Below are 68,699 nucleotides of genomic sequence, written 5' to 3' on the forward strand. Positions count from 1 at the left end.
CCTCCTCAGATCCTCTAGCTTTAAGGTCTAAAAATCCCTTTCAGGGGGGAATGCAAAAATCATAGGCACACCCCCACAATTTACAGTACAAGGAAAAAACAGAAGCATCAATCCATGGAAGAAAGTAGGTGTACAACTGACACAAGAGCCCAGAAAAGCACAGTCAGCTCACTGCTGGGAGCCTGGAAAGGGGTCTGGCAGACATTGAGACCAAAGCATGCTGTCAGACTAGACCTAGAGAAGATCCTCAAAAGTGACGATGGCTCGGATTCTTCCAGCCAGGAAGAAATTACCTTCCAGATCCATGGATGGGAGTAGAGTTCCTGACCAAACAAGGGATCCAGAGACGATAGGAGAGAGACAGTTGTAATCATTCTGGAAAACTAAGATCCTGCACACAGACAAAACAAATAGTTAAAACTAGAAGGGAAGCAGGCCACTGGGGAAGGAAAAATCTTTTCAGCAAGTTCCTCTCAAAAATGTCATCTAAGATATAGAAGAAACCGATTCAAATGTATAGATCTAAGGGAGTTCATCACATACCTTATTTCGTATAGCATAGTAATCACGGTTACATTATGTACCACCATTTGTTTAGTCATTCCCCAATAAATGGGCACCTGCTTTGTTTCCAATTCTTAGCTATCCCAAAAAAAGCATTGCTATAAATATTTTGTAGTATATGGGGACTTTTTCCTTATGATGGCTTCCTTGGAGTATTCACCCAGTAACAGCATCTCTGGGTCAAAGTATATGGATATTTTAGTCACTTTATTCACTGATTTAGTTGAAATTTAGTAAATTTACTTATTTAGTCATTTTAATTCCAAATTGCTATCCAAAATGGTCATGCCAGTTTACAGCTCCACCAATAATGCATTAGTGTGCGTAACTTCCCACAATCCCTCCGACATAGACTGTTGACATTTTTTGTCATTTTTGTCAACTTGTAGGGTATGAAGTAATGCCACAGGGTTACTTTGATTTGCATTTTTCTTATTAATGATTTGGAGCATTTTTCATGTGGTTGTGAATATTTGGCCTTTCTTTTGAGAACTATTTGTAAGTATCCTTTTATGATTTATTTATTATAGAATAGTTAATAGTCATGACAATGCTTGGAATAGAATGATAATAATTATTATAATATGAAAGTCACTATTACATTTATTAATTATTTATATTGTAAGAAAATACTCTTCTTACAGATATTATACCAGTGGTGCAAGGGGAGAGAGGCACAGAGTATTTTCTTACAATATATCTCAGATATCAAGCCTATATCAGAGAAATTTGATACAAAGATTTTCCCCCCATTTGACCACTACCTCTCTTATCCTAAATGCATTAATGTTGTCTGTTCAGAAGCTTTTCAATTTTAAGTAAACCAAGTTATCTAGTTTATCTTTTAGAATTGCCTCTGTCTCTTATTTAGTTAAGAATACATCTCCTACCCATGACTGTGGCAAGTATATAATCAGTTTCTCTTCTAGTTTTTTAATAGTATGATCTTTAATATTAAGGTCACATCCCCATTTAGAATGGTATTATGGAATGTGGTGTAAGATGCTGGTCTAAACTTAATTTCTGCCAGACTATTTGCGGGTTTTCCCAGCAGTTTTTATCAGAGAGAATTTTCCCCTAGGTAACATATGTATTCTAGTTGATCAAACACTGGGTTATTGAGGACTGTTCTTTCTGAATCCCCCTTGTTTGGGCTGTTCCATTGATCTATTGATTTTAACCAATACAGGATGGCTTTGAGAACTGCCACTTTAGTTTGAAGTCTAAGGTGCTATTTATTCCCCCAAGGTCCTCCCTGGTTAGGTGTTTTTCTAATGTTATCAGCCCTGGCTAATATCAGTCCCTAGTGGTCAATGCTCCTTGATCTTCCAACTAATTAACATCAATTAGCTTTTACATGGGAAAGCAGATTGAGAAGCAGCAGCAAAAATAGTAGTTAGAAGGTATTCTGCTTCCCATTTCCCCAACACCCTGGGGCATGCTCTTCCCTCCACCATCTTTCTCCCCAGAGGTTTTGACCTCAAACAGAAAGCTGTTTCTTTGTCAACTTCTTAAGCTTTATGTTTAATTAACAAGCATCTATTCTCTCTAGCTCCCACTTCCCAAAGCCTCCTGAGCCCCAATTAAACAAATAAACAAAAGAAATCACCTAATTAATATAATTAAGAAAAACAGATTTCCTCATTGGCCCCATCCAAAAACAGGTGGGCCTCTCCAGACCATTGCCTCTCTTTCAGGAAGGGGAAGGCATGCTTCCTCTTTATCCCTTGGTCAGTGCATTGATCCAGCCTAGAAAGGCTCTCAAAGTGGGCTTTCATCATGAGGTCTGCACACTCTGTAAATTTCCTCCACATCTTCCCAGCTTTCAATGGAACCATCCATTTCATTCCTTCTTACGGCCCAAGAACATTCACTATAATTCGTTTAGTGGCACTCCCTCCCTTTCTCAGCTCTTTGTCTTTCCCAAAGGAGCTGCCATAATGTTTCTCTCTCCTCCTTCTTTGATATCTTTGCAATATAGACCTAGTAACCAGTTTAGTTAAGAGGAAGACCTAGGGCAGCTGGGTGGCCCAGTGGAGAGAATACACACTCCTAGCTGTGTGACCTTGGACAAGTCACTTAGCCCTCATTGGCAAAATGAGCAGAAGAAAATGACAAAGAGCTCACGTATCTCTTCCAAGAAACCCCCAAATGGGGTTGTGAGGGGTTAGACAGGACCAGACAACAATGTGCAAATGTGCAAGAAAGAAGGAACCCTTGATTGTTCCATCAGCAGCACTGTCTCTGGCCAGTTTTTCCCAGGCCCTCCAACATTTGTCATTTTACTCCTTTGCCCTCTTTGGCTGACAGGGAACTGCCAAAATTTCTCTCAGTTTTATGGTTTGCATCATGTTTTCATGTTGTTCATATATTGTTTATATATGACTATAACATTCACAGATTAGATTTCTTTCTTTTGAAAACAAGTTCTTCCAATCCTTTGATCATTTATTTATTGGGGAATAATGCCAGTTCTTACACATCTGACCCATTTCCTTATTTTTATATTTAAAATTTCCTTCATTTCCTTGAGGCATTTACGTGAGAAATGTGCTGCAAAGATTTTTTCTCCAAGTTACCAATTTCATTCATTTTTTGCTGCATTCATTTTGTTTGTGCAGAAACTTTTTTTTTAATATTATATATATATATATATTTTTTTTTTAAACCCTTACATTCCATCTTGGAGTCAATACTATGTATTGGCTCCAAGGCAGAAGAGTGGTAAGGGCTAGGCAATGGGGGTCAAGTGACTTGCCCAGGGTCACACAGCTGGGAAGTGTCTGAGGCCAGATTTGAACCTAGGACCTCCCGTTTCTAGGCCTGGCTCTCAATCCACTGAGCTACCCAGCTGCCCCCTTAATGTTATATTAATGGGGTAGCTAGGTAGTCTGGAGGACTTGGTTCAAATCTGGCCTTCTGTACTTCCTAGCAGTGTAACCCTGGGCAAGTCACTTGACTTCTTCATTGTGTAGCCCTTGCTGCTCTTCAGTCTTGGAATTGATACTAAGCCTGAAGATACGGTTATTTTTTTTTCTGCTTTATTGGTCACAACCCTCTCTGTCTCTTGTTTGGTCATTTTAAAGCCTTCTCTCCAGCCTTGGGAAAGGCCATTTCTTTTTTATTTCTCTGATCTGCTTATGACACGAACTAAACGTCTTAATCCGGTATTTATTTGGAGTTTATGTTGGGCTAAGAGGGGTTGATCCAAACCTCATTGCTGCCAGACGACGGTCCAGTTTTCCCAATATTTTTGTCCAATCTTGGATCCCTTTCCCTGTGGTTTAGCAAACACTCCATTGCCATCTTCATTCCCTTCCCCATTCCACAGCTCGGCCTCTGTTTGCCAGGAACAAATCACTTGGAGGATGGCTGGAGAGCTGCTACGGCTAGGACCCCATCGTTCGCCATTCCATTCGTGATTTTCCTGGAGATGCTCAGCCTTTCATGGGCCCTCATGATCTCCTGATTATTTGGGGGGTTCTAAAATGATCTGTTGTGAGTTTGAGGGGTTTGGCCCAAAGGAGGAAATGAATGTCAGTGGTGTTGTCATGTGGATTGGGTTGACCCAATTTAGTGATGAGCACTTCTAGGTCCCTATCAAGAGAGAGCCTGGTGTCGTCGGACACCCTTCCTTCTGGGGTGCATCCTGCTGGAGAGATTTCCATTATCTGCTTCTGTCCATCAAAAGCACTTATTAAGAAGCACCCAAGTGCCTGGCACCGTGCTGGAAAACGGAGCTAAGAGAAAGGCAACAACTGGGCCGTCCCTCCCAGGGGAGAAGAAACTTGCAACTAGCCCTGCCCAGCTGAGATGTGGTCCAGGTTCACAGGAAGTAATCCCAGAGGGAAGAGACGAGCATCACACGCAGGGGACTGGAAAGGCTTCTTCTAGAAGGTGGGGATGTCCCGTGTCTGGAAACAGTGGGTCCTGTTGGAGGCGATGCCACGCAGCCGGGGTCTCCAGACTGTGCCGATTATGTAGTTACTTTGAGTGACATTTCCCACTCGCTCTCTTCCTTCTGAGTTTTGTGGGAAATATATAGGAATATTGGTGATTTATAGGCATTCCTTTTGTGTCCTGTAGCACTGCTGACTTATTGTTTCTTTTACTTTTGGTCAGTCTTTTGGGTCTCTAGTCGGACCGTTAGATCTTCTGCAAAAAGCAGTCGATTTGTTTCCTCTTTGCCTGTATTTATTCTCTCACTTTTTTCTCATTTCATTTCTATACTTAGTATTTCTGGGACTTCGTTAAACAGGAGTGGTGGAAATAGTCACCCTTGCTTGTAAAGATGCAAATTTAGGGGATAGTGATAGAGGTAGAAATTAGTTTCTCTCTGCAAGTTTTATATTTTTAGAGGTTTATTAAAGGTTGAGGATTAAAGAAAATACAGAATAAGAAAGCACGTGTCTAGGCCTCTGGCCTAGACAACCTCACCTACATTATTTATTTATTTATTTTTTAACCCTTACCTTCTGTCTTGGAGTCAATACTGTGCATTGGCTCCAAGGCAGAAGAGTGGTAAGGGCTAGGCAATGGGGGTCAAGTGACTTGCCCAGGATCACACAGCTAGGAAGTGGCTGAGGCCAGATTTGAACCTAGGACCTCCGGTCTCTAGGCCTGGTTCTCAATCCACTGAGCTACCCCGCTGCCCCCTCTCACCTACATTATGAAAAAGAGCCAAGTCTCCTTGCAAGAAGAAACAGGAAAGAGAAAAAGAGACGCTGCCGAGGTCAGCGACCCTTTAAATAATGATTTTGCTCTTGGCCCAGGTGAGAATTCAGTAAGATTACAAAGCATTCTGGGGAAGTGGAGCAAAGGATTCTGGGGATTGGAGTCCTGAATTCGTCTATTTTTACACACTTTACCTTTGATCTTACCGGAAAGGCCTCTAGCTTTTCTCGATCATGTACAAGGCTCACTCCTAATTTATTTTTGATAATCTTTTTTCAGTTTATTGATTGAATTTTACTGATTTGTTAAGGGAAAACCTTATTACCTTGCTCTGTAGTGTTTTTTAAAACAGAAATGAAGAATGGATTGTCTTCAAAAGCCTTTCAATGTCTATCGATATATAATGATGTGTTTTTTGTCTTTGTTGTTAATCTGGGTTATTATATTTAATAGTCCCCCTTCTATTGTGCCAACCCTGCATTTCTTATGTAATTCCAATGTGGTCATAGTATATGATTTTGAAAATTATGTCATGGTAGTCTAACTTGCTTATATTTTATTGAAATTGTTTCATCAACAGGTAGCAGAGGTACTGATCTCTGCTTTGACTCTCCCTTGGGTAGAGAGCAGGGCCTGTTGGTTTTATTGAAAGAGACTAAAAGGGTCTGTTCTTTCCCTATTTTTGCAAGTAGTTTGGCAATAGTGAAATTAATTCTTTCAGTGTTAGAACTCACTTGTAAACTCATCTGCTCCTGTGGCGTTTTCCCCTTCTTCTGGAGTTCGTTTATGATTATTTCCATTTATTTTCCTGCTTTGAGCTATTTAAATCATCTTTTTCTTATTTTGTGAACTTGGGCATTTTATCATTCTGTAAGCCTCCATTTCCTTAAGCTGTTAACTGGGAGATACAGTCCTGTATTTCATCTTCATTTGTTGGGAATTCTTTTTTTCATGTTTGATACAAAGTTTGGTTTTCCATTAAATTGGTTAACTATTTTGTTAGTCTTTTTCTTAAATAAAAGCTCTCATTTTAATTCTAAAGTCTTTTCTTTTGATTTTGTTCATTTCTTTATATTTTTCAGAATTTTGGTTTGATATTAAATGTAGTATTTTGACTTCTTGTTGTATGAGATTTTTAGCTGTGCAACCAGTTCATTGATTTGATCTTTCTTTTGTTGATGAAAGCATTTAGAGAGATAAATTTGCCCCAAGGGCTGATTTAATTGCATCCCATAAGCTTTAGTATATTGTTTCATTATTACCATTTTCTTTGATGAAATTACCTTGTTTTTAAATTTTCTTCTTTAGGATTGAGTTATTCTAATCTCTGTAGCAGGCATGTTAGCATCTGGAAAGTATGATCGATGTATTGATATTATATCCTGTATATTCATTTACCAAGCGCATGGTCAGATCACTTGATGTTCATGGCATGGAAAGGGACAGTCCAAAGGACTAGCAAAGGATGGGCAAATTCCTGGGCTGGGCCTTGACAGCCATGCCTTGGCTGGAAGTACATTCATTTGCAAAGCTCAGGTTGGATTAATCTCCACCTCTTTGATTCAGTCATTGTCAATTCAACCAATGTTAAGACCTATTTCATGGTACCTATTGTGGATCATCTCCCAATACACATTCCTAAAACCTCCAATAAATACTGGGGAACTAGTGCGAATCTCTCTCTTACTCTCCCTCTCTTCCCTCCTCCTCTCTTACTCCTCTTCTCTTACAGCTCTTATTTCCTGTATCTTCAAAGTGCTTCCTACAAATGCTCAGACTCTCTTGTCTATAGGACTATCAAAGGGTTGGTACTTCCCACCTATTCTCTTATTCCTCATATTTCCTTGGAGTTCCCGTTTCTCCCCACGTGTTTCAACTTTTGCCTTTGAGTCTTTATTATTCTCCCATTTCCTTAGTCTCCTCTCTCCACCTCAGGTTATTCCCACAGATAAATAATATAGGACTCCCGTGAGGGGTCGCCATAACTCTACCCTTCTCTTTATAAATAGGAAGGTAGTACAGGAGAAGAAGTTTGCCTAATATTTTTGATCTATAAATAAACTGACCTCTACTTTTCCCTTGGTCCTCCTCCCAGGACCCATATATTTGCTGTTTATTCTTTTCCTTTAATCCCTGCTTCATGCTCTCCCCCTCTGAGGCTGGAGTTCATTTTGATTACAACCATCTTCTGACCTCCCTTTTATAACCTTACCTCTCCCTCTCTTCTCCCCAACATCTCCCATTTCCCCGTTGAGTTTAATATAGCTCTCTCTGACTATCTTTGTATGTGGAGTGTACTGAGGGGTTATGTGCATGGTGAGTGGAGGGTGATTATGTTCAGCCTGTCTTTGGTTCAGATAAAAGTGTGGTTCCCCCACCCTTTCCTCCATGTTTGAATGCCCTTTGCCTCTAATGCAAGGTCATGATTTCCCTCCTCTTCCTCTAGTTTTCCTCCATGATATTTCCCTCCCACTCCTCCTAAGACCATCAAAAGAGGGAAAACCCAGTCCAGTCCCCGGGCCTTTCTTGTTTGCTGACTCTGTGGATCTCTCAGTCATGAACGTTCTAAGAAGACATTTGTTTCCTGGCCTCTTCGGAGCACTCAAACACTTCTGTCCAGAGTGAGTGAATCCATGTACCTTTTCTCTGGATTCTCTAGATTTTAGTTTTGATTTTTCCGCTTGGTTCAGGCCTTCCCTTTCCGTTAAGAACCCTGTTTCACAAAAGGCTCGTTCTCTTCCATAGAGAATTAGAATCGTTTTTGCTCCATAGATTCTCTTGGGCCTTAGAGCCATTTTCACAGAGTGTCCCCACCAAATTCGCTTCCAAATGTGGCATAACCAATGGAGGAGTCTCTACAATCTCTTCTGGCCTTTTCTGTGAGAGCTCAGGCAGGTCTTGGGGGCTTCACTCCTCCTGGGCTGGCCTCGCTTTCTTGACCTTTTGAAGCTCACCAGTCTGGTCTAATACTCCTTTGCCAAAGATCTGAGACAATAGAGACAGAAAAAAATAACCCAACAGCCCTACTGTGCGCACAGGGGCCTGCAGAGAAAGGTCTGGTGCTTCTCCACCCACCTGGAGGTGTGAGAGTTAAAATAGTGGAAGATATAAATTGTTGTAGATAAAAGAGTGGATGAGTAAATTGTGACCGCAGAAAATATGGTTTCAAGACAGTGTCTTGTTTTAAATCAAATAAAAGGTGGTCGCCAGGGAAAAATTCCCAATTATTAAAATATACCCAAGTTAGCTGGGATTTATAGAGATTTTAATTAATACAAATGAGGAATTAAGAAAGAGAGAGAGAGAGAAAAAGGAAATAATGAGAAAAGGATAGGCCAGCCCAGGGCAGCCCTGGCCAACCCAGGCCTAAGCCCTAAGAGAAAGATCAGTCAGTCCTTAATCACTCACCACAAGATTTGTCCCAAGCAAGGATGCAGAGGGACAGAGTCTCCTCAGAGGGAGTTCCAGCCAGAGTCAGCCTCCCTCAGACTGTCTTCAACAGACTGTCCTCAAGCAACTGTCTTTCAACAGACTGTGACTGAGCCTGGTACTTAGCACCCTTTTGTATTAGATCCAAAAATAGGCAAAGCTTAAGAACTTTTTGTCTTACGCTAAGTATGGGTTTAAGTGCTTTTCATTGTTCAGCAAAGAGTTTACACCTTTATCTCCCCCTAAGGCCTGCTTAAGGATGGTGAAGTAGAGTTCTCACATTCCTGATCAAGTACCTTCCCTGCCCAAATGGGGAATGGTCTTAACCCAGCCTTATGAAGTAGGGTCTGGGAATGTTTAAGGTGCACAGAGGCTTACCTCACTCCTCTGCCAAACGTAGCCTGGAAGGGCAGACCTGACCGGGGTCAGTTACTGCTTTTTGTAAGCATCCTCCCTTCCGGCTTGGCGGAAGACAGTCTTCACAGTCAGCAGACAGGAAGCAATTCCCAGCAGGCTCTGGGGCCCATGTGAGGATTGAGCCTGGACGAGGCTGCTTGTCTGTTACTTAAGCAAAAGGAAAATCAAGCTCTATATAACGGTCCATGGTGTGCCACGTATATAGAAATGCTTGTTTTATGGGGCATTTCACGTGAGAATCAAAGAAAAAAAGGAAAAACCCTACAAAACATCCGGATGGGACGGGAAAGGAAAAAAAAGGGCTTGGACCCCAGCATGGCCATTTCTTGCCCAAGTGACCCCAAATCTGTCACCTGTCCTTGGCTTCGCCTTCCTCCTGTATCCAATGAGGGATTTGGACAAAATGGCCTCAGAGCTGCTTTGATGGCCCAGGGACGTGCCTGGGAAAAGACTGGCTCCGGAGTCAGGGGCGAGTTCGAATCCACCTTGAGTCCCTTTGGCTCACTCAAGTCACTCAGCCTGTACAGGCAGGTCTTCCTCTTTACAAGTGCAGGGTTTGGATTGCACTCTCAGATTTCTCTGTGGAGGAATAAATGGGGCTGCGGGAGTAAGCTGAGGACCAGATGACTCGGGATTTGGCCTGTTCCAGCCAAAAAGGAAGCCACGATAGCCTCCTCGTGTCTGTGCTGGACATTGGCCATTAGAAGTGATTCCTACACTGTGAGAACTCGGAGGAAGCCTCCTGCTGGACACAATCCCTCCCAGAATGCCGTGGGGCGGAGAGGGATGAGCAAGGACACATTTTTCCCATAGCATGGAACAGTGGCTCATTCCGAGGGAGAAAGCCAAGAGGTTGGGAGTTCATTGGGTCGAGAGAGTTTGATGCACCGGTGAGAGAGGACACACCCGCGCACCCGCACACACACACACACACACACACAAAGTGGGAGCTGCAGAGGGAGGGAGGCATTTCAGGGAGGTGATGCCTGGCGGCACAGGAGAGAATCTGGCTCTCACTGCATGAGGAAACCAAGGAGCTCCAGTGCTGGATCTGTGTGCTTCCTTGGAACGTGTTTCTTCCATATGTGTGTCGCCATCTTGGTATCTGACGTGGATGCCCGTCTCCCCCAGACACTACGTCTTTTCAGGAGCGCGTGCCCCACTTTTGGAGGGTGAAAGGGAGGGATGTTCATTGGCTTTGGAGCGGGGGCTCGTGGGCTCTCCTGGTCGGAGTGCCATCCCACATGGTTAGCCTCAGAACTCCTCCGAGGACTCGGCCCACGAGGGTGGGATGCCAGGAGGGCATGCGGGGTAGGAATGGGACACCAGTGTGCTCTGGGCTCCCTCCCTCCTTAAACTAGCCATCCCAGGCCTCTAAGTACACAAAGAAGGTGAAGGGCTCCCTGCAAAGCATTTCCCTTTTCTATCAGGTGCCTCTCCCATTGTAACATGTGGGGGGCATTCTCTAGCCAGGGTTCTAAGGCCTCCTCCCCATCTAAGTAGTCAGTCCCCAGAAAAACCATCCCTGTTGTTCAATTCCATGCCCCGGGCCCATCTTCCTGCCTGAGATTAGGCTCCTGGGTCTGGCTAGAATGATCATGGTAATAATTAATAATAACTGCTAGTATTTAGACAGAATTTTTAAGGTTTACGAAGCACTTTATAAATACGATCTCATTTGATCTTGGAGCAACCCATGGAGGTAGGTGCTATTATTAACCCACTTTATAGATTAGCAAACTGAGGCTGAGTGACTTGCACACAACTAGTCAGTGTCAGAGGCAATATTTGAACCCAAACCTTCTATATTCAGGGGTTTATCTACCAAGCCATCTGGCTGCCTCTAGGCAATATGAGTTACAGTCTGGTAGTAGGTAGTTCAATTTGGGGCATTCTTAGATAACTACAAATGGTTCCAGTATTAGCTCAAGGTAGAATAATCTTATTAGAATTCTATGTGTCCTCCCTCCTGGAGGCCTCCATGCAAAGGCTTGGTGGCTACTTGCCAAAGACAGTAGAGACGACTGTGGATCAGGTGGTCAGTCCCAGCTCCTAATTTCTGTAATGTCGTGACTTAAGGAAGCACAGAACTACAATATGTAGTCTTTAGATATAGTTTATAATCTAAGAGACTAAATTAGTAGAATTTTTATTGACTCAAAAGCAAGCAGTTCTTTTCTAGGGTAAACATTGACCTATTATTTACTCACATATTTTAGAATAATTCCCATAATTTCCCTATTTTCCAATATTTTTCCATATTCTATAATTTGGTGGTACCGAATTGAGCTCAGAATTGGGAATACCTGGGTAGAAATCCCCTCAAAAACAAGTGATGTAAATCTGGGAAAGTCATACCTTCTGCCCCAGAGAATTCCTCAAGATTTATCTACTAAATTACAGGTATCCTAGGAATAGGAATAGGAAAGAAGCTTCACATTAGGAGTTCTGTCAGAACTGATATAGAAATACATACATACGTATGTGTCTATATATATCTCCTAGGATTCTGACTTGTAAAATTCAACTAGTGAGAATCAGCTTCAGTTTTACCTTGTTAGCAGTTACTAAAATATACAGAAAGATTCAAACTGAAAACATTTTAGAAATGTCAGGGGCAGGTGGGTGGCTCAGTGGATTGAGAGTCAGGCCTGGAGACGGAGGACCTGAGTTCAAATCTGGCCTCAGACACTTCATAGCTGTGTGACCCTGGGCAAATCACTTGACCCCCATTGCCTAGCCCTTACCACTCTTCTGCCTTGAAGCCAGTACACAGTATTGACTCCAAGATGGAATGTAAGGGTTTAAAAAAAGAAATGTTTCCTATTTTTAAGATCCTTATGAAACCAACCTATTAAAATTTTGAGTACCTGAGTACTTTTTTTTAAAGACCATCATACTTTACATATATATGTATCTGATTTCACAATTGTTTAGTAAACTTCAAGAACTTAGGTCAAAAGAATCAGAGAGATCTCAGTATCTTTGAATTGGTGAGATTTCATTTTACTTCTTGTCTGGCCACAGTTTTGATGCCTATTGATGCCTAAGACTTTTTGCGCTTCCAATATTTGATCAGCATTCCATGGCGAGAGCACTGATCCGGGGTAAGTTCAAATCCATCCTTAGGAACTTACTAAGCAATATGTCCTTAAACAAGTTACTTCACCTCTCAGTTGCCTCCTCTATAAATGGAGATAACAGAATAACAGCACCTACTTCCCTGAGTTGGTCTGAGGATCAAATGAGATAATATTTGTAAAGAAAGCAAAGCCTGGCACATATAAATGCTAGCTCTATATTATAGTTATTGTTTTCTAGGCTTTGCTAAAGCTTACGGATAGTACTAGTCAGTTTATCAATAAACACTAATTAAGGGTAAACTATGTGTCAGACACTGTGCTAAGCCCTGGGTACACAAAAAGAGGGAAAAGATAGGTCCTGTCCTCAAGGAGCTCTCAGTGTAATGGAGAAGACAGCAAGCAAGCACATATGTGCAAGCCACAGACAAGACAAATAGGAAATAATGAACAGAGGGAGACACTAGAATTAACAGGAATTGGGAAAAGCTTCTTATAAAAGATGGGAGTTTAGCTGAGCCAGATAACCCAGTAAGCAGGGATAAGGAGGTAGAGCATTCTAAGCAAGAGGGGTGGCCAGGGGAAATGCCTAGAACTGAGAATAAGTGTCTTATTTGTGGAATAGTGAGAAAGGCATTGTCATTGGATGGAATGAGTCATGTAAGAAGGCTAGAAAGACTGGTAGGGGCCTGGGAATGAAGGGCTTAAAACACTAAACAAAGGGTTTTGTAGCTGATTCTCTGGAGATGATGGGGAGCCATTGAAGTTTATTGAGTGGAGGAATGACAAGATCAGATCTGCACTTCAGATAATCATTTCAGTGGCTGAATGGAGGATGGACTGGAGTGAGGAGAGACTTGGGGAAGATAGGCCCAATAGCTATTGGTATGTCCAGGTGTGAGGTGATGACACTGCACCAGATGGGACAATGTCAGAGGAGAGAAGGATGCAAAGTTGGGAGATAGTCCAGAGATGAAATGGGCAAGAGATGGTGGAGAGATGAAATGAGCAAGAGATATTGAGAGGTGAAATGGGCAAGTGATATTGAGAGGTGAAATGGGCAAGGGGTGGTTGAGAGGTGAAATGGACAAGAGATATTGAGAGGTGAAATGGGCAAGGGGTGGTTGAGAGGTGAAATGGATGAGTATGATGAAAGGGGAAACCAGACCCTATTGCAGAGGTGAGATATACAGGCCTTGGCCATGGCTTGGACATGGGGGATAAAAGGCAGTGAGGAGTTCAGATGACTCTAGGTTATGAAAGTGGAGGACTGAGAGGAGGGTGGTGCCCTCAACAGTAACAGGAAGAATGGGGCTGTTTTTGTCTACATTCCGGTATTCTCTTCCAGGTAGTCTTTTCTGTAAGAAAGATATTCAAATCCTGTCCCCAAAGCACCTTTTGTCTCTCAAGATGGGCTGGATCCACTTTGGCCAAAATAACATAATCCTAGAGATTTCTTCAGATTCATTGTCTTTTAGTTCTTGATGATTTTTCCTGTACTCCAGCTCTGCTCTTCTCTCTCCCCCTAATCTCTTAGAAAGGTAATCTGAGTGGCACGTGACAGAAAAGGCTGTTGGAGCTGGCATTTGGAAATTGGATGAAAAATATCTTGCTGGAAAGTGCTTTGTTCCTAGGAGTCAGTCAGAGAGGAGAGTCATAGCTTTGATCTGAGCAGTGTGGGCAGTTACCATGGTAACTGGCACTAGCTACCTTACTACATTAGGGGCCACAGCCACAGCACTGCCAGCACCCTGAGTGAGGGAGTGCCATGGTGCTACCTGTTCTTAGGAAGGTTCCTTGGCAGCTAGACAGATGATGGGCTGGAGAGAGGGGAGACTTGAAGCAGGGAGTCCACTGCAAGGTGAGGTGATGAGGACCTGCACCACTACTACTAATAGCTAAAAATGAGGGTGCCAGCTACGTGAGGAGACAGAAGGGCAGAAGAGCCAAGTCCTCAAGATTGAGCGGTTAGTTTAACACGGACATGAGGATGAGGGAAGGAAAATTTGAGGATGACCCTGAGATTTTCTATGGACTTCTCACAAAGGATTGTCGACTGGGGATAGGGGGGTGCCAGAGGATTGTGACAAGGATTCTATATAATGGGGACCCCTTGGATTCTGCCTTGTGGTCCATGGGGATGCTCAGCCTTGGACAGAGCATTCCGGAGGGAGGAGAAGGTGGTTGTTGCCCAGTGTGAGTGGAGTAAAGCCACGGAGCCTTCCCAATCCCCAGAGAAATCCTGAGAGATGGGTTATTTAGTCTGCTACCCCTTTAAGGAATGCCTTCAAAAAATGAGAGAAGTAGGGAAGATGGTGCCTGAGAATGCTGAGACATGAGACATCGTCCCCTTTCTTTGTCATGGACTGGACAAAAGATGCTGACTCTATTGCTGCTTACTTGGGGTTTTCCCTTCTCATTTAGATGCTGTTGGCCCTTGTCCTCATTTCTCATCTCACCAAATATCCATTCTTTTGTTTTTAAACCCTCACCTTCCATCTTGGAATCAATATTATGTATTGGCTCCAAGGCAGAAGAGCAGTCAGGGCTAGGCAATGGGGGTGAAGTGACTTGTCCAGGGTCACCCAGCTGGGAAGTGTCTGAGGCCAGATTTGAACCCAGGACCTCCCGTCTCTGGGCCTGGCTCTCAATCTGCTGAGCTATCCAGCTGCCCCCCAAATATCCATTCATAATCACTCGGTATTCTGGACTCTGAGGCCACAAACACTAAATAAAGGCAGCTGATGCCTGCCTTTAAGAAGCTCCCACTCTAGTGGAGGTTGGGGGCTGGTGGAAAAGAGGCTCATCTCCTTCCCCTGCCTGAATTGCCACCCCCAGTCTCTAGTAATGACAGCGGCAGCCCTACCCTCTCCCAGGGCCCTTGATCCCAGTTTCCTTTGCAGAAAACAACTTGAACTTGGTTTTCTTCTGGAATGTGAATCTGAACTCAGGCCCCAAGCCATTGGTTCTAGAGGCTCACTCCCTCTGTGACCTGGGGCAAGTCCATCAGCTTCCCTGGGGCTCAGCTACCTCTTGTGTCCAATGAAGGGCCTGGACTGCAGGGCTTCTCCGGGACCTGTGACCCACCCTCTGACCTGGGTGGGCCTCTGCTTTCTTGGCTTCCCAAGAGCATCAGGGAGAGAAGACCAGGCTTGGGAAGGAAGTTCTCGGAGTGATCTGTAGCAGTAGCAGCTCTCCAGGAAAGAGTGAGGAATGGTGTGGCCCAGTGGAGAGGGAATGGGAAGAAGCATTTATAGAGCACTGACTGTGAGCCAAGGACCACGCTGAGTGCTTTTTATGAAGACGATCTCAACAACGCTGCTGATACTCTCTCCATTTTATATTTGAGGAAACTGAGGCAAACAGAGGTGGGTCACACAGGTAGTCAGTGTTCAAGGCTGGATTTGAACGCAGGAAGAGGAGTCTTCCTGACTCCCAGCCCATGGGGAGCATCCTTGATTAGTGTCAAAGAGAAACTAGGTTTGAATCTGGAATCTGACACTTGTATTACCTTGGGTCAGTCACCTCCCCAGTCCTCTAAGCCTCTGTTCCTTCCTGCCCAAGGAGGGAGCTAGATAGCCTCAGGTCCTTTCCAGCACTTCCTGGTTGTTCAGTTCTCATCTGGCCAAGATTCTAGAGTGCTTTGCCATTTCCTTCTAAGCTGGGTTTCTCAGTGGGTAGAGCACTAGGCTTGGGATCCTGAAGACTCATCTTCAGGGATTCAAATGTGGCCTCAGACACTTCCCAGCTGGGTGACCCTGGGCAAGTCACTTGACCCCCATGGCCTAGCCCTGACCACTCTTGTGCCTTGGAGCCAATACACAGTATGGATTCCAAGATGGAAGGTAAAGGGTTAAAAAACAACAACTTTATATATGTCATTTTATCTTTGATCCTGAACCTACCAGACACCAAGTGGGAAGGGCGTTTCCATGAACAAATGTAGCATAGGGTGAAGACTGCACATGAAACCACAAATCTCCCTCATGTTGTGCTGCGCTATACTGTCTTATGTCATATTACACTACACTAGACTATATTAGAACAGATTCTAGTTCTATTGGGCTATGCTATATTATGCTCTACTACACCATGCATGCGCTACAGCTTGCTTGCCCTTTTAGTATGATAAATTCCCTATGTAACTTTTGAAGCCCTGACCTTCTGTCTTGGGGTCAATACTAGGCATTAGTTCCAAGGCCCTGGGGGTGAAGTGACTTGGCCAGGGCCACTCAGCTGGGACGTGTTGGAGGCCACACTGGAACCCAGGACCTCCGTCTGGGCTCTCGCTCCTCTTCCAGGGATGAGCCTTAAACAAGAAAGCCGCCAATCATTCAGGAAAGGGATGTGGATGTCTTTAAAGCAGCCAGAGGCCAGGCATCAGGCGCCTGGTGGGGAAACACAGTAATAAAGCCGAAGGCCTCCTATGCCAGGAAAGCGTCAGGCCATTCCACCCGCACCCAAAGGGAGCCCAGTGGTTTCCCCAGACCAGTGGCCTCCGGTGACCACCAGGTGGCGCTGAGGACTAAGGCCAGGCCTGGCGGGAGTTCAGGTGACCCCAGGCACTCACTGGCTGTTTGCCTCAGTTTGCTAAAATGAACCCACCAAAGGGGCGACCCGGATGACGGCCAAAAGCGTGTGGATCGTTTTCTGTGGGTGTTAATTGGTTTTGTTGGCCAATAAGTTAGGTTTGGGGGACAGCTGGGGGCTCAGTGGAGTGAGAGCCAGGCCCAGAGAGGGGAGGTCCTGGGTTCCAATCTGGCCTCAGACACTTCCCAGCTGGGTGGCCCTGGGCCAGTCCCTTGACCCCCTGTGGAAGAGAAGGTCTAATAAAAATCATTTCCCTGCAGGGGGGGGCCGGGTCACCTCCAGGGGAAGGGGGGGGGGCAGGTAGTTCAAATCTAAGCTCACTTATTGGCTGCCTGGTTCAGTTTGCTCATCTGTAAAATGGGAACCATAACAGCATCGGCCTCCCGGGCTTGGGGGCGAATCCGCGGAGATCTCGCAGGGGCTGGGAAGCTCTGGGAGAGGCTCTTGGGGCGCCTCCTCCAGGGAGGCTTCCTGCCTTCCCCTCTCAAGGCTCAGGGAGGAGCTCGGGGCAGCGACTCGGGGCGGGACATCCGAGGCCGGGAGGAGGAAGAATGGAAGAGGGGCGCGTGAGCGAGTGGCTGGGGAGCCCCAGAGACGGCTCCCCCCAGGGAGAGCCGCTGCCGCCGCCATGTCACTGAGCCCGGCGGGGAGGGGATCCGGGCGCCGCGTCCGCGTTCGTGTCGTTCTGGACAGGCCCAGCAGGTGGCGCCAGACACCCGGGAGAAAGGCTGCCCGAGAGCCTGGGGCCGCCGCCGCCGCCGCCGCCGCCATGTGGGAGCCCTAGCCCGTGCGGGAGGAGGGCTGGGGGAGGGGGGACCCGAAGGCCCAGGAGATCGGTCAGGCCTCCCGCCGGCCGGAATGTGGGCCTCCATCCCGAGAAGCTGTGCGGCCCGTCGGGGCGGCCTCCCCACGACACCTGGCTGCTGCCCCCAGCCCCGCTCACCCCCTCCAATGGGGAGAAATAAAGACCCTTGCACGGAAGCCCTGGGTTCAAATCCCGCCAGAAGCATAGGGTCCGGACCACGTGGGTCAGGCCATTCGGAGCCCGGGGGACCGGCCCAGAGGCCTTGGGCCTCGCCGCGCCGGGGCTCGCCTTTCGGCCTTCTCTCATCTTCACGCGCCCATTTTCTCGGCAAAGATCCTGCGGCCGCCGGCCCGGCCCTCCCCAGGCCGATTTACGGAGGAGGAAACTGAGGCCCGGCGCCGGCGGCCCTCGGTGACCTCCATCCCGGGGAGGGGGAGGGGAGGCAGCCGGGCTGCCGGAATCGGTGGCCTCGGGCCATTCCACTGTGCAGACGCCATTGTGCTCGGTGGCCTGGGGCTGGGCCATCCATTACAAAGCATTTCCTGCTCATTCTCCCCTTTAATCCTGGCTTCTCCTCCCAATCTGGGGGCGGGGGCGGGGTGCGGTGGGGGTGGGGAGGCTTTTCTCCCCTGAAGATTTCAAAGTCTACCCCAACCTCAGTTTTACAGATGAGGAAACTGAGGCAGGGGGCTGGGCCCAGATCTTGGGAGGCCATCTAGTCACTCTGCCCCTTTACAAATGAGGAAACTGAGGCAGGAGGTGACTCTCAGGGAACTCAAAAAGGCCTCAGAGCCATTGAAGCAACCCCACTTAACAGATGAAGAAACTGAGCCTCTGGTGAGCCTGAGGCAGGCCTGGTGCACATACACTGAGGGGGAGAGAAGTCACAGCCTGAGCTTGGGAGGACCCCCGGCCGCATTCTGGGCAACTCCTGGGGCTTGGAGGCCATCCCCATCCCCTGCTCTGCCCCTGCCTGATTGGGGGAAGGCAGTACAGGGTGCCCACCGGGGCCTGGCACTGCCCCTCGCCCCAGCTGATTCCTGGGCTGCCCTAGGGAAGGTGCCCACGGGCCGGGGCAGCCTAGAAAAGCCCCTCCAGCACCCTAGCCAGCTGCCGTTGTGACACCCACTCTCCCGGCTGGCAGGAAGTGCTGCCACAGCTGGCTGGTGCCAAGCCTCCCAGCCCTATTTCTAGCTCCTCTTGGGAGGCCAAGCACAGCTCCCAGCTCCCTGGGGAGGCTTCCCTGGGAGTCCCCATGTGCTGGTCTCTTGGCTCTCAAACAATTGGCGTCACTTCCTCAGCCACCAGTGGTCCTACTGTGCGCCAGGCACTGCAGCAGAGCCATAAAGTAGCAGTCCTCTGCGCTCCCTGGAGTCCTTCCTGGGGAGGAGGCACCCCCCCCCCCCAGCTGTGTACATCATACAGATGTTTTGTGTACACGCATCCTGGAACCGCATGATCTGGGGGAGCAGCATCTGAGCCATCCTCCCATAACCGGGCATTGAGCTCTAAGCAGGTGAGAAGGAAAGGCAGCCAAGGCCAAGGAATGGGGGTCCCAGAGTCAAGAGAAACAAACTCTTGCTACTTCTTCCCTTTGCCCAAAGGCCTCTCTGGCAGGCACCTGCCTGTTCCTGGATCAGCAGTTCAGGCCTTTCTGGACTCTGACCCGGTTCTCCTCTCTGCCTCCCACGATACCCATCATCCCCAGCTCCTCTGGAAGGGCCCCTTTCATCATTTCTTCCTGCCCATTAGCACCCATTTTCAGGCTCGGCTCCATGGGTGCCCACCCTCTGAAAACAGAGCTGCGCCAAATATCCTAGTGCCCAGAGGGCCTCTTTTGGCATAAATTGAGTAGGTCAATCGACTCAGCAAAGGGTTAGTGACTGTGGGGTCCCCAACTGCTTTCCAGAACCAGGAGACCAACTGAGAGCTCTGCAGATAGTATATCTAAAGCACCTGTTGGGGAGAATCGACTTTAAAAATGAATTTTAGAACACCAGGCCTGGAGTTGGGAGGATCTGGGTTCCAGCAACCTAGCTGTGTGACCCTGGACAAGTCATTAACCCTGTTTGCCCAGCCTTTATCAGTCTCCTGCCATGGTGAGATAGAGTTCCAAGACAGATGATAAGGACTAGGACAAATGTTTTCCACTAAGGGTCCTTTCGTTCTTTGTACTTGGGTCTCCATTGCTGACCAGCCCAGTGCCATGGTGCACACGGTAGGCACTTCATTCAGGTGGCTTATGTCTGACTCTCCATTTACGACAAAGAAAAACATGGAACAAAGGGGACGATTCGGGCCCAGCTGGCGCTTTGCCGAGGTTCTCCCATTGGACCATGGGACGCTGTATCAGTCCCCGGACAGGTCTGCTCCTTTGTGTTTTGCTGGCCTGGAAATCCACGGCTGGCCCAGTCCCAAAAGGTCCCCAGAAGCCCCCAAACTTGAGGAACTCCAAGTTTGTGTTTAGCGTGGGGAATGGCCCAGGCGGCTGCCGGGGAAGGAGGGACCAGTAAGTGGCAGATCCCTGGGGAAATGTGAAAAAGGAGTGTAAAGCCAGAGGGGCCTTTAGGGTGGGGTCCACATCCCATTTTACAGAAGAAGAAACCGAGCTGCCAGTGGAACCCGGGACTTGGGGAAATTACATTCAGGGCCTTCCTCCACGACCAGTCAATGGAATGGAACTTTGTGTGAATGAATGAATGAATGAATGAATGAATGCCCGGAGAGGCAGCTCTACAGGACGGTAAATTGAGGAAGACCTCAATTAACCCCCCCTTCAACCCTAAGGTACTGGGGGGGGGGGGGCTGGCTCCTCTAGTCGGAATCCCAAAAGAATGGCCTCTCGGAACTGCTCTGGGCATCAGCCCTGGGGCCTGGGGCAGCCCCCATTGTTTCTTCTTAATCCTTCCTTTGTGTTTAGATTCTTGGAATGCAAATGGCCCTCCCGGCCCTTCCCCCATTCCAGTCTCTAGGTCTGCCCTTGCCAACTAGCTGTGACCTTGGCCTTCTCTTGGCTTCTGTGGCAGTTTCTTCATCTGTGAAATGGGATGTTTGGGCAGCTCTCGCTAGTTCTAGACATGCTAGCTGTGAGTAATACGGGCACATGGATTGGTCAGTGGCCAAAGAGGAGAAAACCTCTGAGAGGAGTCGAAGGGGCCCCTCATGGGGAGGCCCCCCAACCGGACATTCCCAAAGGGGGCACTTATTGCTCAGTCCTTCCATTCAACTCTGCCACCCCACGTGGGCTTTTCTTGGCAGATGTCAGTGATTCACCATTTCCTTTTCCAGCTCATTTTACACACTGGGGGAAATGGAGGCAAACAGGAGTAAGTGACTTGTCCAGGGTCACACCATTCCTGAATGTGGCTGAAGTTGGATTTGAACTCCTGGCTTCCTGACTCCAGGGCCCAGGGCTCTGCTCACTGCAAGGCCTAGATCTTGGGCTGGAAATGCTGGGAGGGAGGGAGGGAGGGAGGCAGGTGGGGTGGTCTTGGGTGATAAGGAAGGCACAATACAATCTCATCTGATCTTCACAACCATCCTTTGAGGTGGAGCAGTTATTATACCCATTTTACAGTAGAGGAAACTGAGGCTAAGTGGTGTGCCCAGAGTCACCCTGCAGGGGCCCCATAGCTGCTGGAGGGCCCACCCCTTCCCTCCAGGCATCCAGCAGAGCTTCCCTGGGGGCTGCGGAGCTGCCTCTGCCAGGCTGAATCTGAAGCAGCAGCATCTGCTGGCAGGATTGCCCAGTGTCTGTCTGGGTGCTTGGGGGGTCCTTAGGGGGCTCACAAGCTTCTGTTCAGGTCACAAGACCATGGGCACATTGGGAAAGGGCACACCCTAGTCCCTGCTTGGAGGGTCCCCGGGTCAGCCTCAGTTTCCCAGTCTGTGTAATGGGGTTTAAGGAGAATCACCAGGGGAGAAATGCAAGCTCCTAACAGTGTTAGCTGAGGGGCAGGCAGTGGTGGGGGAAGGGCACTTGAGCCAGCCAGAATGGGGTGGGGGCGTGGGCGTGGGCATGGCCTAGCCCCCCACCGATGAGGCCCTTCTCTGCACCACCCCTAATCCGATGGGGGTGCTAGTGCATGGACTTAGGAGCTAAGGGGGGCTATTGGGAGAAATGTCGCTAGTTGGGGGACTCTATAGGGCTCAGTCATTTCCTCCTGGAGACTCAGTTTCCCCTCTAGAAAAAGCAAAGGGCGGTAAAGAGGCAAGGAGTGCTATAGTCTAGGATGGGCGGGAGCCTGAGGTCATTAGGAGGTGGGACTTCCTAGGAAAGGAGGGAGGGGGCTAGATGGCCAGTGGGATTATATAAAGGAGATTGCAGGGTGCCGCCCCGAGCCTTTGCAGATGTCCTGGGTCCCACTGGAGTGTTGTAAGTTCTCCTTGTCTCCCACTGCCTCCCTGCCCCACTTCCCCCTGGAATAGCGTCCCTGACCCTAAATTCCTACCTTGACCTACCTGTCCTTGACAATGGGCACTAGAGGGATGGAACCAGGGAAAGCTGTTTGTCCCGAGGGTGCTGCTTTTCTCCTGGCCGTCCCAGCAACCCCAAGGCCGGAGCTCCCTTGGGAAGAACTGGGGGGGGGGGGTGGAAGAGGACACATGGAGAGCTTGGGCTCCCTCAATGATCCCCAGGTTTGCCTCCATTCTCACCATTTTTGCCTTGTTCTCTTCCAAATCTAGTTAGGATTTGCCCTGGATGCCTCCGCCTTCCTTGCACTGGCCTTTTCCCAAACTCCTCCAGCTCCCGTGGTGAGTGACTGCTGCTCCTACTGCTTCCTCCCCTCTACTTGGTTTCTTCACTGACTTTCCCATTCCTCTTCCCCCCTTTCAAACGGGTCCTTGTGGCATCTGAGCTCCACTGGCTTCCCTACTGGCCAGGTGCCTCAGTTTCCCCTACACTGTTCCCTTTCCGTTTGGGTTAGGTCCCCTCCAGAGAATGGGCTAGGGAGGGTGGGTGACTGCTAAATCAGATCTCTGGCCTCCACCAAAAGTGGGTTTTCCTTGTTGCCGACACACACCTATCTGAATTCTCTACTAAACGTCCAGGCCATCTTGGACCAGTCAGTGCAACCCCCACTTGCATCCTGGTTTGGGGGCCCGACCAGTGCCAACGCTACTGGAAAGCCAGTGGAGCCCAGGTGTGCCCTTTTTCTTTGGCTCAGGTTCTAGGAGAGAAGTCGCCTATCCGGACGAGCAGATGGGGTCCAACCCAACCTCATCCAAACTGGGCACACTGTCCCATATAGCCAGGATATGCGTCCTCTTTGGATATTGTTGGGTGAGACGGGAATCATGGCACAACTGGATCAGCTACGCCAAGTGTGGCACAACTGGATCACCTACGCCAAGTGTGGATGGCCAGAGGAGCAGGACCTGCTGGGTCATGCTGAGAGAGAAGGAAGAGCAGCATGTTGTGGCCTGGGTGTAGTAGTATCTCCCCAGGGATAGGCGCCCTGGCCTTGGCAACATCTGGGACAGCTTCCCTGTCCACCCTGGCAGAGCTCGAAGCCGAGTCCTAATCCACAAGCACCCTTTAATGGATCTTTTGAACCCTACTTAGCTCTAAAAGCTCCTTTGAGTTGAGCCAGCAGTTGTTGCCATGGTAATAATTGGAGGTGCCAACCTGTGCCCTTCCACTCAACTGCCTTATTCATACCACACTCTCATTCTTATCTGTGTCTAGAATGGGGTGTCCTGGTGTGAATGATTCTGTTGAGAATTCCTCGGCCAACCCACAAGGGGAAGGATGGCTTCCAGGTCCAGGACTTCACCGCTGACCTTCAGCCTGTGACATCCCAACTGGGCACACTGTTGTGATCATGGAGCAGATGGTGTGCTCGTTTGGATGTGGCAGTTTGCGAGGGATGGGCATCCCATGATCCTCCAGTCCTGAGATGGTAAAAGGGAGAGTGCTGGGTTGTGGTAGGGGGTCATTGGGAGATGCGATGGTTGGTGCTAGGGCTCCAACCCACTGCTGGAAGCCTGGATTTCATCCTGCGTGCCAAGTAAGTCCCATTTCCTTGCCTATGATGGAAAGGTCTTCAGGGTGGGGGTGGGTGGAGGTACGAAGGAAAAGCAGAGTTTGGGGAGCAGTCTCGAGCCCTGCTATTTATGTCAGGGATGCTCGGATTCCTCAAGGCCTGGCCAGCCCATTCCTGAACAGTGGGGGGGGGGGGACCCTGAGGGAGAGGCTCAGCCTTTCCCTGGTCACTGCCTGGAAAGCCATCTCGTCCTTCGAGGCCTTGGGAACCTGGTCCAACCCAATCACATCCAAACTGGACGCACTCTCTGGTACAAAGCACGAAGGCAGGCGTCTTGTTTGGGTGTGATTGTGTGGGACACCTGGCGTCCGTCCTTGCTTGGGCACCTGGCTGGGCCCCCCTCCAAGTAGAAGGGAGAGGGGGCTTCGCATCTGCCCAAGCTAAGCAAACTTGGTGGCCTGGCAGGCAGTGCACTGGAAATTGTCCTGAATATTCTCTTGTCCCTCAGCAGGGGGCATCAATGAGCTGCGCCCGGCCGGCCAAGAAGTCAAATTTGTTCCATCCTTACTAAGGGCACTTTTTCTGCCAACTGAGGAAAAAGTGCTGCTAGTGGGGAAGTAACAGTTTGAGCTCCTCTTCTGCCTGGTGGGGGAGGGGTGAGGTTAGCTGGGCACCTGCCACATGCATCCCTTCTCTTGCCCAGGGAAGCTTCCCCTTAGCTTCTGGAAGATAAATTTTGCCTGTGGATATCTTTATCTTTCAGAAGGTTTGGGAAGCTCCTCTGGCCCCTGCTGCCAGACAGGACAGCTTTAGCTCCACCACAGGGGACTTCTGCCAGGCCCTGGGCCATCCTCACTGAGGGCACTTTTTGGATGTTGGCACAAAAAAGGGCTTCTGGTGAGGGTGGCCCAGACGGCGACAGCTCTGCACCCTGCCCTCCCGCTCCAGTTAGGCTGGATGGAGAAACCCACTTAAGGACTTAAAAGCATCTGACAGACCTTCCCATTTCTATTCAATAAAAAATGTTCACTGCGCTTGTGCTTGTCAGTAGCCTTTCCTTACGGCCTGTGGGTGCCCCCCCTTCCCATCTCCCCCAGCTCCATCTTGGATTAGCCTTTACTGAGGGGGACGGTCTGGCAGTCCATCTCTAAAAGCCCCCTCTAAGCTTTCCTCCACCACCGAAAAGGGGCGGAGGCTTTGCGGCAGCCCTGGTTCCGGGATGGGGGTGGGGTGGGGCTTTGATCCAATGGGCATGCGCGCGCCCCGCCGCACTACATTTCCCAAAAACCTTGCGTGCATCGCCATTTTCCTGTCTACAACCTGGTACGTTGTGCCGAGGTTGGAAGCTGCTGGCTGTCCTGGTAGGATACCAGCAACTTCCTTCCCCCGCCGCCCTCGTTTGTGCTGTCCTATGCCTTCTGGTGGCGCTATTGCGCTTGTAGAGGCCTGGGGGGTGGGAAGTGGGTAAGCGGCTCCGCCCCGGTTCCCGCCCAATTTGCCCAAGTAATGGATCATCCACTCCTGCATCTCTTGGGGACCTTTGGCCCATGGGGAGGGGGCGGAGCCTGAGACCGGAGAAAGGCAAATGCGCGCCCTTGGTTAGACCGGGAGTGTGGCGGAACCACGGCGCGCTGCACCGGAAGAGGCGGGGCTGCCTTTTCCCGTAGTCCCGATCCAGTCTGCGACTTCCGCTCGGCCCCCTCCCTACTTAGTGGGGCCCAGACTGGCGTTCCCTGCCCTTTTCTAGGGTCTAACTAGGTTTCCGGCTTGGGGGGGAGGGGAGGGGAGGCCCCTTCTGCCTCCCCCCCTAAAAAGCCCGAAGGGCTTCCTAACTTTTCCATGGCCGGTTTTCCCTGCGTCTTTCTGGGGAGTCCAGAGCAGCCCAGGCCGAGGAAAGTGACTTGGCCAGGGTCACCCAGCTAGGAAGCCTGGACCCAGGACCTGAGCCACCAGCGGCTCTGCTTTTCAGTCTAAAGCCCAGATGAAGTTGGCCAATGCCGGTGTGGGTGCTGCACCCCTGGGAAGATGGTAGCCCTCAGGGGTGCACGAGGGAGACACCCCTCAAGAACAGCTCCTCGGCCTGTGTTGGGGTCCAGGCTTGGCCTTACTGTCTCCTGGAAGGGCCCGGGCTCCACCCGCCTACCTGTGGTGCTTGGGCAAGCCCTTCCGGGCCCTGGCACAGTGCTGGGCACCCACGCCGGGCTCTGCCCCTCCCTGGCCTCCCGCTGCCTGCCAGGGTCGGCCGGCATGGGAAGACAGCCAGAATTCCCAGCGACCTTTGGAGAGGGCAGGGAGGACTTGAACCAAGGAGGAGCTGGAGCTCCCCCCGGAGCCCAGGAAAGGATGCTCTGAGGGCCCAGGGGCTCCCTGGCCCTCTCCTCTGGGCCTGGCTGGGACGTGGGAGGGAGGGAAGGAAGCTCCAGGGCCCTCTGGGTGGCTCAGTGGATGGAGAGCCAGGCCTAGAGGCGGGAAGTCCTGGGTTCGAGTTTCCCTTCCCACTCTTCTGCCTGGGAACCAGGACACAGTATTGATTCTAGGACAGAAGCTTCCAGGCAGGGCCAGAGTTGCCTTTTCCTGGGCCTTTTTAACCCTTTATGTTTGCTCTCGCCATTGATTCTAAGAGGAGCCACTTGGGGTCAGGTGACTTGCTCAGGGTCACAGAGCTAGGAAGTATGTTGAGGTGAGATTTGAACCCAGGCCCTTGTGACTGTGCCCTGTACCACCTCCCTGCCCCCACCAAGTAGGACCTCTATCTGCTCCGTCTGGCATGATCGTTGGTCCCAGCTTCCTGCAGGTCCCCCAGATACCAGTGTCCACTCCAAACTTGAGCCCGTCCATCAGCCCTTCTTGAGTCCTTGGGGTGGGCCCGGCCCCGCCTGCTCCGGAGACCCGAAGCGCCTTCCTCACCGCCTCTCCCCACTTTCCAGGAAGATCAGATGGGAACCCGTCACACAGCGGGCAAAGCGACGGAGGTGGGAAACCTGCTTCTGCTCTAGCTCTGACGTCCGCAGGCCCAGAGCGTCCGGGAAAGCCCGGCAGGACCCATTTCTGAAGACTAAAGCCAGGCGCCGCCCGAAATTGGCTGAGGCCCCGAGGACGGTCTGGGGAGGGCGAGGGCAGGTGCTGGGCACTCTGGGCCGAGGCTGGAGGCGTCCCTCCATCCTTCTGTCCCTCCCTCCTCTCTTCAGGGCAGGGCAGGCAGGACCAGCTCCAGGGCCAGTTCTTTCCCCAGACGGCACTCTGGGCATGACTGCGGCTGAGGCCACGCTGGAACCCAGGACCGACGTCCCCAGGCCGGGCTGCCCCCTCCATGGTGCTTTTAAGACCTGCAAAACACTCCCTGCATAGCATCTCGCAGCCACCCCGTTTTATGGATGAAGATGCCCAGTCTGAGCCTGGTCCTGGGCCCGGCTAGCAGAGGTGCCGGGCAGGATTGGAATCCGGCTCCTGGCCACCCACAGGTTCAGGGAAGAGATCTGCCCGGCCGGCCCAGCCTGGCACAGTTTCCCCTTCTACCCCTCCTGGGCCATCAGCGGCAGGAAGCATCTGGCGGGTCCTTCTGTCCCCCTCCCGGCCGGGACAGAGAGCCCAATGCTAGATGTGGCTGGGAATGGGGTTAGGACCTGTGGGAGATCCATTGAACCCAAGGCCTCAATCTCTGAGCCGTCGCTGCCACCTCCTCCAGGAAGCCTTCCCCGAGCTTCCACCCTCCAGCTTCAAGTTCTCCAGCATCTCCTGGGGCACCCAGGAGAGCAGCAGAGCAGCTCCTCGTCCTCCAGCGCCCTGCAGGGCACCTGAGGCTGCAAGCAGGTTTCTTCCTCCCTCCCTTCAAGGAGGGCAGCTTCCAGTTTTCTGGTTTCGTGGAGGGCAGCCCTGCCCTTCCGGGACCCTCAGTGGCTCCTTCCGGCCCAGCTTCATCTGGGCTAGGGCAGCGGAGGCTGGGGCCAGGGAAGGGCCTGGAGCCAGGCTGGGGCCAGAGACGGGCCTGGAGCCAGGCTGGGGCCAGAGACGGGCCTGGAGCCAGGCTGGGGCCAGGGACGGGGCTGGGGCCAAGGGCAGCCTGGCCTTTGGCAGCATCCCGGGATCCCCTGTGGCCAAAGGAGGTGCCACCCTCTGCACTGGCTCCTGGCTGGCCGAGCCACAAAGACATGGTGGCTGCTTCTTTGTGTCAAGCGTCCTCACTGCCACCCTCCCTGCATTCAACAGAGCCTAACATTCCCACTGAAAGGCAGCCCTGCATAAGGGTCGGAGGCAGAAGAGTGGCCAGTGAGGCAGCGTTTGAGGCTGGACTTGAACCCAGGACCTCCCAGCTCTGGGCCTGCTCTCCATCTTCTCCCTACAGTTTGTTATAGGAACGAGCCTGTTGACGACTTCCTCTTGTGACCACCGGGTGTTGGTGTGGGCAGAGCGTGGCACTGGGAGTCCGGAAGCTACCATGCAAATCCTGCCGTGTCGCCCTGAACGAGTCACTTCACCTCTCTGTCCCAGTTTCCTCATCTGTAAAATGGGGACGGTTGGGCTTGATGGGCTCCAAAGACCCTTCCAACCCCTAATCCGTCATCCAATTAGCCTGGCTTTGCCGGTGGGGGACCAAACAGGACGGACCCTCCTAACAATCGCCTCCAATACTCCGAGACAGCTGTGAATCTTAAAACTACTCAGACTGTACTTTAGAAGATATGGCCTAGCTATTTCCTTATTGTAACAATGAAGATACTTGATCTAACAAGAATCAGGAGTGTTTGGGGAACTTTTAAAATTACTCCACCCTAATTAGACATATTTTAGGGGAAGATAAAGTTGTAAACTCCTGATTGAACAATGAAGGTACTTAACTCATACCTTATAGTGAAGCTGTTAAGCTAAGTCTGTTTTTAGATCTAATACAAAAGGATGCTAAGTACCTGTAAAGGTTAAATTAATCACAAAAGGTCAAGCAATTTACAAAAGGCAGGCTTAACAAAGAGGTGTGAAGTACTCGGAAGATATAATCTAACCAGAGAAGGTGAGAACCACAGAAGATGAGAACTAAGAATGGGAAGATCTGGGGAAAAGCGTCTCCTGTGATTGATAGGTGTGAAAATTTAGGGGAGGTGACATGAGAGAAAATTCTCTTTAAAAGAAGGCTAAAAGTCAGTTCAAGAGATTATTCTGAACTCAGTTCAGGAGATTGAGGTTAGTGGAGGACTGGAACCCAGCTTGGAGATGGTCTCCTGGTGAGTGATAAGACTGACTCCCTTTCCCTTAGGCTCAGGGAGGCCACTTTGGCCAAGGCCTTTAACTACTTCCTGGCTTAGCCTGAGCCAGAGCAGTTTAAATTAATTCTCTCTCTCTCTCTCTCTCTCTCTCTCTCTCTCTCTCTCTCTCTCTCTCTCTCTCTCTCTCTCTCTCTCTCTCTCTCTCTCTCTCTCCTTAATTCCTTCTCTCTATATTAATTAAAATCTCCATAATTCCCAGCTGACTTGGGCATTTTATTATTTGGGAATTTTTCTTGGCAACCAATCATTTAGATTTAAGTCAAAACACTAAAATTATCCTTACACAGCTCTGGGGTTCCCTCTGCTCCTGAGGCTTCTCTCCTCCAGGCCCTTTGCCGGATGGACCTCAGACTGCGGCAGGTGCGGCATGATCACCTCCTTGTTCCTGGGGGGACCTCACAGTGTGGCTGATGGGGGCAACACGTGGTTCATGCATCTCAAACTTGTGGTCCACTAGAACCCCCAGATCTCCTTCTGACCTGAAGTTCTGTGATCTCCCAGCTCTGAAGTGCCTCCCCTCATCATTGGTGACCCAAACCCAAGAACTGGCCTCCAGACTCATTAAGTGGCTGCTTATTGTTTGGTCCAGTGTTCGAGGCCATTAATATCCGCTCAGATTAGAGGCTACTGGGGACACCACAGAGCACAGAGCACTGCCTCTGGAGTGGGGAAGTGAAGTCTGAAGTCCGGCGCTGTAAAGGGGCTTCCCAGATGGGCCCATGAGGCTGAGAGGGGCCACCACATGACCGACAGCTCTGGACCAGCTCTCAGAAAGACTGGAGTGTGTGACCCTGGGCCAGTCATTTACCTGCTGCCGGCCTCAGTTTCCCCAACTGTCATATGAGAGTAATAAGAGCTGGTCCCTCCTCGGGACGGAACGGGGCATACAGCCGAGGCTCATTCCCCAGGTCGGTGTCATCTGCGAATCCGTGCCAAGTAGCTTTGATTATAATGCCGGGCAGTCCCCAAGGCACTCCCCTGGCCCAAGCTCATCTGACCATCCTCCAACCTGGCCCACATCTCTCCAGGCCGTCCCATTGTCAGATGGTCTCTTCTCACCTTCTGTCCTAGAGTCAGCCCCGAGACCGAAGAGCAGCCAGGAAGGACCCAGCTCTGGGCCTGAGCTGTACCTGGATGTTCTCTTCTCTGGCAGCCGTCCCCGTGCCACATCCCAGGCCCTCGGTGGGCGGCAGGGGCAGGAAGGCCTCTGTGGTGGGCGCCCCTCGTCATCTCCAGCTCCTGGCCAGGCTCCTTCCTGCTCGAGCATCGGGGCTAGTGGCAGGCAGCAGAGATCATCGTTGTGCCACCCTTCCGGCCCCAGGCTTTGGGTCGGAGAAGAATTGCCTCTGGAGCTCGTCTGTGGGTGGCGGCGGCTCTGAGGGTCCTGGAGCAGCCCCTGCGGGCGCTTCCTCTGCAGAGGCTCCTCCTTCCCGTTCTCTCTCTTCCATGTTCCTTGGACAGCTGCAGATTCTTCTAATTCTTCATTTCCCACTCAAGGCTTCTTTCCTTTTTTAAAGGAGGGCTTCCCCTCCCAAGGACCCAGGGTGTCCCCCAATTCTCTTCTCCAGGAGGGAGGCCGGGAGGCTCTGAGACCACCGATGGCTCGTCCTTGTTCTCCACTGGCCTGAGAATGGAAATCCTCAGCCGTGGCCTTTGGAGAGTGGGTAGGGCCGTGGGGGGCTTCTGGGAGGCCCTGTGGGAGAGGCTGAGGCCAGGCCCGTCCCAAAGGGGCGTGCGCAGCCTCAGGAACAGCCCTTAAGAAGTATTCATTCGGCCTCAGACGCTTCCCCCACTTTGCCTTGGAACCAACACACAGTTCCGATGCCCAGATGGAGGGCAAGCATGGAAGAAGGAATATTCAATAAGCCCCACTGGGGCCCAAGAAGGCCACAGCCCCTGCCCTGGAGCAGCTGGCGGGGAGTTTGGCAGGAAGGGAAGGAGGGAAGGTGGCACCCAAAGGCATAATGAGAGCCACAGGGAGGAAGCCGGCTTGGCCAGATCAATCGTAAAGGTAATGGGCGGCTTGGTGGTGCCAGGTCTGGATTCCTGAAGACCTGAGTTCAAACCCAGCTCAGACGCTTGGCTGTGCCTTACCCCCTTTGCCTCAGTTACTCATCTGTCAAACGACCTGGAGAAGCAATGACAAACCTCTCATGAAGAGTTGGACACCACCGAAGCACCTGAAGGGAAAGGCCGGACAAGGGCCAGAGTCCTGGGGAGGGAGGGTGAGGGTGGCCACACCAGGCCTCCTGACACAAACAGCTCCCTAACTTCCTCTTTTTCTGAGGAGCGGGTCACTCAGTTGTCAATAGGGCAGAGCCTGGGCACTGTGGGAGGAGCCACTGGCGGGGAATCAGGGTAGCACCTTGGAGGCTCCTCTTATTTCATCTCCAGACTCCTGGCCTCTGGGCTCCATCCCTGTCCTCTCCCAGCCTGGCCTCCTCTCTGAGCTCGGCTCTCCTTGTCCCTCTTCTCTCCCTCCGGCTCTCTGTCTGTCCCTCTTCTCTCCCTCCAGCTCCCTGTCTGTCCCTCTTCTCTCCCTCCAGCTCCCTGTCTGTCCCTCTTCTCTCCCTCCAGCTCCCTGTCTGTCCCTCTTCTCTCCCTCCAGCTCCCTGTCTGTCCCTCTTCTCTCCCTCTGGCTCTCCTTGTCCCTCTTCTCTCCCTCCAGCTCCCTGTCTGTCCCTCTTCTCTCCCTCTGGCTCTCCTTGTCCCTCTTCTCTCCCTCCAGCTCCCTGTCTGTCCCTCTTCTCTCCTTCCGGCTCTCCTTGTCCCTCTTCTCTCCCTCCAGCTCCCTGTCTGTCCCTCTTCTCTCCCTCTGGCTCTCCTTGTCCCTCTTCTCTCCCTCCAGCTCCCTGTCTGTCCCTCTTCTCTCCCTCTGGCTCTCCTTGTCCCTCTTCTCTCCCTCCAGCTCCCTGTCTGTCCCTCTTCTCTCCTTCCGGCTCTCCTTGTCCCTCTTCTCTCCCTCCAGCTCCCTGTCTGTCCCTCTTCTCTCCCTCTGGCTCTCCTTGTCCCTCTTCTCTCCCTCCAGCTCCCTGTCTGTCCCTCTTCTCTCCCTCCAGCTCCCTGTCTGTCCCTCTTCTCTCCCTCCAGCTCCCTGTCTGTCCCTCTTCTCTCCCTCTGGCTCTCCTTGTCCCTCTTCTCTCCCTCCAGCTCCCTGTCTGTCCCTCTTCTCTCCCTCCAGCTCCCTGTCTGTCCCTCTTCTCTCCCTCCAGCTCCCTGTCTGTCCCTCTTCTCTCCCTCCAGCTCTCTGTCTGTCCCTCTTCTTCTCTCCCTCCGGCTCTCCGTCTGTCTCTCGGTTCCCTTCTGTCCTCCCTCTGTGTCCCCCTTTATTTTGCTTTCTGTCCCTCAGTTTGCTTCCAGCCTTCTTTTTTCTCCTTCTGTCGCTCTGTTTCCCCCAGCTGGCTGCCCGCTTCCTCTTTCTCTCTCTGGCTGTCCCCATCTCTGTCTCTGGGCTGCTTCCTCTCCCTCCCCGTCCCTCTGTGTGTTGCAGCTCCCTATGTCCGAGCAGTGCCCCCTCCGGCACCTTCTAGGGCCAGGCCAGGCAGCGGGTGACCCTGGACACACTGCTGGCCCCTGAGCTCTGGAGCCTTCCTCAGGCCAGGCCCAGGGGCTTCTCCCCAGACTCAGCCCAGCCCCTGCCAATGGACATGGCGGATACCATTCTCTGTTGCCTGGTGACCTACCTGGAAGAGTTGGAGTGTGGGGAGCTGAGCAAGTTCAAGATGTACCTGGGCCTGGAGGCTGAGAGGGAGGGTGAGGAGAGGGTGCCCCGGGGCCGAATGGAGAAGGCAGGACCCCTGGACCTGGCCAAGATCCTGGTGGCCCAATGGGGCCCTGCCGAGGCCTGGGAACTGGCCCTTCGCGTCTTCAACCGCATCAACAGGAAGGACCTGTGGGAGCGAGGATGCCAAGAGCCTCTGGTGAGGGGTAAGGATGGAGAAGGAAGGCCTGGCCTGGGACCCGGGAGGCACTGCTCTGCCCAGGGCTCACCATGCCTTCTCTGGACCTGCCTCAGTTTCCCCCTCTGAAATTCTAAGGGATCGGACTCAGCAATGCTGGGGTTCCTGCCAAGGTCGGCTCTATGGAAACAGGCTTAGACGCATCCAGCCACGGGTGGGAGAGGCATAGAGATGGCTCAGCAGCAGCAATGGGCTTCCAGCCCCTGGAGCTCTCTAAGAGGAGAATGGGCCACCTCTGGAGGGAGTGGGGAGCCTTAGCGGAGGCTGGGGGGCCCAGGAGGGGGTGACCCTGACCAGCGAGCACGCTCAGTCTCCACACAGACCCGCGTCTCTTCCCGTTCCAGATGCCCCACGCTCCTTGGAGCTCATTGCCTTGGACTCCTGCAGGCGAGTGTCTGGAAGCTTGGCCGGGGCCTGTCCGGGAGCCCCAAGCAAAGGTGAGCCGTCGGGAGCCGCAGACCCTGGTCCCCCCTCCAGCCAGCCAGTCAGGTCCTGCCCGTCTCCTCCCCTCCCTCTCTCTGGCTGGCGAACCTCCATCGGTGTGTTCCTGGGCGCCGTGTGGAGACTGGCTTGGGCAGGGGCTGCACCTCAGGCGTGAGGGCGCAGAGGAGAGGCCCTCTTGTCCAGTTTCTCCATTTTGCCAGAGAATCCGAGGCCCAGGGCCTCACCCCACATTCCGCCCAGGAGCAGAGATGTCTGATGGGGCGCAATGTTGGAAATGGGGCCAGGAAGCCCTGGGTTCAGATGGCATCTGCAGGGCAGGGCCAGCTGCATGTGGGGGATCCCAGGGGTACAGTAGGACACAGGCCCCATGCCTGGGGAAGGGGGGACCCCAGCTCTGGGTGAGTAGGACAAGATACCCTCGGTGTAGACTCCAGCAGGGAAGGTGGGAGAGATGGCCACCCACCTCCAGGCCTCCGCCAGCCTGATGATTTGTGAGAAGTTCCCTTTTCTAAAACTGAACAAAAGCCAGAAGGGATTTTGTGGCTTCCTCGGCCCTGAGCTGCAGGGGTGACGGCATTGGAGCAGATCTCCCAGAGATTTGCAGGACTTCCTTTTTCTGATTCAGAGGCAGCTTCTTTCTGCACCCCCCAGCCTCAGTTTACTCCCTTGTCAAAGGATGTGGTTAGAGCCGAGGGGACGCTTCTGTGCTGCACCCTCTTGGGCAAGTCCTTTCCCCCAGTTTCCTCTTCTGTCAAATGTCAAAGGAGAGCGTTGGATGGACGACAAAGCCCTTCAGGCCCCTTTGGGCTGATCCTGAAAAGACCCCGTCCCTTCCCCCTCTGGTCCCTTCAGAGGGGGCCTCCGGGCCGGTATTGAAACATCTGGCGGTAACATCTGTTGAAATGGAGAAGGGGATGTTGCAATGTTCAGCCAATAGCGTCAGGGCCTACAGGCCCCAGTGGGAATGGGAAAAGGAGGAAGATGATGATGATGGAGGAACCCAGGAAAAGGAGGCTGGTGGGGGAGGCTGGGCCGCTGTCCTCCCCAGTCATGGGTGGATCTTGGCCAGGGTAGAAGGAAGAGTTTTCTCAATCGGAGCTGTCCCGGGGTGGAGCAGTGGTGGGGAGCTTCCCATCACTGGAAGGTTTCCAGTAGGTTGCTTGGCAGAGATGTCAAAGGGGACTCTTGTTCAGAGACAGGCGGGCTTCAAAACCTTTGAGGACCCTCCCAGCCCTGGGAAATTTGGGGATAGAAGAGAATTCAAATATCACCAGAGTATGCCGCCAAATGCCTCAAGGGCTTTGAAAATGGTAGTCCTGGGCAGGGAGAGGCTGAAGGGATCAGCTGCCCTCCGAGGCCCTTCTGATTCCTGGAACCTTCTTGTCGGGTTCCAAAGCTGGAAGAGAGCCGAGGGGACAGGAGATCAGAGATCCTGGAGGTTGTGGGTTCTAGATTTAGAACAGGAAGGAATCTCAGAAGGAGTTGGGTCTTCCCTTTACACACAGGAATCCTAACCCTTATACGTCCTTGTGGCAGGGTCTTCGTGAGTTGTTTTGGCCCTGAACATCTACCCTTGGTGGCTGTCCCATTGGGGACAAGCATGTCTAGTTGTTGGGTAATGGCTGCAGAAAGAGGAGGGAAGAAAGCCCAGGACAGTCCCTTGGGAGACACTTACAGTTTGGGTGGAACTTGGAGAAGGCGCCAAACTGGCGGGAGGACCAGAAGCGCTGAACAACATAAAAACCAGTGGAGATGGGTTGGGGAGACACAGTAGGTCTGTGGGGTTGGCTATGTGGAATGAGCAAGTTATTAGGGACCATCAACAAGAAAGCTGGGTGGTGCAGTGGCTAGAGTGCCGGGGCCTAGGGTCAGGGAGACTCATCTTTTTGAGTTCAAATCTAGCCTCGGAGCCTCACTTGCCATGTGACCCTGGGTAATTCATTTCACCCTGTTTGGCCAGCCCTTACTGGCCTTCTGCCTTGGAACAGACACTTAGCACATACATATATACTTAGTTTCCTCATCTGTAGAATGAACTGGGAAAGGGAATGGCAAACCATGGCCAAGAAACCCCCAAATAGGGTCATGAAGAGTCAGACACAAGTGAAGAACAACAGGAAAAAAGGGGAGCAAAAGGCAGCCCCTGCCCTAGAGGAGCTCATGGCCTGATGGGAAAACAAAACAGAAATAACTATGGAGAAACCAGACAGAGTCAAGAGAAATAGGATAAATAACCAATGGAAAGAAGGAAGGCAACAGAACTGAGAGCAATTGGGACTGGCCAGGAAAAAGCCTCTTGGGAAAGGAAGAGCAAGGAGGCCAGCGCCACTGGGGTCTCATGAAAGGTAACAAAAAGGTAAGTCACGGCAATGCTCTGCTCAAGATAACAGTGCTTCAAAGCAGAGCAGCCAGGCTCACAGATTCCTGGGGGATGAGATAAGACCACTTTGTTCATTGCGAAGATGGGCCAAGGTCAGATGGTCCAAAACACATCTATGGCCAATCAGACTGATCCAAGCCCCGAAGGCTTTACCACAGTTGGGTGCCAATTGCCCCCAAGAGCACTGGGATGGAGATGGCTCTAAATGTGGGTAACCACTTGCTTCTTCTGAGGACAAATCAACTCCACAAAGATAAGATGTAGAGCAGAGATTTGTCTAAAGCAACAGTGAATTGGGAATGGAAGACACTGGGGGTGTTTCCCTTGGAGAAGAGAAGATCCGGGAAGAACAATATAGCTGGCTTTGAGTATTTTGAGGGCTCCCCTATGGAGGATGGGTCTAACTCATTCTGTTTGGCCTCAGAGGATGGCATGGAAAACAAAGGGAAGAAGTAGAAGACACCCATTTAGGCTGGATCACAGGAAGAACTTTCTTGCCGGAGGCCATCATACCTTGACTGATCAACCAGGTCACAGTCCAAGGAAGGAAGGTCAACAAAGCAGACCCCAGAATGATGGCCCCCTGCTGATCCCCCTGTGTGATTTCTTTCCCCAAATTTTCCCAATTAGTGGACTTGTTATGATTATTATTCTCTCCCCAATACAGGAGAAATGACATGAGAGCAAATACTTATAGGATCAATAACTATATACCCTACTTTAAGGTTATTACCCCAAAAAGATTGCAGTTACAGAATAAAAGCCCAAAGATTATTGTCCATGACCCCTCCTTTCTCAAGTAGGAGATATGCTCCAAGCCCCTACAATAAACACCAACTGAAAGGTTGAGTACTATAATGAATCTTGTCCTACAGTTACCACACTCAAATGAATTTGTTGTTGCTAGGCACTTCAAAGTAACAGAAGAAAAACAGAACTTGTAAATTGAGGAAAACCCCAAAATTGGTCTACCTAAAGTCCTCACACTTAGAAGATGTATTGTTGTTCATCTCCCAAGCAATTATGATGGATAGTGAAAGCTGGCCAAGAGCACAATGATCCTCTCAGCAGGTCAAGGGCTACTAACCTACGCATGGCTTTATTCACATTAATCATACCTAGTAAATGATCACAGAATTCTTAGTAGTAGTAGTAACATCACAAGAGTGTTGTTTAGATGATTTGATAATATCCAATCAGAATGTAGAATGTCATACACGTAGAGAGTTGATTATGTGTGTGTACCAAAAACCTATATAATAAACGTACCACAGTACTATGGCAGAGCACTGTGTGCGGTGCCTGCATATGTGGGCTGAATGCACGGTGTGTCTCATCTCATTTAACCTACCTTGAGCAGAGAGCATTTAACCTCACTTGGGTAGAGAGACCCTGGGTCCTGAGAGAGGCCACTGGATGGACCTCTGTACTTTCCCACAGTCACAACTCCCCGGGAGGGGACAGGCTGCTTCTAGAGGTGGTGAGTGCCTTATTATTGGGATTCTTCAAGTAAAATCTGGGGGACCATTTCTCAGGTCCAATATTCTTGTTCTGGTTCAGATTAGAAAAGATGGTTACAGAAGTTTGGCAGCTAGGTGGCACAGTAGATAGAGCACTGGGCCTGGAGTCCTGAGTTCAAATCCTGCTTGAGACCTTTTCTAAAATGGGAATAATTACAGTATCCAGGCGTTGCTGTGAAGATCAAAGGAGATAATGGTAGCAGTAAAGTTCTTAGCACTGTGCTTGGCACATAGTAAGCTCTAAAGAAATACTTCATCTCCTTCCCTCCCTGGGTCCCACCTTCCTTCCTGCCCTGAGATTCTATTCTGTGTCATTCAGAATAAACAAGGAGAGGTTGTAGTCGGCCTTGGGGTCAGGGATGCTTGGTTCGAGTCCCGCCTTGGACAGTCTGTCTGTGTGATTGGGAACACTTGGTGGCTCCCTAAAACGGTCAGGTGGGGCCCTGCACCCGTAGCTTTCCGACTCGGGGCTGTTCCCTCTCGGGGTGATCCCGGGCCTTCTAATCAGCAAGGACTGGCTGCTGAATAAACGTCCAATGATCCCTTTGTCCCTTTTGCCAGATCCCCAGGAAACATACCGCGAACACGTCCGGCGCAAATACCGCTTCATCGAGGACAGGAACGCCCGCCTGGGAGAGCTTGTGAACCTCAGCCAGAGATACACGCGGCTGCTCCTGGTGAAGGAACACGCCACCCTGATCAGAGCCCAGCGCGAGCTCCTGGCCTTGGGGCGGCAGCATGCTCTGTGCCTGGACCAGCGGGCCAGCCCCATCCACATAGAGACCTTATTCGAGCCCGATGAGGAGAGGCCGGAGGCGCCCCACTCCGTGGTCCTGCAGGGGGCCGCCGGGATCGGGAAGTCCATCCTGGCCCAGAAGGTCATGCTGGACTGGGCCGAGGGGCACCTGTACTCGGACCGCTTCGACTACCTCTTCTACGTGAACTGCCGCGAGATGAACCAGGTGCGGGAGAGGAGCCTGGAAGACCTGATTTCCTTGTGCTGGCCGGAGAGGAACGTGCCCATTTCTGAGATCGTCCGAGTCCCGGAAAGGCTCCTCTTCATCATCGACGGCTTCGACGAGCTGCAGCCTTTCTTTCACGAGCCCACGGACTGCTGCTGCCTGCGGCAGGGCGAGAGGAGGCCGGTGGAGGCCCTCCTGAGCTGTCTGCTCACCAGGAAGCTGCTTCCCGAGCGGTCGGTGCTGATCACCACGAGGCCCACCACGCTGGAGACCCTGCGCCACCTGCTGGAGCACCCCCGGCACGTGGAGATCCTGGGCTTCTCCGAGGCTCAGCGCCAGGAGTACTTCTACAAGTTCTTCGGGAACGAGGAGCAGGCGCGGCAGGGCTTGGCTGTGGTGCGCGACAACGAGCCTCTCTTCACCCTGTGCTTCGTGCCGATGATGTGCTGGATCGTGTGCACCTGCCTCAAGCAGCAGCTGGACGTGGGCCGGCCCTTCCCGCACACCTCCAAGACCACCACGGCCGTCTACATGTTCTATCTGCTGAGCCTGCTGCAGCCCAAGGCGGGGGGCTCCCGGGCCCAGCCGCCCCCCAGCCTCAGGGGCCTCTGTTCCCTGGCGGCCGCCGGCCTCTGGCGCCAGCGGATCCTCTTCGACGAAGACGAGCTGCGCAGGCACGGCCTGGAGGCGGCCCACGTGTCGGCCTTCCTCAACATGAACGTCTTCCACAAAGACATCCAGCGCGAGAGATACTACAGCTTCATCCACCTGAGCTTCCAGGAGTTCTTCGCCGCCATGTTCTACGCCCTGGAGGGGGAGCTCGGGGCCTCTCCGGCCGGCCTCACCGGGCTCCTGGACCACTACGCCAAGTGTGAGAGGAGCTCCCTGGCGCTCGCCGTGCGCTTCCTCTTCGGGCTCCTCAACGAGGAGACGCGCGGCTACCTGGACCGGCGGCTCGGGTGGAGGATCTCTCCGAGGACCAAGAGGGACCTGCTGCGATGGATCCGGGCCAAGGCCAGGAGCGAAGGCTCCACCCTGCAGCGGGGCGCCCTGGAGCTCTTCACGTGCCTCTACGAGATTCAGGAGGAGGACTTCATCCAGAGGGCGCTGGACTACTTCCAGGTGGTCGTGGTCAGCGAGATGGCCACCAAGATGGAGCACGTGGCCTCCTCTTTCTGCGTGAGGAACTGCTGGAGCGCCCTCGTGGTGCACCTGTGCAGCGCCCCGTTCAGTGCCGACGGGGAGCAAGAGCCAGAGGGAGCGGAGGGACCCCAGAACCAGCCTCTGAAGCCGTGAGTGCTAACCGGGGGCGCCTGCAGACCCAGAGGGCGAGGGGGCACGTCTGTCCTCACTGTGCCGGGACAGGGTGGCATCCCCTCTCGGGCCAGCCTGGCGAGCCCTCGCTTTTAGGGGGGTCCATTAGGTTACGAGGTTGTCCCCGAGAGGCCGGGCACCCTGGGTGGTAGCAGGAGGACGTCACACGGCGGATCCTGCCCCAACTCCGGCCGGGGCAGCTCTTCTATGGAAACAGAAGAAGCGGGCCGGGTGCCAGGGACGGCTGGTCCTGGCGCTGTGCCTCCAGGGGGACCCTTTGGGTTCGATCCTCATGGAAAAGAATGTAGGGGGCAGCCAGGTGTCCCAGAGGACGGAGCACCAGGCCCGGAAGGCCGGGCTCAGGTGCGAGTTCAGACGCTTCTCGGCTGTTTAACAAGTGCTAGCGGCCTGGCTGGAAGAAGGCCGGATCTGGCGATCTGTAAGGGCCCTCCCAGCTCCACGACGTGGCGCGGGTCCTCTTGGGTTCTCCCTGGGAGCTTGGGCCCAGGGCTGTCACCCCGTCGTCCCTGGGATGAGCTGTCCTTTTGAGGGACCCCACGTCAGGCTCACCCCATCCAGCCCCTCCCCGGGGCAACTAGGGAAAAAGAGCCGGTCGATACGGCCGGGTTCCACCATCGCATCCACCGAGGGCAGAGACGGTTGGACGGGCTCCAGTGTGTGAATGAGCATTTCCTACGTGCAGGGCATCCTGCTGAGCCCACGCCTGAGCCTCTTCCTGGGCAGGGATGTCCCCTGAGCCCACACCCTGGCGACAGCATCGCCACCCCAAACGAGTCCTCCGGGTTGCCTCCGATGACTTCCCACCTCCCAAGCCTCAGCCTGTGCCTCCTCGTTCCCTCCTAGGTCGGAGAAGAACATCCTGCCGGAGACCTACTGTGAGCATCTCGCTGCTGCCCTCAGCACCAACCGCAACCTCGTAGAGCTGGTCCTGTACCGCAATGCCCTGGGCGACCGCGGAGTGAGGCTGCTGTGCCAGGGGCTCCGACATCCCAACTGCCAGCTCCAGAACCTGCGGTGAGGACACCGAGGTCCCCCAGCTTAGAACCGCCGCCCGAGCAGCTCCAGAAAGGAGGGGGGAGGCCTGGCAAACGGGGTGTCCTCTGTCAGCCAGGATCCGTGGGGGACGGGACGGGCTTCCACTCCACGCACGCACGCACGCACGCAAGCCCCAGGTTCTAGTCTGTTCCGAATCACTTCCCCTCTCTGACCTCAGCTTCCTCCATGGTGAACGAGGGCATGAAGCGGGATGACCCCTGAGGTCCCTTCCGTCTCTGAAAGTCGGGGATCCCAGATCCCTGGGGGGTTTGGGGCGCTGCCTCACGCTCCTCTATAAGAGGAGGGGAGAACCGGGCGACACCGGAGGCCCCTTCCAGCCCCCATCATCCTCCATTAACCAAGCAGTGATCCAGGGCTTACCTGACCAAGGAAGTCAGTCCATAGACACTGCCGAGGTGCCTACTCGGCGTCAGGCACTGCGCTAAGTGCTGGGGATACCAAGAGGGCCCCAGGGAGCTCCCCACCCAACGGGGGAGACAAAAGGCTGACCAATTCCATGCACCAGGATGGAAGGGAGAGGAAGAGACCCGGGATGAGCAAGGGTTGGTTGGGAAGGGCTCCAGGGGGAAGGGAAGAGATGATGGATTGGGCTTCCTAGGAGAGTTCTTGGACTGCGGGAGCTGTCCAGCAGCAGAGTGGGCAGGATGTGCCCTTTGGGGGCCATGCAGATCCCCCCTGCAGGCCCTTGGGGCGCTCCAGAAAGCTGCTTCAGCATGGGTGGAGGAGGCGCCCAGGGGCAGAAGCAGGCTGGGAACGTCTGCTCCCTGCCCTCCCCAGAGTAGCCCCTCAGAGAAGAGAAGACCCTGGAGGAGGACTGAGCGGGGAAAGCCGGGGCCTGAGAGCATCCAGAGGAGGGTTTGAGGGAAGGGAGGCCCCTCTGGGCCGGAGACGCAGGAGCGGGTCTGGGGATTACACAGCAAGTTAGGTGGTCTGGCTGGAGTCTGAGGAGCACACGGGACCAGGCCGAGACGGGACCGGGCCGAGATGGGATAGGACCGGGGAGGGACGGGACGGGACCGGACCGGACCAGGGTGAGACGGGATGGGGCGGGACAGGGCGAGACGGGACGGGACGGGACGGGGGCGAGATGGGACGGGACCGGGGCGAGACGGGACAGGACGGGACCGGGGCGAGATGGGACAGGACCGGGGAGGGACGGGACAGGACGGGACCGGGGAGGGACGGGATGGAGGGGTGAAACGGAATACTCAGGGCAGAGGGAGGAGATGGCTGAACTTGGGTCAGGAGACAATTAGGAGCCACGGAAGGGCTTCGAGACCTGTGCAAAAACACCAGCTTCTCTTGCTTTGGATGAAAAATGGACTGGAGGGAGAGTGTGCACGTGTTGGGAAGGTCGAGGCAGGCCCAAGCCTTCAACTAGAAGCAAGCAGACAGGGCAGGCCGCCAAGCAAGAGGAGAAACAAGCTCGTGAAGGATGCGGCCCAGGAGGTCATCCCTCCTCTGGCATTCTGGGAACTTACACAGGGGGCTCGGGGGCTCTGTTCAGCCAGTCCAGGGCTGCGCCCTTCCCTGTGGCCTTCAGTGGCTTCTGGGACAGAACGCGCTCTCTGAGGAGTCCAGTCCGGCTCCCGGCACCGCGGCCATCTTACCCCGACTGCCCGGCCTCCACTATGGGCTTCGGTCTCTCGGGGCCCATGTTTTCCTCACTGGCCTTCCACCTCCTGCCTTCCAGCCTTTCCCCCTTCTGGGCTGCCCTGTCTTTTGCTCTCGGCCTCTCCGTGGCTCTTCCAGCCACTCCTCCTGTCCTCCCTGATCTCACTCCTATTGAGGCAGCCTGGCTCCGTGGCGAGGGGTGAGGCAGTGAAGTGGTGCGTGGAGCACTTGGAGGCCAGAAGTTGTGAGTTCAGATTCTGCCCTAGATGGGTGGCCTTGACCAAGTCACTGCCTCCGCGTTGTTGGTTGTTAAATGGGCCTGATCGGCAGGCTGGGGTGTCCGAAAGCGCCCTCTGATCCTAGTATGGCACACAGGGGCGCCACTGCTCGAGTCTGCCAAGCAAGGGCGGCTCCCTGCCTTGTCGGCCTTCCCACTGGGTCGGGGGGGCCCTGCACACAGTAGGCACTTCGGTGTTTGTGGAAGGGTGCCTCTGCCGGAACCTTCCGCTGGGCCCGGATGAGCGTCTGGTGTAGGGGCTCTACCAGTGCCTCCCTCTCCCTTCCTCCTCCAGGCTGAAGCGGTGCCGGATCTCGGCCGCGGCCTGCCAGGATATCGCGGCCGCCCTCGTGACCAATCCGAACCTGATCCGGCTGGACCTGAGCAGGAACGTCCTGGGAGCGGCGGGCGTGCGGCTGCTGGCCGGGGGGCTCCTCCACCCCAGGTGCCGCCTCCAGATGCTGCAGTAAGCCCCGCCCCCAGGTGGGCGGGGGCGGGGCTCTCCCCTCCCAGTTTCCAGGCCCCTCAGGGTCTCTCTCCCCGCCAGGTTGAGGCGCTGTCACGTGGATGGAGAAGCTTGCCAGGAGCTCTCCAAGGTTCTGAGCACCAGCCAGCACTTAGCGGAGCTGGATCTGACCGGCAACGCGCTGGGGGAGTCGGGGCTGCAGCTCCTGTGTCCTGGGCTCGGCCACTCTGCCTGTAAGCTGCAGACGCTGTGGTAAGTCCGGCTTGGCTTCCATCTGGAGGAATTCCCCAGGAGGAGCCCAGGGGCCTGCCCTGCCTCAGTGTCCCCCGCAATGGAAGGCCGCTGGGCTGGGCCCCCAGGAAGGCGCCTGGGCCTGGTTGGGTTTCTGTAACAGCTGTGGGCGTCATTTCCACTCTGCTTGGTACCTTCCCCCTCAGACACCCCCCCCCCTGAGCTCTGAGGTCAGTCCCTGAGTCACCAGCTTAGGGAGGCCCAAGGGACTGCCGCACTCCTCTGTGGGGAAATCCCCACCTGGCCCAACCATCATTCAACCTCCAGCCGGCTTCCACCACCACAACTATCCATCTCCCACCTCTGGGCACTTGCCCTGGCTGATCTCCAGGCCTCGAAGGCACTCCCTCCTCTCTTCCACCCCCCAGAATTCCAGGTTTTCTCGTGGGTCCGCTCGGGCACCTCTTTCCGTCTCTACCAAGTTTCGTTGGGCTCTGTGCCTTTTGCCCCTTTTACCCGGCATTTGTTTTTTATCTCCCTGCCCCGGCTTCCCCTGGGTGAGGGGGCTAGAGTATGGACTCCTCAAGCTTATGTTCAATGGATGGAGAGTCAGGCCTGGAGACGGGAGGTCCTGGGTCCAAACCTGGCCTCAGACCCTTCCCAGCTGCGTGACCCTGGGCAAGTCACTTCAGTCCCATTTCCTACCCCTAACCGCCCTTTGGCCTTGGAACCAGTACTCAGTATGGACTCCAAGACAGAAGGCCAGGGTTTTGTTTTGTTTTTTTTAATTATATCAGGTTTTCTTTTTAAAATTTACATTTTGATCAATTCTCGTAGCACCCTCCTTGGTCTCCCAGCTCCTGGCCCTTCCCCTCTCCAGGCCAGCCTCTACTCTGCCTGCATCACTCCCCTCCTCTAAAGCCTTCAGGGGATCCCTACTCTCTCTGGGACAAACTCGAAACTGCCCCTCCTGGCACTCAAGGGCCCCCACAACCCAACTGCCCTCACCTTTCCAGCTTTTTTCTTACTTCTCCGCTTCACGAATAGGCGTCCTCCATGGTCCAGTCTGGGATGGGCCCGACTTCAGGTTGAGAGTGAGGGGGGACCAAGAGCCGTCTCAGCCAACTCTCTCATTTTCTAGATGAAGAACCTGAAACCTCAGAGGGGAAGTAACCAGGCCAAGGTAGTAATAGGAAAGCTGGGTGAGATTCAGTCCTAGGCCCTCTGATTCCAAATCCAAAGCCCTTTCCCCTTTCACTCCATCTCCTGCCTCGGGGGATTTGCATACCCCATCTCCCATTCCTAGGTGTCACCTCCCCATCTCTGTCTCCAGGGCTTCTAGTTTTATTGTGAAGCTCAGCTCAGATGCTGTCTCCTCCAGGAAGCCTTCCCTGACTGCTTTCTACTGTCTCCATTGTCCTGATTTGTTTACAGGTTGTAGGCTCCCAGACTAGGAGTCATGGAGTTTGCTCATTTTACAGATGGGGAAGTGAGACCTAAAGAGGGGAAGGGACGTGTAAGTGGAGGCGCCATAATTCAGTGTCAAAGGTCTGGATCTGGAGCCAGAACACTTGGGTTCAAAGGCTGCCTCCCCTGCAGTTCACTATCTTTGGGACTCTAGGTTCCTTATCTGTACAATGAAGAAGCTGGAATAGATGGTCTCCAAGATTTCTTGCAGATCCAAATAGAAGATCGGAACCCTCCAAATTTAGCCTTCTGCCTGCATGCTGCTGGGAGCTAGGGGCTCCAAGTGGAAGATGGGGCAGAAAGACTTTCCAGTCCTGCGGAACATAAACAAAACTCTGGAGGCAGCGGAGAGTAGGGGGCATTGGGGAGACAAGTCTTCAGGGCCAGCTGGAATATAAGGCATATGGAAGATCAGAATATGGAAAAGGAATAGAAATGTAAAGTGGCACCCACTGGGGAGGGCCTGGAATGCCAAGCAAAAGGAGATTGAACCTTTCTCAAGAGAACATTAGAAGCTTATAAAGATTTCTGCCCAAAGGAGGGATATGAGCAGATGATGATTGTGGAAGGAAGGAAGAATGGAGAGGAGGGAGAGATTTGGAGGTGACTTGACCACAGAGTCCACTAGGGGGAGTTACAGAACTACGAGGATTAGGTCCAAGTAGGAGGATGGTTAGCAAGTTCCCAAGATCTGGAGGATGCAAAGACAGAGGGGGAGAAGGGTGTTGCCTTTAGGATGCTGGTAAGCCATCCTGGTAGAGATGTTCTGTAGGGCGTTAGCCATGGGAGGGCTGGAGGCAGGAGTGAATGGGACCACCACAGAAGGGCGGAGAGAAAAGAGAAGGACTGTGCACACAATCGGGAAGCCAAACCTTCAGTGGTTTCCTCTAGGTTAAAGATCTGCCATCTGACACCCGCTGCCTGTCAGAACCTGTCCTCCGTCCTCAGCACCAACCAGAGCCTGACTGAGCTGGACCTCAGTTTAAACGACCTGGGAGATGCGGGGGTGACGTCCCTCTGTGAGGGATTGTGCCATTCTAAGAGCCAACTGCACACGCTGCGGTGAGTATCTGCCATCTTCCATTTTGGAGAAGCCTCTTCAGCCACCTCACAGCAAACTCTCAGAGGAGGAAAGTGCCTTAAGTTTCATTTAGGCCAACTTCCCTACCACCTCCTTCCAGCCGAGCATTCTCTCTACAAGAAAACTCAGCATTAGAACCAGTCATTGAGCTCTAAATCCAAGCCCAGTGCACTCTCCATCCTGCCAAGTCATGAAGGGTCTGGTGTCTACAACCTTGCTCTGTTTGGGGGTTCATGGGCCTGCTTGGCCACTGCTCTCCTGGTCAGGGTAGAATCATACCAGGATTGCCTCAGATAGCTGGTATAAGAACACATTGGCACAGCAGCCTCCAATAACTGCTCCACATTGCTGGCATCTATACTGCCAAGGGACTCTCACATAAACCCTCTCAGCTCATGGCCCAATACACCAAATTTTCCTGACTCTTAAGTCTAATGAGATATCCACCAGACCACACTGCCACTGGGTAATATGCCAAAACCAAATTACATCCACCATGTGTTCTTTTATTGCCATGTAGGCAATGTTGATTCCCCAGAATCCAAAATATTTCATATTATGCATTTAGAAAAACATGCATGTTAATAGGAAGAGTTTGGGGGGAATTGAAAGCCTTGTAAGCCTAAGAGCTAAAGGAAGTATTATGGTGAGGCCTGAAGAGTAAGATTTGGTGACTAAGGACCTTGGCTTGACCTTGACTTATGACCCTTTCCTCTCAATTTACTTGACCTTCCCATGACTTAGTTTTCTTCTCTGTAAAATTATGGGTTTGAAGTTGGTGACTTTTGAGGTCTCTTTGAGCTCCCTCTTATTCAGTGCTGGATCTAGCTTGCTGGACTTCTGAAGTGTATGTCTAAGATGGTTGGTATGTTAGACCTACTCTGTGGTCTGGAAAATGGACCTCCTTCCTCCACTTAGCTTCTTCTGTGTGCCTGGCTTGTTAAGTTGAACTTTGTAATTATAAATCGCATCTAGAGTCTGAAGCATTTTAGGACTTGGCACAATCGGCCCAATGTCATCCACAAACAGGAATATCTGGAGGAACATCCCATTCACTTAGAATCTTTCTTTGATTGGGCTTCTCACTGAGCCGTGGATGGGTTTCCATCTTCTATTTTATGGGTGCATTGGCATTAATGATTAGGCGCTCACTCATTGGATAAATTTATCTCTGTTGTTGTATTTGTCAAGAAATCATTGCCTGAAAAACGGTGAGCACTTAATGATTCATTGACTGACCATAACACATGCATGGAAAATATCTTGTTGGGAGAGAAGCTATATTTTGTTCTACTGAGCCAAATGCTTTCCCCTGCTCTTCTCTTCCATGCCCCCAATTAAGAAGTAATAAACAGTGAGACTTCACACTTTAGCCCTACACTATTTGAGTAACTTACTCAAGGTCTCTATTTCCTGGCCATCCAGGCATGACTCATCCTGCTGTGTCCATGGTCATCTTCTCCCCTGAGAATGGCTAGAGTAGTGTCAGGAATCATCTCCTACTGGGAAATGATCCTCATGATCTGAACTCCTGAAATTCCTGTCAAGACGGAACAGCTAGTGCAGAATCCTGGGTCAGTTACCTGTGTCCAGGGCAAGAAATACAAAGTAGAAGAGGCAGCCAGGGACTGGAGGCCCCCTCTCAGTCTGATTTAGATGAGCAGCATGGGTGCTCAGAGCCATTTGTGGGCAGTCACTGTTGCAGCTGGAGGAACAGAGTGGTTTCAAGGAGATATTCTCCCCACTTTTTCCAAAGTAAATCCAAGAAAGAGTAATTGGAGTTTCAAGCTGCACATGAAGAAGAAAGAACCCAATTCAGTGATAGTGAACCTTTTAAAGACTGAGTACCCTGACTGCAATCCTCACACCACATGTGAACCCCGCCCTCAGTTTGCCCTAGCCAGGGGAGGGAGGAAGTATTCCCATTGGGCTGCTGGGCAGAGGGGTGGGTGATGAAAAATGTCCTCATGGGTGGTGGAGAGGAGGAAGAGAGCAGCCCCCTCTGGCACGCTCTAGCACACGTGCCATAGGTTCATCAACACAGACCCAAGTAATCTCTCTTACGTTTACTGAGTGGACAGGTGCCGCTATTCAGCAAGAGATCCCCCTGGCCTCCTTGATCTCAGCTAAAATGCTACCTTCTACAGGAGGCACGTTTAGAGAAAGGCCAATCTCACTGCTCTCACCTCTACTTTTACCGCCTTTAGTGACTTGCCCCATGCTTCAGAAGTCTTAGCGAAGGTTTCTAGATTCCTTCTGTTGGTACCCCTTTTGTCCAGATCTCTACACAGTTGCGCTCCTACGCTCTGCCTGATGGGAGGTGATGGATTCAAAGTGCACAGTGAGACACCTTGGCCACGGCCGTGGGCAGTGTGGGACCTGGTTTCTCTCAGCCACGGTTTGGGATGGGTTTTATTTTTTGTGTTTTCCAAAGGAGGGCAGAGGAAGAGATGGGAAGGAGAGAATCTGGAGATGGAGATGAAACTGAGCTTCAGCCAACGTCCAGGCTCTGTTCTAGGTGGCTGGGCTGAGGCCAAAGAATGAGAGGAGTCATCAGATTTGGTGATTCCTGGGAAGCTGCCACTCCCTCTCGCGCCTTTCTGGCATTATGGTCAGGTCAATGAAACTTGGGGTACCCTGAAGAGGGGCGGCCGCAGCCCCTCTTCATCTCTTCTTCCTTTCACCATCCTGGATGATTCTGAGTGTGCCTCCAAATGCATTTAATTGCTCCGCAGAGGCAAGGAGCGGCACGTCTCTCTCCCTTCTGTTACTTCTTCTTGCCTTTCTCGGGGCCTCCCTCAGTGTCTGTGCCTTCCAGGTTGGGCATCTGCCGCCTTACCTTTGTCTCCTGTGAGGCTTTGTCCACCACCCTCCAGTCCAACGTTCACCTCAAGGCCCTGGATGTGAGTTTCAACGACCTCGAAGACATGGGGGTGCATCTGCTCTGTGAGGGTCTGCAGCACCCCACCTGTAAGCTGCAAAAGCTGTGGTGAGTTGCCTGGATTTGGGGGGCAGGTTGGGGCGGTTCGTGGGAGAACTTTCCTTGGGCTGCGCGAACTGCACCGTCTCTCCTGCTTCTGGCCTTCTCTGCCTCGCCTTCTCCAGCTCTAAGGTGCCGTGGTCTAAGATCCCCCCCACCCCACGACTCCCACTTTCTGTGGCCGAAGGTCCCTTCTTCTAGGTTCCCTTTTTAAAGGCACTTTCCTTCTGGCTTAGGATCGATACTAGGGATTGGCTCCAAGGCAGAAGAGTGGCAAGGGCTAGGCAATGGGGGTCAAGTGACTTGCCCAGGGTCACCCAGCTGGGAAGTGCCTGGGACCACATCGGAACCCAGGCCCTTCTGTCTCTAGGCCGACAATCTATCCACGGAGCTACTTGGGCACCCTGACGGGCTCTGTTCTAAGGCTGCTCTTGGCTGAATAGTTCTAAGGTTCCCCCCCAGCTGGGAAGGACCCTTAAATCAGCGACTCTGGCCCTCCTTGGACAGAGGAGGAAACCAAAGCTCAGAGACAAGACGCGACAACCAAGACCCCGAGCTAGTGAGTAGCAGCCGAATCTAGGGCCCATTGAAGCCCTAAGGCCAGATCATGGGGCTCCTTTTGGGTCTCTATTTCCTTCTCTTTAAGAGGAAGACGGTGGGGCAGGCAGGTGGCTCCATGGCCTGAAAGCCAGGCCCAGAGACGGAAGGTCCTGGGTTCAAATCTATCCTCAGACACTTCCTAACTGTGTGACCCTGCACAAGTCTCCATTGCCTAGCCCCTGCCGCTCTTCTGCCCTGGAACTCAGGATTGATTCTAAGACAGAAGGTAAGGGTTGAGAAAAGATGCTGGGCCAGCCGACATGAGCTGGGCGAGTCCTCCGGGGCTTGGCATTCGTGGGCCAGTTCCCATTCTCTGGGGCGCCCTTTTCTGAAGCTAAAGCTATCTCGAGTTAGAACGGAAGGAGCTGGAGGGGGCCGCAGAAGCCCTTGAGAACAACCTCCCTGGCTTTCTAGATGAGGAAACCGAGGCAAGGGGAGGCTTAGTGATAGCTGCGAGGTCACACCATAGGACATAAGCGTCTGTGGTGGAATTGGAGCCCGCGGCCTCTGGAGTCCGAACCCTGCATGTGTGGTGGAAGGGCCTCGTCTGAGGAAGCTGACCCCGGCAGGGCATTTCTGCCTGCTAGAAGTCACGCCGGCCCGACGGGAGCCACGCCGGCCTCTCCGCAGCACCTGCTGGCAGCCATTGCCCTACCTTTGGGTGGAGCCTGGGAGTGGGAGCTCCTCGTCTCTGCTCTTGCCCCCAGCCCAGCCCCCTCCAATGGGCTCCGCTTCTCTGTTCTGTCCTCCGAGCCCACGGGAAGGAGTCCAGGCCTTGTCCCAGCTGCGCCTCTGAGAGTTTCTGGCCTCCAGTGCCCGGGATTAGTCCCCATTTGGTACGAACTGGCCACTCTTCAGTGGATGCTTATCAAGCTGGTCCCCGAAATGTGGCGGCCAGACCCGGGCTCGGTGCCTGGCCAGCTGGCACGGTGGGCTCCTGTTGAGCTTGGGGACCACTACAACCGCCAGATCCTTTTCAGGCAATGCTCAGGGGCCCTAGGGGAACTTCAGGGCCTTTCCAGCTCTACAGTCCTGCGGTTAGTGCCCTGACTTGTGAACATCACTATCTTCATTCTGTTCACTGGACCAGACTCCCAGGTCCCTCTGCTTCCTGCCTCTTTTCCACTTCCTACCTTCCATTTTCAAGCTCTCTGGGGTGTTGCTGCCACCTGGTGGCCTGTCAAGGATGTCTGTGCCAACCCGAGTCCTGGCGAGTCAAGGGCTGGAATTGCCTTTTTTTGGTTTAATTTTTATGCTTAAACTTTTCCCAATTGCATGTAAAAACCCTTTTAAACATTCCGTCGTTTTTCTAAACCTTCTGTCTTCGAATCCACACTGAGGAATCTTTCCAAGGCAGAAGAGTAAGCTGGGGTTAAGTGACTTGCCCAGGGTCACACGCTCGGAAGGGTACATGCGTTTGTAAAAACTGGAGTTCCAGATTCTCTCCTTCCCTTCCTCCCTGCCCACCTCCTCCGGAGGGCAGCCATTTGCTATAGACGGCCCATGTGGAGGCCCACAAAACACATCTCCACATTAGCCACCCGGTGAACAGAATCGTGGGCCGACCCAGCCAAGCAAAGTAAAAGGGCGGAGCAGCGCGTCCTCCGGAGGGTCCGGGTGATTGGGCACTCCACTGCTGTGCCCTGACTCTGCATCGGTGCAGGCGAATCTTGGCATCTCTGGGATAAGAGTGTGCAGTGTCGGGGCCTTGGGCAAAGCGGCTACAACTCGGAGCCCCTTTATGGTATCAAGGAGACGGAGCCAGCTCCAGTGGGGCCCCACATGCAGGGACAGGCTTGGGGGCCTTTCTGGCCCTTTTCTCCTCTCCCTCCACTGCTTGCAGTAAAACAAAATGCCGAGTAATCGGGGGGGGGGGGGGGGGTCCCGAAGTCCTTGTCCTGGGCCGCTCCTCCTCTCGCGCTGCGCCGCGCATGTACGCTCCTCAGCTGCTGGGGGCTGGGCCTGGTGCTGGGAGGTTCAGTGCCCGGCCTGGGGGGCTCAGTGCCTGGCTGGGGGGCTCAGTGCCTGGCTGGGGGGCTCAGTGCCCAGCCAGGGGGGCTCAGTGCCCGGCCTGATGTCCTCAGCCACTGGGGGGCTCAGTGCCCAGCCAGGGGGGCTCAGTGACTGGTCAAGGGGGCTCAGTGCCCAGCCTGATGTCCTCAGCCGCTGGGGGCTGGGCCTGGCTCTGGGGGGCTCAGTGCCCGGCCGGGGGGGCTCAGTGACTGGTCAGGGGGGCTCAGTGCTCGGCCGGGGGGGGGGCTCAGTGCCTGGCTGGGGGGCTCAGTGCCTGGCCGGGGAGGCTCAGTGCCCGGCCTGATGCCCTCAGCCGCTGGGGGGCTCAGTGCCCGGCCAGGGGGGCTCAGTGCCCGGCCTGATGTCCTCAGCTGCTGGGGGCTGGGCCTGGCACTGGGGGGCTCAGTGCCCGGCCTGGGGGGCTCAGTGCCCGGCCGGGGGGCTCAGTGCCTGGCCGGGGGGGCTCAGTGCCCGGCCTGGTGCCCTCAGCCACTGGGGGCCGGGCCTGGCTCTGGGGGGCTCAGTGCCCGGCCTGGGGGGCTCAGTGCCCGGCCGGGGGGGCTCAGTGCCCGGCCTGATGCCCTCAGCCGCTGGGGGGCTCAGTGCCCGGCCGGGGGGCTCAGTGCCCGGCCGGGGGGGCTCAGTGCCCAGCCGGGGGGGCTCAGTGCCCGGCCTGGTGTCCTCAGCTGCTGGGGGCCGGGCCTGGCCCTGCCACCCTCTTGGCTGTTCTTAGCAGATCCTGGCCAGTCGGCCCCTTCCTTCCCCAGATCGTTTGTACAGCAGGGTGAAGCCTTTGCCCAGGGTCACAGGGTTCCCAAGGGCCCGAGGTTGGATTGGAACTCGCAGAGCCGTCTGGAGCCTCGGGGCTGCTTCCCTGCACCTGGTGGCTCTGGCTGTGGGGCCTTTTCTGCGCAGAGGCAGCCGGAGCGGGAGGCCCGGGATCAGATCTCGCACTGCCCGACCCACCGAGACCCCAGGCGGTTGGGGAGGGGGGGCGGCTTAGAGAAGGGTCCGGCGGGGCCTGCGAGCTCTTCTCCCTGTGCCCTTGGCAGGCTGGACAGCTGCTGCCTGTCGGGGGCCGCCTGCAGGGACCTCGCCTCTGCCCTGGGCGCCAACCAGACCTTGCGGGAGCTGTACCTCACCAACAACGCTCTGGGGGACGCAGGGGTGCAACTTCTGTGCCAGAGGCTGAGCCAGGCCAGCTGCAGGCTGCGGACGCTGTGGTGAGAGCCCGGGCGTCCGGGGGGCTGGTTTGAGGATGGGGTCCCAGAAGCCCTTCGCAGCTGCTGCCCTGGGGTTGCCTCGGGGGTCGCGGGGAGCCCGGCTCTCCGGCGGAGGTGGCTCTGGCCCTTCCATCCGGTCACTCGGACGGGCAGTTTCTTCAAGAATGTCCCCCAGAGACGTCAGCAGAGCGGAGGCGGGGAGGGCGTGCGTCAGTGGCTCACCCCTTTGTGTCTCTCTAGGTTGTTTGGGACAGAACTGACCGACGGCACCCAGCAGGCCCTGGCCGCCCTCCGAGGGTCTAAGCCGCACCTCGACATCGGCTCCTGAGGGGCTCTGGCCAGGGATGGCGCCAGCGCCCCACACGAGGGAAGTCAGGGCCCGACTCTGATAGCACCGGACCCCATCGCACAGCCCGGGCTCCCCAAATTTTCTCTCCTTTGATCAGGAAACACTGGATGAGCCCCCCTTGCAGGCACTGCCACTCCCGAGAGTCCCGTCGTGGGTCCGATGGCGGACAAGATGGGCTTGGAGATCACTGCGAATCCGAAGGGTTTCGAAGGAGGCGGCGTCCCCCGAGCCCCCTTCTGGCCTGGAGAGTCTGTCCCAAAGAGACTGGACCGGAGGATCTCCGACGTTCCAGCTCTGAGCCTCCAGGGGTGAACCTGCCCTCAACGACCCTCCTTCCGGTTTGGAGGCCACATTCCGGCCCAGGCACAGCTCTCCGCATCAGGAAGTCCCGCCGGGGTCCGGGGCAGAGTCGCCTTCCTGAATCCGCCTAGCCTGGGATGTCTGCCATCAGCAGGAAATGTCTGCGATTCCAGCCACAGCCTCACACTGTGAGGGCCAGAAGGGCCTCGGAGTTCCTGTAAGGCCTGGCTGGACAGAGATCCAAGGCCCAAAGAGAAGAGGGAGAGAGGACCTTTGGGGGCCTCCGTCCAGCCCTCTCTTCTTAAGGAGGGAGAAGCCCAGGAGTCACGTAAGTGGCGCAGGAATGGAAGCCGCGTCTGCGGCTCCACTTGGCCTCCCACATCAATACTTAGTGAGCTTCCAGGGCTGGCGTCACCATTGTCGGCCTAACTAGGAAGAACTCTACCCGCTCTCTCATCTCAGCCTCAAGGCACCATGGGAACCCGGGGCAGCCCTGAGGGAATTCAGAGCTTGGAACAGAGCGGAGAATCCGGCCACGGACCCCAGTGCACCCCACGAACAGCAGGAGAGGAAACGGGACCGGCGCGGCGCCCTGGGGAAGAGACGAGGTTCACACCTGGTAGGCAGAGAGTGGGGGCAAGCCCGGGGCAGCCAGGCTTCCGGCACCGAGAGGTCGCAGCCTTTACAGCTCTGGTCCTCAGGCCCCCACCATCCAGCAGGGCCGCTAATGGGCCCCGGGCTCTAGACAAGGCCAAAGCGGTCCCCCGTTCCGGGCCGTCTCCTCTGCCTTCTAACCGAAGCCTCGCACCTTCACACCTCCAGTCCTCCACTTTCCATCTTGTCCTGGAGCGCCAAGTCTATGGACGGTTCAGACGAGGCCTCAGCCAGGGTTGAACTGTCCCCCTCCTACTGTCAAAGGAGCCAGGTTACAGCCTCGGGGCCCCTCCACTGCTCCCCATCCCCACATCCTTGATGGATCCCTTCTCACCCCCTGCACCCGGCTGGGGGAGGAGGCGTCTGTCGGCCCCGTCTCTCCCGACTCCGTCCAGTACCGTTCAGCTGCCAAAGTGATGATCTCAGAGCTCCGCCTGATCATGTCATTCTCCTACGCAGGCAACTTCAGTGGTTCCCTATTGCCTCCACGATCAAATACAAAGTCCTCTGCTTTGACATTCGTCGTCACTGTTTGGCCATCTCAGTGGAGTCCGACTCTTTGTGATCCCTTCTTTTTTGGGGGGGATTTTCTTGGCGAAGATACCGCAGTGGTTAGCCATTTCCTTCTCCAGATGAGGAAACTGAGGCAAATAGGATAAAGTGACTTGTCCAGGGTCACACAGCTAGGAAGTGTCTGAGGCTGGGTTGGAGCCAGAGCTCTATCCTCTGTGCCCCTAGCTGCCCCATTAAATACTGTCCTTAAAAGCATGACTTATTTGTAGCAGTCGAGTTTGTTATACAAACATAATCATTTCAAGGAAGCAGGAAAATATTTAAGGAAATGAGATTCCCCTCTGGATAGTTTTTTTAAAACCCTCCCCTTCTGTCTTTGAGTCAAGACAAGGATTGGTTCCAAGGCAGAAGAGCAGTAAGGGCTAGGCAATGAGGGGGTTAAGTGACCTGCCCAGGGTCACCCAGCTAGGAAGTGTCTGTGGACAGATTTGAACTCAGGACCTCCCATTACTAGGCCTAGCTCTCTATCCATTGAGTCACCCAGCCGCCTCTTTTTCTGGAAAGTTTGTTAAGGACTCTGGGTGTGTAGTTGAAAAGTTTAGCAGAGTAATAACAAAAATGGCCCCCTCTACTCCTTGTTTCCTATTTGTTTAGATAAATGCTTTAATGATGATCTTTTCCCTATCGATTATTACCCACCAACCCTCTCCTTCCCTCCTACCCCCTGCATTGGACACACGCACACACTGCAAGGAGAAACCCTTTCTTATAGCAAATATGTACATTCGAGCCCAGATGACTAGACTGGCCAGGTTTGAAAATGAGTGAATGAGTGAATGAGTGAATGAATGAATGAAAAAGCATTTGTTAAGCACCTAGTCTATGCCAGGGATGCAAAGAGAGAAGCTGCATCTACTCCCCAAAAGCTCACATTCAGATTTTTCCACCTCCAGCCCAGCTGTCTTCTCACCCTGGGGAGCCCCTTCCTCTGACTGGAGAGGTCTTGCTCTGAGGCTGTGTCCAGCTATGCTCCTCCTCCCTCAGACTCTCCCGAATCCCTAGACTATTACATACCTTGCCTCTGTGGGCACCTTCCCCACCCCACCCCCTTTTTTATCTCCCTTCTGTATGTTGCCTCCATTGAGTGAACTTTCTTGAGGTTAGGGACCAATTTCTTATTTGATTCTATTGTATTCCCAACCTGACCTGTGGCAAGCATTTAATAAACTCTTCATCTGTTGTTATCTATCTCTATCATCCATCCATCTGCCTCTCTCATCCATTTATCCATCTCTTCCTATCATCCCTCCACTATCTTTCGACCTATCATCCACCCACCATCTATCTCTCTGCTCTATTATCTATCCATCCATCCATCTTTCTATCATCCACCCATCATCTATCTCTCTGCTCTAGTATCCATCCATCTTTCTATCATCCATCCATTATCTATCTCTCTGTAATCTATCCATCCATCTTTCGACCATCATCTCTCTCTGTTATCCATCCATCTTTCTACCTATCATCCATCCATCTCTTCCTATCATCCACCCATCATCTATTTCTCTGCTCTATTATCCATCCATCTTTCTATCATCCATCCATTATCTATCTCTCTCTCTATTATCCATCCATCCATCTTTCTACCTATCATCCACCCATCATCTATCTCTCTGTTCTATTATCTATCCATCCATCCATCTTTCTATCATCCACCCATCATCTCTCTGTTATCCATCCATCCATCCATCCATCTTTCTACCTATCATCCATCCATCTCTTCCTATCATCCACCCATCATCTATCTCTCTGCTCTATTACCCATCCATCCATCCATCCATCTTTCTACCTATCATCCACCCATCATCTATCTCTCTGCTCTATTACCCATCCATCCATCCATCCATCCATCTTTCTATCATCCACCCATCATCTCTCTCTGTTATCCATCCATCCATCTTTCTATCATCCATCCATCTCTTCCTATCATCCACCCATCATCTATCTCTCTGCTCTATTATCCATCCATCTTTCTATCATCCATCCATTATCTATCTCTCTATTATCCATCCATCCATCTTTCTACATATCATCCACCCACCATCTATCTCTCTGCTCTATTACCTATCCATCCATCCATATTCTTATCATCTACCCATCATCTATCTCTCTGCTCTATTACCCATCCATCCATCCATCTTTCTACCTATCATCCATCCATCTCTTCCTATCATCCACCCATCATCTATCTCTCTGCTCTATTACCCATCCATCTTTCTATCATCCATCCATTATCTATCTCTCTATTATCCATTCATCCATCTTTCTACCTATCATCCACCCATCGTCTATCTCTCTGCTCTATTACCCATCCATCCATCCATCTTTCTACCTATCATCCATCCATCTCTTCCTATCATCCACCCACCATCTATCTCTCTGCTCTATCACCTATCCATCCATCCATCTTCTTATCATCTACCCATCATCTATCTCTCTGCTCTATTACCCATCCATCCATCCATCTTTCTACCTATCATCCATCCATCTCTTCCTATCATCCACCCATCATCTATCTCTCTGCTCTATTACCCATCCATCTTTCTATCATCCATCCATTATCTATCTCTCTATTATCCATTCATCCATCTTTCTACCTATCATCCACCCATCATCTATCTCTCTGCTCTATTACCCATCCATCCATCCATCTTTCTACCTATCATCCATCCATCTCTTCCTATCATCCACCCACCATCTATCTCTCTGCTCTATCACCTATCCATCCATCCATCTTCTTATCATCTACCCATCATCTATCTCTCTGCTCTATTACCCATCCATCCATCCATCTTTCTACCTATCATCCATCCATCTCTTCCTATCATCCACCCATCATCTATCTCTCTGCTCTATTATCCATCCATCTTTCTATCATCCATCCATTATCTATCTCTCTGTTATCTATCCATCCATCTTTCTATCATCCATCTATCATCTATCTCTCTACTTTATCATCCCTCCATCCATCTCTCTCTCCATCTATTATCTCTCAACCAACTAGCCATCTATTCATCTCTCCCTGTCATCTATCTATCCATCTGCTTACCTGTCTGCCTGTCTTTTCTTATGGGGGGAGATCTTGTATTTAAAGAGCATTCAGCTGAAGCAGAGAAGGCAAGGCTTGGAAGGCTTCAGCTACAACAGCAGGGCTAGACGTGGTGCCCAGGTCTCTGATGGGCACATCAGAAAGCCAGATGATAAATCCTGGGAGACATCAAAGGATTGTAGTTGGTGACTCAGATCATTGAAATGGTTCAAGCAGTCAGAAATGCTTAGTTAGCATGGTGGGGGACCTACCATCACTGAACATTCAGGAATAAGCCTGAGAGCGAAGGGGAGTGGAGATTCTGGGGTCCCTTCTGCATGGCTGGAGAAAGAGGCAGGGCCCAGGGTTCCTCCAGAAGTTTAAGAGGAGACATTGCCAGGATGATTAGGGGAGAAGGGCTCCCCATGGTATTTGTTCCACTGTGTCTTAAAACTACCCAAAGGTTCTGAGTGGTGGAGGAAGAACTGCCTTGGATAGAGGGGAGGGAGAAAGAAGAGAGAGCCCCGGTGCCTCTCTTACTCTCTCCCTCAAGTTCTATCCAATGATCCAATAGTCAATCAAACAAAAGTCCTCTTTCTACAAATCCACAATTTTGATTGTTGATAACCCCAATGGTAAAGGGAGACCACAGGCTTTTGCCCTCTTGATTGGTGCTGCTTTGGCCAGTGCTCTGAAGTGTCAGTAGAGCGAATATCAGTCCTTCAGCTCCTGGCTGATGGGGTTTTCGTTAATGTCCTAAAGGGTCCCTCATTCTCAGGGAGCTGGGGAGCACTGCCTCCCACAATGGATCACAGCACTTCCCAGCTGGGAGAGAGTTCTGCTGGTCCTGCCAGGGAGATGGGACAGCTGAGCTGTGGGGCAGGAGGAGAGCCGGTGCTGTCACTGGCCCTGGTGAGGGCTAGAGCTTCTCTTATGGCTCCCAATAGATAAGAAGCCTGTGAAGGGTTAGCCAGGGTTCATTAAAGGCTGTCTTGTACTGGGGACCCAGAGCTGGCTGGCTGGGAAGATCAGAAGCAAGGGGGCCAGGATAAGAGGTCTTGGTGGTGAAGGGGATCCTCTCCAGGCACCGATCCTTGCATTTAAAGTGCAGACAAGATTTAGCGTGGAATCGGGGCGTTCAGCCAGTCACAAAGCGAGCAGCAGAGCTGATCAGACCGGCTCCTCGCAGGGGAGCTGGGAGGGACTTGGGGGGCCCTCTGGGCCTCCCCGGACCCCTGGGATTGCTTCTGCACCGGCCTGGGCTCGGCCTGTTGTGGGAGAGTTGACATCCTGCCCAAGCTGGGCTCCCAGCAACATCCCCCACTGCTCTAGGCTCCACCTGTGGGCCCTATCAGGAAGCATTTATTAAGCACCTACGGGGGGGGGGGGCACTGCGGCACCCACTCGTGTCTCCCCCAGAGGGTCCCCCTGCAGAACAGCCCTACGAGTGCAGCGTCAGAGCAACGAGGAGGCGTCAGTGGAGTCTGGAGTCTGGAAGGAGTCTGGAAGAGGCCGCCTGGGCCCATTGGGAGCCAATGCCAGCTCCGAACCCCAAAATGAGTGCTCAGGAATGGATTAACCCTGAAGTGCGGAGGTGCGCGAAGGGCCTCCCTGCGGCCACTGCCCTCAGGGAGCTCCATAGGCAGAGTCTGCTTCTCTCAGCCGAATCTCCTCCATAACTTCCGCCTGGCCTCTGCCTGCGGGAGAATTGGAACTCGGGGCTTTCAAGAAGGCATGTTAGAGCCTCGTGCAATAGCCACCAGACTATCCTCTTATTGCCCCCGTCTTGCCAAGGAGGAATCCGCCGGAGATTGGGTGGCTCAGAGAACACTAGACTTGGAGTATGGAAGAGCTGAGGTGGAATCGGCCTCTAGCACTCATGGGCTCTGGAGCCTGTGGGCACATCTGGGCCTCAGTTTCCTCTCTTCAAGGTGGTCCTTGGGCGAGTTTAAGGGGAGCACTCGGAAAGGCCTCTGCAGACCTGAAGGAGCTCTGTAAATGCTGTGGGAAACCGGAACCCAGAGCTGGAGGGGGCCAGCCCATCCTCGAGCCTCCCTGACAAGGAACTCTGCCTGCCTTTTCCGGGAAACTAGCATCCCTGCCACCTCCATGCAACGGGGCCCATTCCTCTTGGGGAGAGCACAGAAGCGTCAGGGCCCCTTCTGACCCCTCAGAAGGCCAGGGTAGAGTAGCCCGATTTGGCTGGGCACAGGACTAGCATGAGAGAAGGCAGGGCAGTGTCAGCCGGGGAGGTCGTGGATGCCAGGCCAAGGAGCTTCCCCCTTTCCTCGTGAGGATGGGGAAGCCCCGAAGAAGACGGGGATCTGGCTGCTCAGATTACACAGGTGGAAGAGGGAAGGAGTAAAGGAAAGAGGAGAGAGAGAAGGCTTCAGCAGCGATCAGTCTTCACAAGCAGCCAACAGGCACACAAAGGATGCAGGAAGTTCTGGGAAGGGCACGAAGACTTTTCACAACCCTCTGTGGGACCCTGAGCTCTAATTCCCAGCTTGAGTTCAATTCTTTAGGGATTGACAGAGGGCAGAGAAAGCCTGGCCCCTCCATGCCGCGGCAGATGGCCATTGGCTCGCTGGCGATGAGCAGGACACTTGGGCGATGCCGGGCCCAGTTTCACAGCCTGGATGGTTGGAGCTGCCCAAGTCTGCCCTTCTGGCACAGCCCCCAGGAGCACTCTCCGGCCGTAAGGAGAGTGTCCATAATGTCCAGGGCTTTGGGATACCCTCCCTAGAGAAGGCCCAGCTCCCCGCACACAGTAGGCTCAGCTAAGGCGTCAGCCATTATCCTTCCTTTGGAGAGACTTGGCTTCCGGGGCCTCTGGCCATTTTTGAGTCTCTGTCTCAATCGCCCCGTCTCCCGGCTTTCCTCGAAACTCACGTAAAGCGAGGCCCAGAGGCTGGCGGAGGAGTAACTCCCAATTTCTGCTTCCTGGAGGCCATTCTGGAGTCCATAGCCGGGAATCTGGTTCAAGGGGCCACTCTCTCGAGTAAGAAGGAAACGAGGCCCCAAATGAATAACTTTATTCATCAAAGCAGTGAGGGACGAGACGGAGAAATAGGAGAGAGCTCGACTTTGTCATGGCTCCATTTGGCTGGCTCTCCTGTCCGCCATTAAGGCCCCCTAGCCACGCTCACCGGGAAGTCTAGCCAGCAAGCAAACCAGAAGAGAAGAGACTGAAATCTGCTTCTCTGCCCACTAACTGTCACGCATCACGTCTCGGGAGCCAGTGGTGGCTCTATTTTTCCTGGGCCTCCTGTCTCGGGTCTCTTAGTGCTGCCATTCAGTCTGTCCTGGCCTTCAGGTCACGCTCTGAAGCTGCCTCTTCCCGTGGGTGACCGACTGTCCTTCGGTGGCCATCTCTGGCCTTGCCCTTGGCTCGTTATCTCTGTACCCCAATACACAGTACTGCTTCTAAGATGGAAGGAAAGGGTTAACAAAATTCTGGGAGGGCAGCAAAGTGTTTGGATGTGAGTGAGGAAGATGGGCAAAATGAAGAAGGCCCCGCGATTATTAGCGCCTACCTCGAGCTTTCTCTTGCCAGACCCGGAAATGAGGCTAGAGAAGCCCTGACTCCAGGGAACCCCATGAGCCAGTGCTCTGGCCATCTGAGAGAACTGGCGCTGCGGAGAAAGCTCAGTGGAGCTAGTGAAGGTGGCCAAGGCTGGAAGGAGAGTCAGCCCCGCTGCAAGACAGAAAATTCCCAGCAAGTCGGGTTAGTAGGCAGAGGGAAGAATACACAAGGAGGCAAAAAGGAAGGAAGGTTTCCTAAAGCATGGTTGGGTCCCCTCCAGCGTCCTCTGGGGGCCCAGATTTGCCCAAGGGAACTCCATTTCTCCAGGGCTAGGGGGCCTTTGCTTTGAGGCCAGCATGCCACCTGGCAGACTACTAAAGGCACAACCATTGAGAGGGGCTCATGGGTTACCTCTGCTCCGTTGGTCATCCCCTGGGGACCGACTCCCGTTGGGCAGTCCTCCAGAGGGCCAATTGCTTTGTGTGACACTGAAGTGCTTGGCAAAGCCTCGCACTGGGCACACTGGCCATTTTTACGGTTTATTTTTGTTTTTTAAGCCCTCACCTTCCCTCTTAGGATCGGTGTACTGGTTCCAAGGTAGAAGAATGGTATCGGCTAAGCAATGGGGGAGGGGGGAGGGCCCTCACTTGCCAGGGTCACCCAGCTAGGAAGCGTGAGGCTGCACTTGAACCCAGGACCTCCTAGATGCCCCGCGGTGCACATTTTCCAATGTATTTTTATGAATTATTGCCCAGTTACACTTTTGAACCTTCCCGTTTCGCCGGGAGTTACACCGTCTCTCCCCGCACCAGCCCGTCCCTTCCGCCCCTCTCTGCACCCCGGGCGGGGCGGCTGGGTTCGGATAACCCGAGGCAGAGGCAGAGCCCCCGAAGCGGCCCCACTCCGCGCATGCGCACGCCCACGCCCCGCGGGCGGGCCCGGATTGGGGCTCTGGGTCTCCTGGCTTCCTGCGATATTTTACTATCGAGAACCCATCATCCACCCAGCCCAGTGTGCGCGCGAGAGACTCGGGGCGTGTGAGTCCGCATGCGCGCCCCTCCCCCACGCGGGAGGTGCGCAGCCAGGACCGAGGACAGCACCCGCAGCCCCGGGCGAAGGGAGGCAAAGGCCTGCTTCGGCCGGGTCCTCCTCGCTTCCTAGCGTGCTCTTGGAGGGGAAGGGACTCCCGACTTTGCACGCTGCATCCCATCAACCCTGGGGCCCCCGGAAGACCAAAGGCGCTCCCTGGCCGAGCCTTTCCACTGGGAGGGTTTAAAGTCCCGCAAGTGGACCCTTAGTTTCCTGCTCTGTAAAATGGGCACACTCCTCCCTCTACAACGGCTTCCCCAGGCTGCTGGAAAGCTCTGGGTATCGGGGGAGGGGCAAGTCTCCAGTGCAGGGTGTGCGGGCTGCCTCAGGCTCCTCCTCTGCAAATTGGGGTGAATATAGGCCCTTCCGTCCCGGGGCTGGTATATATACAGCAGGAGCTTAAAACATGTCTGTTCCCTTCAGGAACATGGCAGGGGGGACTGCTGGTGTGGTTGGTAGCAGTGCGGCTTCTGGCAGTCCCTTGGCCTCTTTGTGCCTCAGTTTTCCCCCCGCCAAAGGGGTAGGGAACCCCCACAGGCTCTCCAGCTCGTTCTCCATTTTGTGTACGAAAAGTGGGGGGAAGGGAGGGACCTAACCCAAGGCCCCGCCCACCGGGGAGGGAAAGAAGTATCGTGGTCACGCCCCCGATGCTCTTCCCATCTCACACCCGAAGAGAGGGGGCGGGAACACGCATGCGCGTAAAAGATTTGCGAAAAAAATGCACGTGCTTCAGAGGGTACCCGGAAGAGGGAGGGCGCAAAAGTGGCAGCTAAGCCGAAAATCACTGAGGAGAGAGTGGGAAGGGAGCGGGAGTGGCTGTGGGAGTGAAGCGCGCTTGCGCGTGGGAAGGGTCGGAGGAAAGAAGGGCGCTTAAGTGCTGGGGGCGTCCACAGGCTCGTTTCCTTGGAGACGCTCCGCCCCACCCGCGTCCTCTTCCCTTAAAAGGCCAGGCGTGGGACCGAATTAGAATGACGGGCCTGTGCGCGCTCCTCCCCCCCCTCTCTCTTTTCCTGACCTAGGGTCCGCAGGTAACGGGACCCCAACGGCCTTCACGGCCAGACCAGCCCCGGGCCTCAGTTTCCCCCCGTGCCTAGGAGGGCCTGGGCCCTCCGCCCTGGCCCCCCTCCCGGGCCCCAGAAGGGCGCTTGGAGATCCTCGAGGAGGGGGTACCTGGGGAGAGGCCGCGCTGGAGCTTGAGCCTGGCTCCCCAGCCTGCCAAGCCACTCACTACTGTGGGACCAAGGGCCAGTCCCCCACCCCGTGTTCACATCTGGACTAGGCCCCCTAGAAGTGCCAGGACCCCACCCCCTTTGGAGCCCCTCCCACTTGGATCTAACCCAGCCTACACTTATTAAGCACCCACTGTATGCCAGGCCTTGTGCCAAGGGCAGTGCCTGTTCGGGAGGGGCCCCGAGGCCAATGGGGGGCAGGATGCAAACAGCCAGGATAGACAGGAGACACCGGCCCCCCCAGGAAGCCTGGGCATTCAGGGGGCTCAGAAAGGGCTGCTGGGAGCCAGGAGGAGGAGGAGGAGGAGGAGGGAGAGCAGGCCTGGCCCATGCCTGACTGCCGCGGAGGATGGGCAGGGGCGGCACTGTCTGGGGCTGAGCCGGGCCCTGGCAGCAGCAGGGAGCCCGCAGGGTCCAGCACACAAGGGCGTGTCTTCAGGGTGAGGCGCCTCCTGCACAGGCCCTTCTGAGGTCTGAAGGCGCTCGGAGGTGGGAGACGAGGGCAGCAGGGACGCGGGGGCAGGACTGGCAGCCTCCTGGAGGGAGGAGAGCAGAGGGCCTGGGCCAGAACCTGGGCCCTGGAGGATGAGCCAGCGCAGGAGAGGGAGGAGACAGCGGCAGGGTCCGAGGCCGAGCCTGGGCCTCGGGGAAGGGGGAAGGTGACTAGCCAGATGGAGGAGGCAAGGACAAAGCGGGCGCCTGTTGCAGCCACCTTTTGGAGTTTAGCGGGAAAGAGGGGCAGGCGCTGGGCCCAGAGGTCGGAGGACGCGCTTGTGAGCAGTCCTGGAGCGGCAGGTCAGAGGTCAGGGCTGCGAGGGCCTGGGCACGGCCACTCTCTTGGCTTCCGGGAGAGTGTCTTGGCTCGGTCCCGGCCCGCGGCGCAGATGGTCCAGTTTGCCTCGCGGTTCTGCTCATCCCTGGATCCCTTCTCCCAATCCAAAGCATTTGGGGCTGAGCCAAGTCCAGGGCCTTTCCCAGACTCCTCCTCTCCTCCTCCTCCCCTTCCTGCTAGGGCTCTGCTGCTGTGCGATTTGGAGAGGCTGAGCCAGAAGCATCTGGCGAGTTGCTCTTTCTGGCACAACTAGAGAAGGGATCAGACCCCACGGAGGGAGCCGCCTCGGGTGAGTACGACCTTGGAGGCCGAGCCGACAGCCCTGCGCTGTGTGCCGCTCCCCCGCCACGACATCACCCTCGCTCTTGGGCATCAGAGGGGCAGCCCAGGCAAGCGGACCTGCAGCCTTGGTGGGCCCTGGTCCAGGGAGAACCCTACCGGTGGAGGTGGAGGAGGACCCTCTAGATCTAGTCACGCCTCCCCCGTCCTGGCTGGAGGCAGAGGGTGGAGGGAGGCAGGGATGGGGGGGTGAACAAGCTCCGTCCGTCCATCCCTGAGACTTGGCCAAGGCTCTTGAAGGTTCCAAGCTTCAGGGTCCTCCTCCGTGAGATGGGAATAATGAGTTGTCATGAAAGAGCCGAGGGCGATGGGCAGGGGGTCGATCATGGTCAAGTGAGTGGGCTGGATCAGACGGCCTCCTGGGACTCTTTTGAAACCCTGACCTTCGACACTGGGCCTTGGTTCCAAGGCAGAAGAGCAGGAAGGGCAGGCAGTGGAGTTCGGGGTGTGACAGGGTCACACAGCTAGGAGGTGTCTGAGGCCAGATGGGAACTCGGGGCCTCTCATCTCTGGCCGGCTCCCAATTCACTGAGCCCCCCGGCTGCCCCCAGGACCCAAGAAGAGAACTACACGAAACGGTCCCTTTCTGTGATTCTCTGATTGGTGGCTCTTGGCGATGGGCGCCATTTTCCTTTAAGGGTGAGCGGGCCTGGTGGGCAGGCCCCCAGGACCAAGAGGGAGGGGTCAGGGCCAACATCCTCCCCCATTTCCCTTTCTCTGAAAGCCCCCCCCCAGGGCTGAGCCCCTCTTTCTGAGCTTGGGGCTGACATGTGGGAGGTGCCCTTCTTGCAGCCCTGCAGGTTCTTTGAGAAGAGACGTCCAGGAAGAACCATGGAGGAGTTGATTCCTGAGTGGAAAAAGATGAAAAGAATCATCAACGATACCGTGAACAAACGCATGGTGAGCCATGGCTCGGGCCCTCCCTGTACCCAGGCCCGGACAGAGCCCCAGGGAATGAGTAGGGGGCCCTGGTTAGAGTCCCAGGGGCTCACCTCAAGGCCTGCCCTCTCATCCTGGAAGGTTCTAGTCAAGCCTGAAGCCCATGTGAGGAACGGCAGGGGAACATGGACATGACACTGGACTGGGAGGCCTCCTGCCGCCATGTCACTGGGAGGGAGCTTGGCCATGGCCTCCTGGTCCCCAGCCGCCCAGAGATTGCCCCAGGGAACTGGCGGGCCCTTCTTTGAAAGAGAGGGAAACTGAGGCTCAGGTCACCGAGAGAAAAATGGCAACACTGAGATTCAAACGCGGGCTCTCGGACGCCAAAGCCGGCAGCCTTTCCCCTGGGCCCCCCCTTTATTTTTAGAGGGTGAGGCTGAGACATGAGAGCGGAAAGAACTTCCCGGGCTTTCCGCGGTGCCTCAGCTTCCTCTGGATCCACCTGGGTTCCTTGCTTTTGGTGTCATTAAAAACAGCAGCCGTAGCAGAAGGCTCCCTGGCTGGGAGATCTCAGACAGGCCCCTCCCGGAGCCTCAGCAGCCCCCAGATAAAGCCGATCCTCAAGGGTGGGACTTGGGTCGGTCAGCTGCATGGACTCCATTCGAGGAACATGGCTCAGAGCCCTCTTCACAAGCCGAAAGTGCAGAAGTTGCGTGTGGAGAGGCCGGAGGCAGAGGCTGGGCCGGCCTTGTCTTGCAGGCGTAGGGGACCACGAAAGGTCTTTGAGCAGGGGAAGGCCATGATGTGAGGGGGACGCCCGGAGGGAGCCCACATGGAGGCAGCTCCTGTAGTCTGGAAGGTCTGGCCAGGGAGGGGAAGGGGATAGATGTGGGCAAGAGGCTTCATTTGGAGCCAAGGGCCCAGGTCCAAAGAAAGGCTCTGCCATTTGTTACCAAGCGACTTCTCCGTGGACCTCAGTTTCCCCATCTGTAAAAAGAGCGAGGGGATTGGACGAGGCCCCGTGACTCTTGGAGATGCTGCTGCTGTGAAAGAGATGGAGAGCCGGCCAGCTGTGCTTGGGAAACTTCTGGTCTACCAAGGGGAGAGCCATGGCAGAGAAGCCAAAATGGGGTCCAGACCCAAGAGAGGAAAGGAAGGAGAAGGGAGGGGAAGCCAGAGCGAGGGATGGTGACTCACCCAGGGCCTCTTCTCCAGCAAAGTGGAGAGCGGACAGATGCCTTGAATATCCTGAGTGACAATCCTGAGATCGTGTTCCGAGAGAGCCGGCGGCCTGAGAAAATGCCCTACATCTGCCACTACTACATTGATGCCCACTACTACGTCTGCTTAGGCTGGCAGAAGGTGAAAGAGTTGTACGTAAGTGTGCCCAGCTTCTTGGCCCTCGAGGGTTTCAGGGGCTGCTGTGGAGGAGGAAGGATCAGCTGGAGCGGGCGGCAGAGCCCAAGGCAGGGTCCCCAAACTAGGCCACGTGGGTCCGGCCCCCACCCTGGATGTGGCGGCGCTCTTTGTGCGAGGCCTTCACAAAGGATGCTGTGGCTGCGCAGTGGAAGACGTCTGCCTGGTGAGCGGCGATCTGGGGGAGGGGATTCTGCACTGTGTCCACGGCTGCCCCGTAGGGTTAGCTTGTCACGGTCCGGCCCTCCAACGGGCTGAGGGACAGTGAACTGGCCCCTTGTAACAGTTAAAATTTAGGGGAGATGGGGAGACTGAGGCAGGTAGAAATTAGTTTCTCTCTGCAAGGAGTATTATATTTTTTAGAGGTTTATTAAAGGTTAAAGATTAAAAAAATATACAAGTAAGAAACATGTGCCTAGGCCAGAGGCCTAGACAAAATAACCTCACATCATGGAAGAGACGCCTCTGCTCCAAAACGGAAGTCCAAAACAGCCGAAAGCCCCTCAAAAGCCTTTGAATCAACTTAAATACCTTCTCGATCTCGGCCCAGGTGAGATTACAAGGCATTCTGGGGAAGTGGAGCAAAGGCTCATGGGGATTGTAGTCCTGTATTCGAGTCTATTTTTTACATTCCCCCCCTTTGATAGTTTGCAAAAAAATTAATTTTTTTCCAAAGGATCATGAAATCATAATCAATTTAAAGATTACAATAATTGAGGATAAGAGAAAGAAAAGAATAAAACCAATAATTACTGGACGCATTGACAGAAAGCCAGTTAGGGGGCAGTCCCCTTTGGCATGAAAGTATGCATGCAAATAAATGTTCATTAACCACACCCAAAGTTCATTTTGTGCAGTTCGTGGTCTGGAGGCTTCTTCATGGTGGCTTCTCCAACAGTTCAGTTCTGGATTCAGAGAGGTACCATCTTCTTTACCTAAAATTCTTCTCAAAAGGAATTTAAACTTTGCAATTTAAATAATGATATTTTTTTACATTCCCCCCGTTAAGAGGGTGATATAAAAAAAAGGGATCACTTAGGGATGCATGGCTGAGGTATGAGGTATATGAATCAATTGGCAAGAGATATTAAAAAGACATCAGAAAATCCAAAAGAAAAGAAAAATTTCTGGATGAAAATATAGACTATCAAAGTCTTATGTGTAAAAATTCCAAGTAGAAGAAAAATAAATCTATAACAGGTCCTTCAATCAGGGCCCAATCAAAATGATCTAAGTAATGATGCATTTACCCAGTCAGTGCCAGGACTACAGAAAGGTACCACACTACGAGAGGCAGAAAAGAAAGGGACCAGATTATAGAAGCCAAGTAGGAGCCAAGGTTTTGGGGATACTCATCTGTGAGTATCTTCAGGGTGAGTGTGGATACAAGGAAAGCCTATGTCTTAACACATGTTAAACATAGTAACCTCGAGTCTTCACACTAGGTTCAAGACCTTTGTATTGGCCTAGAAATGCATCAATCCATCCTGGATTGGCCTTTCTTTGGCCCTATGAAATGGCTCTTGTGTGTATATCTTGTCCTGGAATCAGACAGAATCATTAAGCAAAGTCCCATAATTTATTTAAATAATTAGTGGCATCATTTTTATAGTCACAAGCTTTTTAGGGCACGTATTAGCAAATGTATCTTAAACTTAAAAATCAAAAGGTTAAAGAGAATCTTAATACTGGTGACATGTGCTTCAAATATAAAAAGGAGAGAAAAATAAAAATAAAACCTGAAAAAAGTATATTGCACATGCAAGAAAAATATAATAATAAAAGAGCTTTAAAAATTCAAAAATATAGCTTATAATCATTGACACTCTGTGTCAGCTAAGAAAATATAAAATGTAAGACTTTCTCATCAAAAAATGAGATCCATTTCCTCTTTGTATCTGGCCATGATCACTGTGAGTAGAAGGCAAATGAATTGAACAAGGTTAACAATTTTTCATTTTTAAAAATACAGTAGTACAACTATGTAGATATCAAAATCCCCAAAATTCTCAATAGCCCAATTAATTACAATAGCAAACAAACACACCTTCATATTTCATATAAGTTGCTGTA

The 68,699-nt window shown here is 53.4% G+C and overlaps 2 protein-coding genes and 7 non-coding genes across 11 annotated transcripts in view; all 9 read left to right on the top strand.

The window, feature by feature from the left end:
* The first annotated feature begins 22,780 nt into the window (after window positions 1–22,780).
* MIR7305 (microRNA mir-7305) lies at window positions 22,781–22,839 on the top strand. Its single transcript, NR_127514.1, has one exon. It is a non-coding gene; the product is annotated as a microRNA mir-7305 (primary transcript).
* Window positions 22,840–23,215: 376 nt separating this feature from the next.
* Window positions 23,216–23,270, top strand: MIR7304 (microRNA mir-7304). The gene has a single exon (NR_127513.1). It is a non-coding gene; the product is annotated as a microRNA mir-7304 (primary transcript).
* Window positions 23,271–23,384: 114 nt separating this feature from the next.
* On the top strand, window positions 23,385–23,452 carry MIR1541 (microRNA mir-1541). The gene has a single exon (NR_034954.1). It is a non-coding gene; the product is annotated as a microRNA mir-1541 (primary transcript).
* Window positions 23,453–23,831: 379 nt separating this feature from the next.
* MIR7303 (microRNA mir-7303) lies at window positions 23,832–23,894 on the top strand. The gene has a single exon (NR_127512.1). It is a non-coding gene; the product is annotated as a microRNA mir-7303 (primary transcript).
* A 212-nt stretch (window positions 23,895–24,106) lies between these two features.
* Window positions 24,107–24,165, top strand: MIR1643B (microRNA mir-1643b). Its single transcript, NR_127511.1, has one exon. It is a non-coding gene; the product is annotated as a microRNA mir-1643b (primary transcript).
* Window positions 24,166–24,258: 93 nt separating this feature from the next.
* Window positions 24,259–24,320, top strand: MIR7302 (microRNA mir-7302). Its single transcript, NR_127510.1, has one exon. It is a non-coding gene; the product is annotated as a microRNA mir-7302 (primary transcript).
* Window positions 24,321–24,394: 74 nt separating this feature from the next.
* On the top strand, window positions 24,395–24,453 carry MIR1643A (microRNA mir-1643a). The gene has a single exon (NR_127509.1). It is a non-coding gene; the product is annotated as a microRNA mir-1643a (primary transcript).
* A 7,992-nt stretch (window positions 24,454–32,445) lies between these two features.
* On the top strand, window positions 32,446–54,484 carry LOC100018825 (NACHT, LRR and PYD domains-containing protein 12). The gene is made up of 10 exons (XM_007492254.2): window positions 32,446–32,731; window positions 33,108–33,200; window positions 37,669–39,361; window positions 40,248–40,418; window positions 42,647–42,817; window positions 42,899–43,069; window positions 45,407–45,577; window positions 48,415–48,585; window positions 52,242–52,412; window positions 52,653–54,484. The coding sequence occupies exons 1-10, from the start codon at window positions 32,446–32,448 to the stop codon at window positions 52,738–52,740; spliced, it is 3,186 nt and encodes a 1,061-aa protein (XP_007492316.1). The 3' UTR covers window positions 52,741–54,484.
* Window positions 54,485–62,743: 8,259 nt separating this feature from the next.
* The window catches only part of WDR87 (WD repeat domain 87), a 66,836-nt gene continuing 60,880 nt past the window's right edge, over window positions 62,744–68,699 (top strand). The window contains exons 1-4 of one of the 3 annotated variants that reach the window (XM_056796523.1): window positions 62,745–62,959; window positions 64,173–64,281; window positions 65,124–65,231; window positions 66,426–66,587. In XM_056796523.1, the coding sequence (XP_056652501.1) occupies window positions 65,163–65,231; window positions 66,426–66,587 (231 nt within the window). In that variant the 5' untranslated portion in view covers window positions 62,745–62,959; window positions 64,173–64,281; window positions 65,124–65,162. Of the gene's footprint in view, window positions 62,960–64,172; window positions 64,282–65,123; window positions 65,232–66,425; window positions 66,588–68,699 lie in introns of all 3 variants that reach the window. The other 2 variants (XM_056796524.1, XM_056796525.1) reach the window with 2 other exon arrangements.

Source organism: Monodelphis domestica, chromosome 4 (assembly GCF_027887165.1).
Source record: "Monodelphis domestica isolate mMonDom1 chromosome 4, mMonDom1.pri, whole genome shotgun sequence".
Classification (NCBI taxonomy): domain Eukaryota; kingdom Metazoa; phylum Chordata; class Mammalia; order Didelphimorphia; family Didelphidae; genus Monodelphis; species Monodelphis domestica.

Excerpts from the sequence above, each read along its gene's own strand:
- LOC100018825 (XM_007492254.2), top strand. The coding sequence starts at position 32,446 with ATGGACATGGCGGATACCATTCTCTGTTGCCTGGTGACCTACCTGGAA. Across the intron at positions 40,419-42,646 it reads TGCCAGCTCCAGAACCTGCG|GCTGAAGCGGTGCCGGATCT; the intron begins GTGAGGACACCG and ends TTCCTCCTCCAG. Across the intron at positions 45,578-48,414 it reads AGCCAACTGCACACGCTGCG|GTTGGGCATCTGCCGCCTTA; the intron begins GTGAGTATCTGC and ends TGTGCCTTCCAG.